General features: G+C 36.0%; 4 protein-coding genes across 5 annotated transcripts; 2 read left to right on the forward strand and 2 right to left on the reverse strand.

Moving 5' to 3' along the window:
* The first annotated feature begins 8,032 nt into the window (after positions 1–8,032).
* LOC110872769 (DNA topoisomerase 2) lies at positions 8,033–14,463 on the forward strand. Its single transcript, XM_022121650.2, has 15 exons — positions 8,033–8,738; positions 9,256–9,533; positions 9,619–9,685; positions 9,776–10,046; positions 10,130–10,326; positions 10,401–10,610; positions 10,677–10,904; positions 11,000–11,506; positions 11,596–11,729; positions 11,822–12,360; positions 12,444–12,493; positions 12,577–13,056; positions 13,150–13,392; positions 13,495–13,651; positions 13,744–14,463. Exons 1-15 carry the CDS (start codon positions 8,163–8,165, stop codon positions 14,304–14,306), a joined length of 4,500 nt encoding a protein of 1,499 aa, XP_021977342.1. The 5' UTR covers positions 8,033–8,162; the 3' UTR covers positions 14,307–14,463.
* Positions 14,464–18,016: 3,553 nt separating this feature from the next.
* Positions 18,017–20,565, reverse strand: LOC110872777 (DNA-directed RNA polymerases II, IV and V subunit 11). Its single transcript, XM_022121657.2, has 7 exons — positions 20,281–20,565; positions 20,057–20,103; positions 19,371–19,434; positions 19,196–19,285; positions 18,805–18,883; positions 18,569–18,664; positions 18,017–18,259 (listed from the first exon to the last, which is right to left on the reverse strand). Exons 3-7 carry the CDS (start codon positions 19,421–19,423, stop codon positions 18,227–18,229), a joined length of 351 nt encoding a protein of 116 aa, XP_021977349.1. The 5' UTR covers positions 19,424–19,434; positions 20,057–20,103; positions 20,281–20,565; the 3' UTR covers positions 18,017–18,226.
* Positions 20,566–25,802: 5,237 nt separating this feature from the next.
* On the forward strand, positions 25,803–31,895 carry LOC110872789 (tRNA-dihydrouridine(20/20a) synthase). Of its 2 annotated transcripts, none has more exons than XM_022121673.2 (13): positions 25,803–25,894; positions 27,642–27,770; positions 27,881–28,007; positions 28,363–28,490; positions 28,571–28,640; positions 28,756–28,858; positions 28,932–29,049; positions 29,133–29,214; positions 29,305–29,366; positions 30,333–30,405; positions 30,485–30,568; positions 30,665–30,745; positions 31,507–31,895. In XM_022121673.2, the coding sequence occupies exons 2-13, from the start codon at positions 27,736–27,738 to the stop codon at positions 31,681–31,683; spliced, it is 1,140 nt and encodes a 379-aa protein (XP_021977365.1). In that variant the 5' UTR covers positions 25,803–25,894; positions 27,642–27,735; the 3' UTR covers positions 31,684–31,895. The 2 variants fall into 2 exon arrangements, with proteins under 2 accessions (XP_021977365.1, XP_021977359.1); XM_022121667.2 differs by having other exon boundaries at positions 25,804–25,894; positions 27,530–27,770.
* A 1,949-nt stretch (positions 31,896–33,844) lies between these two features.
* On the reverse strand, positions 33,845–44,034 carry LOC110938170 (probable cytokinin riboside 5'-monophosphate phosphoribohydrolase LOGL10). Its single transcript, XM_022180638.2, has 7 exons — positions 43,832–44,034; positions 43,614–43,711; positions 42,125–42,155; positions 41,952–42,051; positions 41,140–41,210; positions 40,440–40,583; positions 33,845–34,136 (listed from the first exon to the last, which is right to left on the reverse strand). Exons 1-7 carry the CDS (start codon positions 43,961–43,963, stop codon positions 34,080–34,082), a joined length of 633 nt encoding a protein of 210 aa, XP_022036330.2. The 5' UTR covers positions 43,964–44,034; the 3' UTR covers positions 33,845–34,079.
* Positions 44,035–72,089: the final 28,055 nt, after the last annotated feature.

The raw sequence follows: 72,089 nt of genomic DNA on the forward strand, positions 1-72,089 counted from the left end.
TATAAACATCATTTGCTTTAATAGAAAAATTAACTTAGTTAGTGGTTGGATAAAAATTTATAAAAATTATGTGACAAAGCTATTACTTTTTTTTCATATAAAAATTGCATGTATATTCTTTTTTATTATATATGTAACAAAATTAATTAAATAAAAAAATTTAAAAGAGTTTGAGTAAATTGCCAAAATCGTCCATGTGGTTTTATATTTGTCAGTTTCATCCAAATATCCTCAACTTAACAGAAAAAATAAACTAAGTTAGTGGTTTGTATGAAAATGACAAAAAGTTACAAACGTTGGGGGCAGGTCTACATATTCACACACCCTAATCCCTATTTACACACCCTCGTATACGCCTCGTATTAGTCTATACGTCGCGTATAACCTTTTTCAATTTCCAAGAAAATCTTTTATTATGTCATATTTTGTCTTATATGCCCCGTATATGCCTCGTATAGGCCTATATGGTCCGTTTAGATGAAAAAGACCATTTTACCCCTGAGTTAGGCCTAGAACGGGGGTAAATTGGACTTTTTTGCATCTCTTATATGCCTAGTATAGGCCTGTACGAGGCATATGAATATAATGCAAATTACCATTTTAGCCCTGAGTTAGGCCTAGACTAGGGGGCAAAACAGGGCTATAATGGTCTTTTGGACCACATTATACAACCAGTCTAGCCCTATATGCTCCATATATTTTTATTTTTTTTGTTTTCTCTTTTTAATATCCATAACACTAATATTAATTATAAAAAACTCATATTAATTATAATAACACTAATATTAAAAAAACTCATATCCCGTACTTGTTATTTTTATTTATTTAAAATAGAAAACTTATTTTTGTATAAAAGTTTACTAAAACGATTAATAGTGTATAAAATGTTTGTTAAAAAAACCCTTATATACGGCCCATATAGGCCTATACGTGACATATATAGGGCATGAGTCATATACGAGACCTATACGAGGGGTCTTATACGCCCCGTATAGGCCTATACGAGTCATATAGGAGCAGCCAAACCAGAACTGACATGAGTCAGACACTGAGTTTGATGTAACCCTATACGCCCCGTAGAGCCCTATACGAGGCACATACGAGGCAAAGGGTGTCCAAATAGATAGATAGGATTTGTGGCTAGTTTTAGCCTAAGACCACCCGTAGTGGGGCGTGGTTTTTAAAAAAAATAAAAAAAAACGCCGGATAACGCCCCCCACTCCATTACACCCGGCGTTTTCGGGCGTTATTTACTTAAACCCTTTTTAATTTCTTTTATTTAATTATTTTTGTTACATATATAATAAAAAGAATATACATGGAGATTTTAGAAAAAAAAAATAGTTTTGTCACATAATTTTTATAAATTTTCATCAAAATCACCAACTCAGTTTATTTTTTATTTTTTTTTGTTAAGGTGAATGATGTTTTAAATTTTATAAATTAAGACATAAATTAATTTACATCTTCTTTATATAAATCAAATTTATAAAGAGAAAACGTCATTGATGTGCAACACATAACAATCGATTACAACTTTTAGTATTTATCAGTTTTAGAGATAGAAAAAAATTGTAAAACGTTACATATTTTTTAAATGTGTTGAACACCTAGGAAATATGTTGGTAGAAATAAAATATTTATTCAATTAAGATTATGAGGGTAATTAACTAATACTTATTCTGAGTGGCTTGAGTAAAGAAACTTTTGGTTCATAGCATTATAATTACAATTTGGTGGGTAATTTTAAGGTTTGTTAACGATACGTTGTTTGATATGGTGGGGGGGGGGGGCGACTGGCTTCTGTTTTCCCTTAGGAGCGAATTTAAAAGAGTAGAAGATGAATTACAAATTTGGTACATATGATAAGATTTTTTATTTGACCTTTTTCAGTAAGGTCACCAACATTTTAGTTTTATAAAATTTAGAGGTTTAAGTAGATTTTATTTTTATAAAACTGATCTATATAAAAAATTAGAAATTAATTTCTGTATTAGTTTATAAACATCCTTTGCTTTAATAGAAAAATTAACTTAGTTAGTGGTTGGATAAAAATTTATAAAAATTATGTGACAAAGCTATTATTTTTTTCATATAAAAATTGCATGTATATTCTTTTTTATTATATATGTAACAAAATTAATTAAATAAAAGAAATTTAAAAGAGTTTGAGTAAATTGCCAAAATCGTCCATGTGGTTTTATATTTGTCAGTTTCATCCAAATATCCTCAACTTAACAGAAAAAATAAACTAAGTTAGTGGTTTGTATGAAAATGACAAAAAGTTACAAACGTTGGGGGCAAGTCTACATATTCACACACCCTAATCCCTATTTACACACCCTCGTATACGTCTTGTATTGGTCTATACGTCATTGGTCTATACGTCGCGTATGACCTTTTTCAATTTCCAAGATAATTTTTTATTATGTCATATTTTGTCTTATATGCCCCGTATACGCCTCGTATAGGCCTATATGGTGCGTTTAGATAAAAAAGACCATTTTACCCCTGAGTTAGGCCTAGAACGGGGGTAAATTGGACTTTTTTGCATCTCTTATATGCCTAGTATAGGCCTGTACGAGGCATATGAATATAATGCAAATTACCATTTTAGCCCTGAGTTAGGCCTAGACTAGGGGGCAAAACAGGGATATAATGGTCTTTTGGACCACATTATACACCTAGTCTAGCCCTATATGCTGCATATATTTTTATTTTTTTTGTTTTCTCTTTTTAATATCCATAACACTAATATTAATTATAAAAAACTCATATTAATTATAATAACACTAATATTAAAAAACTCATATCCCGTACTTGTTATTTTTATCTATTTAAAATAGAAAACTTATTTTTGTATAAAAGTTTACTAAAACGATTAATAGTGTATAAAATGTTTGTTAAAAAAACCCTTATATACAGCCCATATAGGCCTATACGTGACATATATAGGGCATGAGTCATATACGAGACCTATACGAGGGGTCTTATACGCCCCGTATAGGCCTATACGAGTCATATAGGAGCAGCCAAACCAGAACTGACATGAGTCAGACACTGAGTTTGATGTAACCCTATACGCCCCATAGAGCCCTATACGAGGCACATACGAGGCAAAGGGTGTCCAAATAGATAGATAGGATTTGTGGCTAGTTTTAGCCTAAGACCACCCGTAGTGGGGCGTGGTTTAAAAAAAAAAAAAAAAAACGCCGGATAACGCCCCCCACTCCATTACACCCGGCGTTTTCGGGCGTTATTTACTTAAACCCTTTTTAATTTCTTTTATTTAATTATTTTTGTTACATATATAATAAAAAGAATATAAATGGAGTTTTTAGAAAAAAAAATAGTTTTGTCACATAATTTTTATAAATTTTCATCAAAATCACCAACTCAGTTTATTTTTTTTTTTTTGTTAAGGTGAATGATGTTTTAAATTTTATAAATTAAGACATAAATTAATTTACATCTTCTTTATATAAATCAAATTTATAAAGAGAAAACATCATTGATGTGCAACACATAACAATCGATTACAACTTTTAGTATTTATCAATTTTAGAGATAGAAAAAAATTGTAAAACGTTACATATTTTTTAAATGTGTTGAACACCTAGGAAATATGTTGGTAGAAATAATATATTTATTCAATTAAGATTATGAGGGTAATTAACTAATACTTATTCTGAGTGGCTTGAGTAAAGAAACTTTTGGTTCATAGCATTATAATTACAATTTGGTGGGTAACTTTAAGGTTTGTTAACGATACGTTGTTTGATATGGTGGGGGGGGGGGCTGGCTTTTGTTTTCCCTTAGGAGCGAATTTAAAAGAGTAGAAGATGAATTACAAATTTGGTACATATGATAAGATTTTTTATTTGACCTTTTTCAGTAAGGTCACCAACATTTTAGTTTTATAAAATTTAGAGGTTTAAGTAAATTTTATTTTTATAAAACTGATCTATATAAAAAATTAGAAATTAATTTCTGTATTAGTTTATAAACATCCTTTGCTTTAATAGAAAAATTAACTTAGTTAGTGGTTGGATAAAAATTTATAAAAATTATGTGACAAAGCTATTATTTTTTTTCATATAAAAATTGCATGTATATTCTTTTTTATTATATATGTAACAAAATTAATTAAATAAAAGAAATTTAAAAGAGTTTGAGTAAATTGCCAAAATCGTCCATGTGGTTTTATATTTGTCAGTTTCATCCAAATATCCTCAACTTAACAGAAAAAATAAACTAAATTAGTGGTTTGTATGAAAATGACAAAAAGTTACAAACGTTGGGGGCAAGTCTACATATTCACACACCCTAATCCCTATTTACACACCCTCGTATACGCCTTGTATTGGTCTATACGTCATTGGTCTATACGTCGCGTATGACCTTTTTCAATTTCCAAGATAATTTTTGATTATGTCATATTTTGTCTTATATGCCCCGTATACGCCTCGTATAGGCCTATATGGTGCGTTTAGATAAAAAAAAGACCATTTTACCCCTGAGTTAGGCCTAGAACGGGGGTAAATTGGACTTTTTTGCATCTCTTATATGCCTAGTATAGGCCTGTACGAGGCATATGAATATAATGCAAATTACCATTTTAGCCCTGAGTTAGGCCTAGACTAGGGGGCAAAACAGGGCTATAATGGTCTTTTGGACCACATTATACACCCAGTCTAGCCCTATATGCTGCATATATTTTTATTTTTTTTGTTTTCTCTTTTTAATATCCATAACACTAATATTAATTATAATAAACTCATATTAATTATAATAACACTAATATTAAAAAACTCATATCCCGTACTTGTTATTTTTATTTATTTAAAATAGAAAACTTATTTTTGTATAAAAGTTTACTAAAACGATTAATAGTGTATAAAATGTTTGTTAAAAAACCCTTATATACAGCCCATATAGGCCTATACGTGACATATATAGGGCATGAGTCATATACGAGACCTATACGAGGGGTCTTATACGCCCCGTATAGGCCTATACGAGTCATATAGGAGCAGCCAAACCAGAACTGACATGAGTCAGACACTGAGTTTGATGTAACCCTATACGCCCCGTAGAGCCCTATACGAGGCACATACGAGGCAAGGGGTGTCCAAATAGATAGATAGGATTTGTGGCTAGTTTTAGCCTAAGACCACCCGTAGTGGGGCGTGGTTTTTAAAAAAATTTCAAAAAAAAAAAAAACGCCGGATAACGCCCCCCACTCCATTACACCCGGCGTTTCCGGGCGTTATTTTCGAAAAGAATATCAAAATGGCGTTTTATTTAAAACGCTTTGCTCGATTTGACCAGACCAATCAAAAGTCTCCAACGGCTACTTCTTTTATTTATTTATTTTTTTCAACCTTTTACCTATATATATATATATATATATATATATATATATATAAACTCATTCATTTTCAACCAAAACTATCTCAAAAACTCTCTAAAAAACCCAACCATTTTATAAAAAACTTGATGGATTCTCCTAGTTCTTCATCCATGGTAAATATTTACTACAACGAGTATTTTGCGGATGGCGATGGTTCCACCGATGAGGAGCTTGAGCAAGAGGCGGTTACGAGTGCTTGTCAACTAGCGGTGAGATATGTCAAGCATTATCGTCGCCCCCAAACAGAAAAAAATAAAAGAGGTTATATTGAACGAGACCGACGCGCGGCACACAATCGTTTTATGAAAGATTATTTTGATGAGGCGCCGACATTTTCGAACGAATTGTTTAGGCGTCGTTTCCGAATGAGTAAGCGGTTGTTTCTACGCATAGTCGACAACTTGGAAGCCAACTACGATTATTTTAAACAAAAAGCAGATGCGAGAGGGGCACTTGGATTTACCGGTATCCAAAAGTGTACGTGGCGTTACGAATCCTTGCTTATGGAAACACTACCGACATCAACGACGAGTATCTAAAAATGGCGGAGAAAACAACGCGAGACAGCTTGGAGCATTTTTGTCGCCTATACTTTACTTTTTTTTTTAAACGACCAGTACGTTTACAATTTTTTTTTTTTGAAGCTTATGTTTGTCTATGTTTTTTTTATAAAGGTATAATTGATGTGTACGGTGCGCGTTATCTTAGAACGCCCACATGGGACGACTTTCAAAAGATCTACGAGGTACATAATGCTGAGCATGGTTTGCCTGGTATGATCGGGAGCATAGATTGCATGCATTGGGATAACTGCCCGACTGCATGGCGAGGCCAACACACACGAGGTGACCAAAAAGGACCCACTATTATTCTTTAGGCGGTTGCTTCACAGGACCTTTGGGTTTGGTCGGCTTACTTTGGCGTTGTCGGGTCATGCAATGATATCAATGTTTTTGAACAATCCGTTGTTAGAGGAGTGGATTTCTGGCAAAGCTCCAAAAGCGTCGTTTTACGCAAATGGAAACTACTACCCTCATGGATATTATTTGAGCGACGGAATTTATCCTAAGTATTCGATTTTCGTGAAGACGTATAGTGATCCTATTGATGAAAAAAGAGCATACTTTAAACAGGTTCAAGAGTCTTCACGAAAAGACATTGAGAGATGCTTTGGGGTTCTTAAACAACGCTGGCAATATTTGAGAAATCCTTGTCGTGCATGGAGCAAGCAAAAAATGAGAGATGCTATGTATGCTTGTATAATCATGCACAACATGATTTTGGAAGACGAAGGAAAGGCGATATGCCAGAATTATGTGCTAGAAGCCGTTCAAGAGGACCATCCACAGGCGTCAATGGAAGAAAGAGTGAATAATGCGCAAGAGTTGCGTTACGAACCGTACCATTCCTAGTTAATGGTTGATTTGGTACACCACGCATGGTCGGTTCGGTATGTACCACCTGAGGGAGAGGAAGAAACGGAGGACGAGGAAGACGAAGTTGGCGAGGGTGAAGAAAGCGAAGACGAAAACTAGTGTTTTTTTTTTAATTTAATCGGATTTTAATTTTTTTATTTTTAGTATTGTATTTTTTTTAATTTAATGAAGTATTTAAAGTTTAAAAAAAATAATAATTGGGAAATGATTGCATGGGCATTATTGGAATAATGTCCCACTACACCACTTTATGCAATAATGCCCCATGCTGACTGAGATGAAACGTGTCAAATAATGCCCCATAGTGGGAGCATTATTTTGATTTACCTAGGGCTGTTCATGAGCCGAGCCGAGCCAGGCTAAGCTCGGGCTCGGCTCGATTATAAACCGAGCTGGCTCGGCTCGGCTCGGATTTAAAACCGAGCTGAAAATCTAAGCTCGGGCTCGGCTTGGTTTTAAACCGAGCTAGCTCGGCTCGGCTTGGTTTGGCTCGATTTTATAAAAAAAAAACTAATATATACCTCTTAAAATTTAATAGCCTCAAATATTATTCAATAATTTAAAAGAATATATTCAAAATAAGTTCAACTTAATACAATTCAAACCAAAATCAAGTTTAACAACGTAAAATAAGTTTTAATTTCAATAAAATACAATATTAGTTTATTAGTATGGTAATCAATCTTCAAATATGCCATAAATATCAAATTACAAACCTATATACATGTAAATAATAATCAGTTTTTTTGTAATATATTATAATGTATATAAAATTAAAACTTATTATAAGTAAAATAATTCGAGCTAAACCGAGCCGAGCTACAAAGCGAGCCGAACCGAGCCAGCTCGGCTCGTTACGAGCCGAGCTGAGCTATGCTCACTTTCTAACCGAGCCGAGCCGGCTCGGCTCACTTTTAAACCGAGCCAAATCGAGCGAGCTTTTTCCGAGCTAAATCCGAGCGAGCTTCGAACGAGCTCCGAGCCGCGAGCTTTTTGAACAGCCCTAGATTTACCACTACACATGGTGTAAACAATACATAAAAAAACTGCTAAAAAAAGAAATTGTACAACAAATGCTGCAGAGTGTACAAACAATCATCCTGACACAACACATCCACTACCCTTTCCCAAATCCCCAAAATTCAAAAAATTTCACTCCATTTCCCGCTCACATTTCAAATTTCAAAACCCTAACACTCAAATCAACCCCATTACCGTTTGATTCCACCACCATTAAACCCCCTACCCTTCATCTTTCCACCATCTTCTCCATCTAAAGACACCATCTCTGTGTCTCACAACCACCACCCACCATGGCAACCGACCACCGTGAACCACTCCACTCAACCACCACCGACAACATCCCACCCACCACCAAACCCACCAAAAAAGCCGCAAGAACCATCGAAGAAACCTACCAGAAGAAAACCCAACTCGAACACATCCTCCTTCGCCCCGACACTTACATCGGCTCCATCGAAAAGCACGAACAAACCTTATGGGTCTGGGAAAACGACCAAATGGTCAAAAGACCCATCTCCTACGTCCCAGGCCTGTACAAAATCTTCGACGAAATACTCGTGAACGCGGCCGATAACAAGCAGCGAGACCCGAAGATGGACTCAGTGAAGGTGAATATTGATGTGGGGAATAATTTGATTAGCGTGTATAACAATGGTGATGGGATCCCGGTTGAGATTCATCAGGAGGAGAAGGTTTATGTGCCTGAATTGATTTTTGGGCATTTGTTGACGAGTAGTAATTACGATGATTCGATTAAGAAGACGACCGGTGGGAGGAACGGGTATGGGGCGAAGCTTGCGAATATTTTTTCAACTGAGTTTACGATTGAGACTGCTGATGGCAAGCGGAACCGGCGGTATAAACAGGTATGGATTTGTTCATATTTTGTGTTTGATTTGTAAAAATAGTGATGTGGGTTGGTAATATTTAGGGTTATTATTTGATTTATCTTAGGGCTAGTGATTTAGAGGGCCTTTTGATCTTTGTTTGATGATAAATAATGATGATAATGTGTTTTGGTAAGATTTAGGGTGTTATTAGTTTGATGTTGGTGCTTTATTGTGTATACTTTGGGTTTTTGTTTGATTTACTTTAGGGTTTGTGATTTAGAGGGCCTTTTGATCTTGGTTTTAACAAGCACGTTGTGCGTTGGGATGTTGTGTGTATCTCGTTATAGGTTGTAATTATGCGTTAATTCTAAGTTAAATCATACATATGTGGGAAAAGTTTATATACGAAAACTACATATATAACAACACTACTGAGCGAAAAGTTCGGGGGGTCGGGCGCCCCTCCCCGCCCCTTCTATACTTCGCCTCTGTTGAGAGTTATCTTGTTTGCTCACTGTTCTTGCTGCTGATTTGTGGCTTTATTTTGTTGTAGGTCTTTACAAACAACATGGGGAAGAAATTGGAACCAACTATAACAAAGTGCAAGAACAGTGAAAACTGGACAATGGTTTCATTCAAGCCTGATTTATCAAAGTTCGGCATGGAATGTCTAGAAGACGATGTTGTTGCTTTGATGAAGAAGCGTGTGGTCGACTTAGCAGGCTGTCTTGGAAAGAGTGTCAAAGTGGAACTAGACGGAAAACGCGTCCCACCTAAAACGTTTGAAGACTATGTAAAGCTTTATCTTCAACCATCAACTGATACCCTACGGTTAGTTTCAATATTGTTAGCCAATAATATGTCTTACCCTTTAGTTAAGTTGCTGGTATGATACTAATAATCTGTTATTTTATAGGATTTACGAGAAGGTTAATGAAAGGTGGGAGATTTGTGTTAGTATTGCCGATGGTCATTTTGAGCAGGTATATGTATTTACTTACTTTATAACTAGTTATGTAACGTATGTAACTTATGTTCATGCATTTTTTTTTCTTCAATTTTGTATTAATCAGGTCAGCTTTGTGAATAATATCGCGACAATCAAGGGAGGGACTCATGTCGACTATATAACCAATCAGATCGCTAATCACCTTGTGACTGTCGTAAAGAAACAGAACAAACACGCTAATCTCAAAGCCCATAATGTAAAGAACTACCTATGGGTGTTTGTAAATGCTCTTATCGATAACCCTGCTTTTGATTCACAAACAAAAGAGACGCTGACGATTAAACAAAGCAGCTTTGGATCAACATGTGAACTCTCACCCGAGTTCTTGAAGAAAGGTATGCAGATTCAACCAATTTTTTTTTTTTGGAATTTTGAATTGAGGAAGTTAAGTTTTTTTTAATTGTCATATGTTTTGCAGTGGCGAAATCTGATATTGTGAAACGAGTCGTCTCATGGGTACAGTTTAAACAGCAGAATGATTTGAAGAAAACCGACGGTAACAAAAGGGGAAAACTCAACATCCCTAAACTTGAAGAGGCTAATTTTGCTGCTACGAATAATTCGGATAACTGCACATTGATTCTGACAGAAGGAGATTCAGCTAAAGCTCTTGCAGTAAGTTTATCTTGTTCTCCAATAAACGTATGTTCACGTAAATGTGACATAACACAAACACTGTTTGGTTGCAGATGTCTGGATTATCTGTTGTCGGTCAAGATTATTATGGTGTGTTTCCGTTGAGAGGTAAGTTGCTGAATGTGAGGGAAGCAAGTCCTAAACAGTTGCAGGAAAACGCCGAAATTCAAAACATTAAAAAGATTCTCGGGCTCCAGCATGGGAAAATTTACGACAATGTGAAGTCTCTGCGATACGGGCATTTAATGATTATGGCTGATCAGGTGTGTATTAAAATCTTCACTTTATGTTTCTATAATATCTGGCTGACAAAACGTATTATGTTGTAGGATCATGACGGTTCGCACATCAAAGGGTTACTGATCAACTTTCTTCACTCGTTCTGGCCATCTTTACTAAAAGTTCCGGAATTCGTGTTGGAGTTCATTACGCCTATCGTCAAGGCCACTAATAAGAAGACGAAGAACGTTATATCGTTCTATACAATGCCTGAATACGAGGCGTGGAAGGAAAATCTTGGACACAAAGCAAGAGAATACAAAATAAAATACTATAAGGTTTGTTTATGCAAATTACGACTAATTATTGAATTAGGTATTAACCATACAAGCTGGTTATCAATTGTGATTCTAAAATGTTCATTATGTTTTAGGGGCTGGGAACAAGTAACGGCAAAGAAGGCGCAGAATACTTCGCTGATCTCGAAAAGCATAAGAAAGATTTTGTATGGGCCGATGACGAAGATGGTGATGCAATCGAGCTTGCCTTTAGTAAAAAGAAGATCGAAGCCAGAAAGAACTGGCTTCGGGCACTTCAGGCTGGTACCTTTTTTGATTCAAAGGAGAAACATATCCCGTATCGTGACTTCATCAACAAGGAACTCATTCTGTTTTCAATGGCGGATCTTCAAAGATCGATCCCGTCAATGGTGGATGGGCTAAAACCGGGTCAACGTAAGATTCTATTTTGTGCTTTCAAGAAGCCGATATTTCAGGAAGTTAAAGTTGCTCAATTCAGCGGTTACGTGTCTGAGCACTCTGCTTATCATCACGGTGAGCAGAGTCTAGTCAGCACCATTATCGGCATGGCCCAAAATTTCATCGGTAGCAACAATATTAACCTTTTTTACCCAAGCGGGCAGTTTGGTACCCGTCAAATGGTAAGATATACAGATGTATACTTATAGTTTTATACGTCTTCGTAATAAATTCTGGTATAAACATCATAGTTTAATGTTTTTATTTGCAGGGTGGGAAGGATCATGCAAGTGGCAGATATATCTACACTAAGCTTTCTCCGATCACACGCCATCTTTTTCACAAAGCCGATGAACTGTTACTTAACTACCTGAATGAAGATGGTCAATCCATTGAGCCTACATGGTACATATTATTCCTTTAAATTATGTTGGTCTGTTTGACTTTGTCCAAGTCGTAACGACTAATATACTTATGTATTATTGTTATTTTTACAGGTTTATTCCGATCATACCGATGGTATTGGTAAACGGAAGTGAAGGAATAGGAACCGGGTGGAGTTCATTTATCCCGAATTATAATCCACGTGATATCATTGCTAACCTGAAACGTTTATTGAATGGTGAACAAATGGTGCCGATGGATCCGTGGTATAAATGGTTCAAGGGAACTATTCAGAAGACAACGTCGAAGGATACCGGATACACCACTGTCGGCGTTTTCGAGGAAAACGAGGACAACAATTCGTTGAATATCACCGAGTTGCCGATTAGACGGTGGACTCAAGAATATAAGGAGTTTTTGGAGGCTGCTTCGCTTTCAGGGAAGGACAAGGAACCGTTCATTGAGGAATACAATGCGCATAATGATGACACGACAGTGCATTTTGAAGTTGTTATGACGGCAAATCAAATGAACAAAGCGAAAGAGGAGGGGCTGTTGAAGAAGTTTAAGCTAACGACTACTTTAAGCACAAGTAACATGCATCTGTTTGATGCTAACGGTGTGATTAAGAAGTATGATACCCCTGAACAAAGTAAGTTTGACGATAGCATAAGAAAACCGTTGTTTTGTATTCTTTTTTGGTTTATTGGCCGCTCATTGTTGTTGTGATTGCAGTTCTTGAGGACTTTTTCCACCTTCGTCTTGACTATTACGAGAAGCGGAAGGTAAGTTTAAGCAAAAACGTAATCCAGCATTCGTTAATACCATTTTGATTTTTCTCTAATATAACTGTGGCTATGTACGACAGAACGCTCTGCTTCATGAGCTTGGAAAAGCATCTTTGCAGCTGGAAAACAAAGTGCGGTTTATCCGCGAAGTTGTGGAAGGAACGCTTGTTGTAAGCAACCGAAAGAAGGCCGACTTGTGCGCTGAACTGAAAGTCAAAGGCTACACGCCTTTACCAAAAGAAGCTGTTTTGGAAGCATCGATTGCAGGGGCAGTTGACCATGTTGAAGGAAGTGAAGAAACCGAAGAGGGTTCAGAGGAAGAAACTGCTGAGATGGCTGTGGAAGAACAAAAGCCGTCTGCCGGGACCGCAAGTAAAACGATCCCTGGAACCGAATATGATTACTTGCTGTCAATGGCTATTGGAACGTTGACGTATGAGAAGATGCAACAGCTGTGGCATGAAAGGGATACAAAGAAGGCCGAGTTCGATGAACTTACGAACACACCTTCGAAGTCTTTGTGGTTGAGGGATCTTGATTCTCTTAATAACCAACTCGATGTATGTTTCGGTTTTCATAAAAAAGTTGTATTTCTCTCTAGGATTTTTTTTTTTTTGAAGTTTTAATCTTTTTATTTTTTGTTGTGTGATCAGGAACAAGACAAGAGAGACGCGAAAGATGAAGCGGAAAGACGGAAACAACAAGAAAAGGCGAGGGCGAAGGGTCCTGGAGGTGGTAGAAATGCTAGAAAACCTGCTCGAAAGGCAGTTACTAAAAAACCAAGTGCCACGTCAGCAGTTGTTATCGAACCCATGGACACGTCAGCTAACGATGTTCCTGTTCCTAAACCACGAGGCAAAGCCGCAGGCCAAAAGAAAGCGCCTGCTAAGGGCAAAGTAAGAGTCATCATAAACTTCATAATTTCATGATTTTGGATTTTGTGTCGCAATGTTGTTTGTTACATGTTACGATGTTAAACCGTTTATATCGGTGATCAGGGGAAAGCTACTTTGGTAGATGAAGACGATGACGAAATCCCTTCACTCGCAGAGCGTATGGCTCAACAAAACTTGCATTCTGTTCAGGATGGTGAAATCGTCGAGCTGGAAGATCGATTAGCTAAACATAACATTGAATCATCTCCTGATCAAGAAGGTAAAACCATATTTATATCTTATTATTAATAAATTCTTTTAGCATGTAACTATGTAAAGTTTGTAATTAACATTAATGAAAAAAAATAACAGAAGTTCCCAAAAAGAAAGCACCTGCTAAAAGACCTGCTGCTGCCAAGAAGAAGGCCACCACCATCATCTCTGATGACGAAAACGAAGAGGATATTGACTTGAGCGACGATTCTGACTTCGAAGTTCTAGTAGCACCACCTGAGGAGAAAAAGAAAGGCGGTCGCAAACCGGCTGCAGCCAAGCCTCCAGCAGCAGCAGCAACCAAGAAAAGAGGGGCGGCTGCTGGTGCAGCCGCGAAGACGTCAAAACAAACTGGTGGACAGAAGCTGATTACTGAAGTGTTGAAGCCAGTGGTGGAAGCATCACCTGAGAAGAAGGTGAGGAAGATGAGGCCGTCGCCGTTTAACAAGAAAAGCGGGTCTGTGTTGAACAAGAAAGGGGAGGAGGAGAAAGAAGAGGACGAGATGGTTGTTGGAGAATCGAGCGGTGAAGTTGGTGCAAAAGCGAGGCCGCAAAGGGCTAACAGAAAGAAGATGACGTATGTGATCAGTGATTCTGAGGAAGAGGATGAAGAGGTTGATGATGAGGCGTCTGAGGATTCTGATTTTGATGATGATGAGTGAGTAAAACTTGAAGTTGAAGTGGAGGGAAATTTGTACTTGTTTTCCTTAACTTGTGTTGTTGATGGATTGTGTAACTTTTTAGTAGGTTAAATTTTGTAGATCCAATGCTTTTGGACTACCAACTGCATCTTTATTCTATCAAAATGACTTTGCAAAATTTTATAACTAAAAAAACTTAAAATTTACAAGGCTTGCAAATATCACAGTTATAAAAATTATTTACTTATTATTCGTGTTTCATATAAGCAGTTGGCTTGTATAAAACCTCAAGTTGATTTTGTAATATTAACTTATTTGTTGGGTTGCATATTGCCCATCTTGTATGAAGATGTTATTAACTTGTTATTTAAGTATTTTGTAAAAAACACATTAAATTTGAGTTAAACGAGCCACTTCATCGAACCTTGAGTTGGAAGCGAGCCGAATACAAGTTTAGCTTCTAAATCGGTTTGAAAATCGAGTCAAAGTTGCTCGAATCACATTATTACTAGTCTTCCTAACCCGAATAGTTTTGTTAAAAATCCTATATGTAATCCGACCTGTTGTGTTATAACTTGTGGGAAAAAGAAATTAAAAATGGAATCATAATTTAAAAACATCCGCATCATAAATCATCCACTAGATCTTTTCTTTATTTTTTAAATGTGTTAACAAAAATCTGATTATGAACTTCATGAATACTTGAAACAAAATCCAAATTTATCAATCAAGATGGTTCAATCAAATAAACCAGAAATAAAGACTTGAATACTAAATACAAAATCTCAAATAAAATAGAATCAATTATACGGTAGGAAGGTTTGAGTTCTTCAATGGAGACCTAAGTTCAATGCCACACTTGTGTCACTTTAGTGGATTATGTAATGATGGATAAAGCCTAGCCTCATTGCAGAGGTGCCAGGTTCTATCCTGAGTCGACCCGGGTTTTCGTCCCACAGTGTGTTACGCCAGAGAGTGTTCAGCTCCTATGGTGGCACAACGGCTGTCAAGTGGCAGGCAGCGGTATGGTTTCTCAGGGAAATGCTCAAGCCAAACTCTCAAGTCAGCATGAATCCAGTTAAAACAATATAGTCTGACCGGGATGAGTCAACGGACCTCTCCAATTTAGAAAGTACGATACCCAAATACAAGAAATTCCTCTATCTTTGAAAAAAATTACCACCTTATCCATTTGTTTCTCACTCCAAAACGTAAGGTGCAAATGAAATCCTTTACTTAGATATTTTTTTTTCAACAAGCAACATGGCCCATCAAGTCATTGTTTTATCCTCTCTATATTCAAAAAAGCCAACTCAAACATCCTCCACCCACCCACCCTACCCCACCACCCCTCTCAACTGTTGAAATGATCAAACATACCATAAAATACCCAAAACCTTCAACCATTAAACCTTTGACACCAAACCCATATGGCATCCCTCTCAATAAGCCCCTCATTCCACACACTAAGATCAAAGACCACAATTCAAGATGTTGTCAACCCCATGAACCACCGGACCAGACCTACCTTTGTGGCTTGCCAAACCCGAGTTCCATTCGATCCACCGACCGATCAAGCGAAAGGGGGCAAGGAGAAGAAGCAAAGTATGATGGAGGTTTTTGTGGGTGTAAAGAAGCTTGGTAGAGGGTTTAAAGAAAGCTTGAGCCCAAAACGCAAAGGGGATTGGAAGGATTTGGTACTCATGAGTTTATCATTTGCTATTTATGTTTATATATCTCAAAAAATTGTATGTGCTTATTGTGCATGGATGCATGTGTTTGAACACCATTGGTAGCTTACTTAGATCCATCAAGAAAATGGTACAACTTGTAAAGAACAAGACATGATTGTTTAGTCATAAGTTGATAACAAGTAATTTTGGTGTTTTATATGCATTCATTTCTTTAAATGTAGCAATGATGTTTATAATATAAAGTTATTTAGGATCTTTATTGTCACTTTATTTTCAAGGTCAGAAAAATAAAAAAAATGAAATATAAAATTTGATTCTAACATACCTTTGCCCAATAAAATTGGTATAATTCATGGTACATAATAATTTATAATATTACAAATTTTAAGAAATATATCAAGAAACTATTAACCTACACAAAGGGAACTTATGCTTGAAATTCTTATATAAAAAAGTCAACAATAAGATCATGTACAAGTTTTGACTTCATCTATGCCCCAATGTTGGTTAAAAGCATAATGGATCGTTCAAGAAAGCGACCACCAACACCAAGAATGGGGTTCTGATGATTGAATCCATGGTCCAGAAACATGGATCCGCTATTAATTTTAAGAAGTTTTCCCGAGGGCCGAAAGAACCTAGAGCGACGGTTTATGTGAATGAGATGATCGAGTTGATAGAAACAAGTGTGTCCACACTAGCATGAGGAGTTAACTAATTTGTTTTAAGATAATTAAAATATGTAGTTTTGATTTTTAAATTATTTATGACGTCATCTGGTTTTCAAAACTAGTCCAACTAATAGGGTGCTATGCAACAAGTTGGATAATTGGTCCAGTTATGAAAATCATGATGAGACCATGTTTAATGGTTCAAGCCCCTAACAAGGGTTTTCCGCCATGTGAACGCCAGATCAGCAAAGACATTTTGAAGCAAAAATGGGTGTAATAACTCGAGCCCCTCCAACGATTACCTAATTATTTTTTTAAAACAAAATCAGCCAATAGTGGAGGTGAATGGCGTAGGAGTGTGTGAGCAAGAAGACTTGATTGAGAAAACGCCTTGGGCATTTCAAGCCCCAAAAACACCCGACGGGTAGGTGTTGCATAGCATGAAAGGGCGTAAATGGGGGATTACACGCCCCATTACGCATGGTCTGACACATCAAATACATTATATAGACCCAAAGCGTGCTTTTAATACTCCAAAGTTCCTAAACTGTTCTATTCGAATTATTGAATTATCATAATATTTATATACTTTTGTAATATATATTTAACACGTTAATTATTTATAAAATTGTTTTGTAATCTTCAATGCTCATTTTGCTTCTTCTAGTGACACGAAAATGGGTTATTTTTAACAAATGTTCTGCGGCACACACCATGTTCAGTCATAGTTCTTGCAATCATCAAAAGACACCAAATGCATGAATGCAGTGCAGCAATCATATTCATAGCAGGAAAAGGTGCTTGTGAAGCACTAGCTTCTGCGGTTCGGGTCACATGACACACTGAAGTAAGAGTAACTGTCATAAGATTCCTATTGGACACGAAAGGAACCAATGTGTCATCAAGGATAACAAAGGCCAGAGCCAACACAGCAGATCTGAAGCAAGACCATGAGTATTTTGCTGAGTTTTATGACCGACCCGTCAATACCCTTCTAACCAACAAGATCAGGTTAAATACAACTCGAGCTCTTCAAGAGGTAAAAGCCACAAAACCTGTGGACGCTGGATTCGAACGTGATTACCTGAGACCTCTTAAAAAACAAACTGCACCTTAAGCTCTTACCACTACACCGCCCCATTATAGGTTCCATTTATGTTCTTATCTCTCGGTGGCAATTTTGACCCATTTACATACTTATTTAAGTGTTCAAATCGTTTCATGTGTTATACCTAACAGGTCACCTGATTCAAACAGTTCAACTATTACTTGATAAATATGAACTTTTGTAAAAAATATGATGGTCAACAGTCAACACAGAATACGAAAAGTACAATAAGCTTCTAACTGAAAGCACATATAAGTATAAACTATAATACGAAAATTACGATAAGCTTTTAACTGAAAGCACATATAAGCACAAACTATTCAAACCCAAGTTTTTGACTTACAGAATCGATCATAGAAACACATGACTTCGGTTGCAGGAGTCGACATCAACATAACATACCGAAATTAAATAGTTCATAATTTGTGATCAAACATTCTAAGATTACGCTACGCCTAATTAAAATCATCAGTACTCCCCAGAAACCCTTGCCACCTCAGCCTGCAAGAACGGAATGTAGCAGGTATTTAAAATGAAAAATTCATAAATAAGTACTGATTAAACAGAAAACACAAATCAATTAAGTAGGTCATCAGATAAAGTGCACAATGCTCAATCGAACTTTATATTGTTTCACGAATTCAGTGTTGCTTTGCACTGTGATTTTACACCAAGTCTCCAATAAACCGAGCTGATCAGGGCGATCATTGAATGTAGCTTACATAAATAATAAATTCTCATTGTTGAACCACACATTTGTCGTATAACTTTAACAGCTAAAGAAAGAGTAGAAAAGAAAGGAAGGCATACCTCAAATACAGCCTTGAGATGATCAAGTTCTTTGTCGAGATCATTGATAGCCAGATTATAGGCCTGCATTGGAGAAGACTGGCTAGTTGTGTGGACCTGCAATATTAATGCCGGTTAAATCATGGTTGTACTTATACTCCAAGCGGCAATAACATACCCAAACATGTCAAGTGGGTTGAACAGGTCAAAGTCATACAAAGTGTATCATAATGCATAAAAAACCCTAGAATACTTACACGAACAATAATTTTGTACTGAAGAGGGTGAGGAAGCTTGTAACCAGCAAACAGAACATTCCCATCTCTGTGCAACTGCCTGTTCATAGTACAACCTTGGTTTTAAAAAGCAACGAGGTCTAAAACCGAGGCGCGAAGCGCAAAAGCGGCAGGCTTTTTGTACCCGACGCGCAAAGTGATTATATAAGTTTTTATATATATCCCATAACTTTTTAGCATCCCTTATCCAAAATATAGCTATAAATAAGGTTTATATATGATTTTACCTACAAGTACAAGCCAAAAAACCTATTGTACAACGGTTTGATGCTTAAAAACAACATAAAAACACCCTATGTACATGAGGCGCGCGCCTCAGGACAGATAAGGATTGAGATAATTGGTTGCTTACATGCGAACAATGTTTCCTATAGTGTGATCTTCTCTCTCGATAGTGAAAGAAGCTGCATTTATGATCTTAGTGTCTCTTTCATAGGAAACCCTAGAAATCCATTCGTTACAAAACACAGTCAGCACGGGGACTAAAATAACATAAAGGCTATGTATAACATTAAAAAAAAGTTTACTTCTTTGTGCCCTCCGGAACAACGAATCGCTCGTAACGATCTGGTGCATTCATGGCTCTCTCCTCTGAAGAAAAAAAAAGACAGATAATCTTCTAAATGTATACACACCACCGGCAAAATCCATAACAACCCCCAAAAGAAAAACCAAAATTTATGACTCCAACACTCAAATGCAGTAAGAGGGTGTTTGGGGTTGAGTTTTGAAAGAGATTTTTAGATTATTGAGTTTTGAAATCGTAAATAATCAGTTTTGAGTGTTTGGGTAAAAAAATTTAAAAAATTGATTATTTGCGTTTAGAAAGTTACAAAACGCAGTTTTCCAAAAGCAACTCCCCCCTACTGCAACAAAACACAGTTTTCCAAAAATTGATTATTTGCGTTTAGAAAAGGATTTTCACTTGTTTATTTTTTTAAATATATATTTGCCAAACACTCAAATAGTTGATTATCTGATTATTGTGATATCAAGCAACATAATCAAATCCAAACACTATCCACAGTTAATTATCTGATTCTGATTATTCAAAAAGCATAATCTATTTTCAAAACTCAACCCCAAACACCCTCTAATAGAAACAACAATCCCTAAAATTCATAAACTCCTAACTAAACCATTAGAAAATAGAAAAAAAAATATTCAAAATATTAGGGTTTATAAAGAAACCAAAGACAATACTGAAGATTACCTCAAAATCACAAATACAGAATGCGGTGCAACTTGAAGCGGCTAAACCTGCAACAGAAAACGTAAACGAATTTATAGATGTCGAAACCTAAACTAAACCCTAATTTTCATCCGGTTCAGTTTCAAACCGAACATATTTTAACAACACAATTTAGTTTCCACAAGCACAAAATCTAAAGAAGAAGTGAAGGTTCTTGACTAGATTCTTGAAGACGAACGACTCACCTAATCACTGGATTCTCCAAGACAGAGAGGAGTGGCCGAGCCGAGATTATGCGGATATCCGATGTCTTATGGGCTAAATGGTCTCGGTTTGGGCACAAACCGGTTTTGATTTATAAACCAAACCGGTTTGTTTTGGATTGGACTCAAAATGGTTTGGCTCAAACCGATTCGGGTTGAGAATCAACATTAGGGTTGAAAAACCTAACTCACTCAAACCAATTTGGATCGGGTTGAAATCGGTTTGGCTAAAGAAATTGGTTTTTTCATACAAATTTTTTTAGCTCCTCAAAACGGTTCAGACTCAAACTGATTTATACATAGAAATCTCGAACCGGGCTTAAATCGTCGGGCTGATACGAGGCCCAAACCAGTTTTCTTAACAGGTTGTATCAGTTCCCTAACCGTTATTTTGTACATCTATAGTAGACTATCAACGTGTGTAAAACTCGGTTTGGGCCCAAACCAGTTCGATTTATAAACCATACTGATTTATTTTGGATTAGACTCAAACACGGTCGGTTTCGGTGCGTTCGTTATAGCAAAGAAAAATAAAAGTTAAAAAAAACGTTCAAAAGAGTATCGACGCGTTCGTTAGAAAAACTAAACTAAAGAAAAATTCACCACACTCGTTATAGCAAAGAAAAAGAAAAGTTAAAAAGTATGTCAAACGGTATTAACGTGTTCGTTAAAAAAGCTATTTAAGGGTAGAAAAGTAATTTGGTTAAAGTAAAATAAAAAAATACAAGAGTTAAACTACATGGGTTGATAATGAAAAAGTTTACACTAAATAACGAAATAGACTAAATGACAAAAAAACATTATTTATTTTCTTATACTTTATATAGAGATAATTATAACTAATTCTATTTGTTATTTTATTATAACTAGAATTACCACCCCGCCGCAATGCAGCGGGGATGCGTTAGTTATATATGATATTAGATGAAAGGCAAATGTTTCTTACATGACCGCGAGCCTGTGTGTAAAACATAGAAAATAATAACTGAGCCGATCTATGACCCACATATTGCAACAGCCCTATCAAACGGAGAAAAATAGACGTGTTGTCACGGGTCTGTCAAACATGATAAAGTAGATGAAAAAATGTTGAACTCCACACGCACGTTGTGGCATGTTAACTCGGAAAATCTAGAACGAAACGTTAAACACAAAACTTGCGATAGATGAAAAGTATATGGGGTCAAAGTTGCAAAAGTTGAAAAGCTTTAGGTTAAAAGTAAAAAAAAAAATCAAAGTGGTTAAATCGTCTAAGATGGAAATTTTTGAATTAGAAGTGAGAGTCCAAATTAATCAAAGGGGTTAAATTGTATAAGATGGAAACTTTTGAAGTAGAAGTGAAAAATCAAATTAATCAAGGGGGTTAAATTACCAAAGATTAAAACCTTAAACTAAAATTGTCAAAGATTGATACTTTAGGGTTAAAAAAGGAAAATTCCAATTTTTTTTTGAAACACTTCCAAAGCTAAAAGTACAACACAATTACCACCCGCCGCAATGCAGCGGGGGATGCGTTAGTTATATATGATATTAGATGAAAGGCAAATGTTTCTTACATGACCGCGAACCTGTGTGTAAAACATAGAAAATAATAACTGAGCCGATCTATGACTCACGCATTGCAACAGACCTATCAAACGGAGAAAAATAGACGCGTTGTGACGGGCTTGTCAAACAGGATAAAGTAGATGAAAAAATGTTGAACTCCACACGCACGTTGTGGCATGTTAACTCGGAAAATCTAGAACGAAACGTTAAACACAAAACTTGCGATAGATGAAAATTATATGGGATCAAAGTTGCAAAAGTTGATAAGCTTTAGGTTAAAAGTAAAAAAATCAAAGTGGTTAAATCGTAAAAGATGGAAAATTTTGAATTAGAAGTGAGAGTCCAAATTAATCAAAGGGGTTAAATTGTATAACATGGAAACTTTTGAAGTAGAAGTGAAAAATCAAATTAATCAAGGGGGTTAAATTACCAAAGATTAAAACCTTAAACTAAAATTGTCAAAGATTGATACTTTAGGGTTAAAAAAGGAAAATTTCAATTTATTTTGAAACACTCCCAAAGCCAAAAGTACAACACATCTATGCATAAAGAAGTTGCTAATTTATAGGTTTATAACTAGAATTACGACCCGCCGCAATGCGGCGGGGATTCTTTAGTTACAATTAAGTCAATTTAGGACGCGCATGGTATGTTGGACCTGTCAAACGGGAAAAAATATAGACGATGTAACACACGCACGTTGCATCGTGTTAACTCGCAAAATTTAGAACGAAACGTAAAAACGTTAAACCAAAGACGCACGTTGCGATGTGTTAAGTCACAAAATTTAGAACGAAACATAAAGCGAAAAATTTACGGAAAATGAAAACTATAAAGTACCAAAGTTGAAAGCAAAAAAAGTTGTGAGGATAGATTGCAAAAGATAAAAAGTTATGTGTTAAAAGTAAAAAAACAAATAGTTTTGGGTTAACATAATTTATGAAATAATTTTAGGTGAAAAGTAAAAAAATCAATTTTTGTTTTAAAAACCCCTAAAGCCATGGTTACAACAACTATATGCATAATCATTTTTTCTTTGAAAAACCCCTAAAGCCAAGATTACAACACATAAGTAAAAAAAATCAAAGTGGTTAAATTGCAAAAGATGGAAACTTTTGAATTAGAAGTGAAAAATCTAATTAATTAAAGAGGTTAAATTGTATAAGATGGAGACTTTTGAATTAGAAGTGGAAAATCAAATAATCAAAGGGGTTAAATTACAAAGATTAAAACATTAAACTTAAATTGTCAAAGATTAAAACTTTAGGGTTAAAAAGGAAACAAAGATGAGAACTTTAAACTTAAATTGTCAAAGATTAATACTTTTGGGTTGAAAAGGAAAATTCCAATTCTTTTTTGAAAACCTCCCAAAGCTAAAGGTACAACACATGTATGCATAAAAAAGTTGTTAATTTATAGGTTTATAATTATTGAATACATTTTGTGACACAAATGTAATTGTCTTATTTTGTGGGACAAATAACATGATATCAATAAAAGAAACTTGGGTGCCATGTTCCTATTCAAGTATTCATTGACTGTTGATTAGGCCTGTAAATGAATCAAATGAATACGAATAGAGGTATATTCGTATTCGTTTATTTAATTTTAATTAGACATGAACATATAATCAAACATATTTTTTGTTTATGTTCGTTTATTAAGAAAATGGTAATACTCGTATTCGTTTATATTCGTTTGTTTAAAACCGTTAACGAACATAAACAAACAAATAATATAGAACACAAATGAACATAATTGAAGAAACACAAATAAATATAATTGGCTAAACATAAACAAACATAAAATACTTCTTTTACATAAATTAGTGATTAATACGATAAATTTAATTGGAAAATCTATTTTTATTATTAGAAAGCCTAACTAATAATTAGTTGTTTCTATATAAGTAGTGGGAAGTTCACTTTATGTTTAATATTTATATAAGGGAAAATGTCATAGAAATGTAATCAAGTTTGCTTAGTGTTTCAATTAAGTCAGTGAAACTTTTTTTGTTTCTATAAAGTAACTAAACTTTAGGTTTGTTTTCTAATACTATATAATTACCAGGTCACCAGATTACCATTTTATTTCTATTATTTTTATTTTCTTCTCATGCTTAATTGGATTGGATATTATTTAGATAAGGTGAATTTTATAAAATCTAACTACTATAATAAAATAAACCAAGTTTTGGACACATGTCATTCATTGAAGGTATCCTCAAATTTATATTTATCTTATATTAACTAAATAAATAATAAATTAATATTAAATCTTATCATCCTTTAATAAAATATTATCCTCAAATCTAAATTGTTAATTTAATATATTTTTAAAACAAATACTTCTCTTTCCTACTTATCTTATATTAAATATATAAATAATAAATTAATATTAAATGTTATCCTAATTTATTAAAAATATAACTTTTTTTTTTATTATTTGGTATACAAAATTATATTTATTCAACTCGTGTAAAATTCAGGGTTTTGAAAAATATAACTTTTTTTATTATTTACTATACAAAGTTACATTTATATAATCCGTGTAATACACGAAGTTTTTAAAGATATAACTTTTTATCATTTGCTATGTAAAATTAGATTTATTCAACACGTGTAATACACGGGGTTTTTAAGATATGATTTTTTTTATTATTTGGTAGATTTTTCAACCCGACTATACACGAGATTTTTAAATATACGACGTTTTTAGTACTTAATATACAAAATTACATGTATTTAATATGTGTAATACACATGGTTTTTAAAGATATAACTATTTTTTAGATCTATTCAACACGTGTAACATACGAGGTTTTTAAGGATGTAATTTTTTTTATTATTTGGTAGATTTATTCAACCCGATTATACACGGGTGTTTTAAAGATACGACATTTTTAGTATTTAGTATACAAAATTACATTTATTTAATCTGTGTAATACACGTGGTTTTTAAAGATACGATGTTTTTAGTATTTAGTATACAGAATTACATTTATTTAACCCGTACAATACACATGGTTTTTAAAGATATAACTTTTTTTTATTATTTGATATATAAAATTACATTTATTTAACCAGTACAATATACGGGGTTCATAAAGATATAACTTTTTATTATTTAATATATAAAATTACATTTATTCAACCCGTGTAATACACGGGGTTCTAACTTAGTCAAAATATAATTTAAATGATTTATCCAGAAAATAGGTATTTTTATGTTGAATGTATTCTAACGGTGTAATTTAAATAAATGTTTGATGAATACAATAAAAATAAAATAAAATAATAACATGTATGTGTTGTTAAGGCATTCAAACAGACAATAAATAGTAAATAAAAAAATAAAAAAATAACAAAAGGAGAGAGATGTCGGTGTTGTGTGAAACAAGAGAAAAGAGGAAAAAAAATTAAAATAAAAATATGATATTTTTTACCCTAGTCATTATATATATTTTATATTCCAAATTAAAGATTAAAGATTAAAAAATAATAAAACCTGACACATCATCATTGTAACCTAGTAATCTGATAATTATATAGTATTAAAACGCTAAATAAAACTTCAGTGACTTTAGAGAGATAAAAAAAGTGACTTTAGAGAGATAAAAAAAGTAACTGAAACAATTGTCAAACTTCATTACATTTCTACAAAGTTACCCCTTTATATAAATATAACTACTTATGTTTTTAAATTGAAACACACATAAATGAACATACATAAACAAACATTTACAAACATAAACGAACGAATAAAATGTGTGTTTATGTTCGTTCATTTATTCAATAAACCAACTCTCCGCCAAATAAGTTCATGAACAGTTCATAAACCGTTCGGTACGTTTACATGCCCTACCCTTAATTTTTAATGAACTCAAAATAGAAGGGGCCATAATGATATACCCTAATAAGAAAGGGGGTCTATTTGCATTTATACGTATAATAATCCCTTTAAACTCCACATCCAACTTTGAAATGACTTTTGCGGCCAATCACGTTCTCTCCACCAAGGGCTCAAATCAACCACAGATTTGATACACGTAAAACCCTAATTCCTTCAACTTTCACCTTCTGTACTCAATAATTCTTCCATGTATTTCATAATTATCCCCTTCAATTAGTGCCCCAAACGATCCGTACATTGATTTTCGTAAATTTTGTAGAATTTCAACTTGAACTGACCTGTTTTCAGATTGTAATAGTTACATATTGTTGTTGTTTATGATTGTATTGATGTATAATTTTCTTATTTTATGATAATTTGTGGCTATTGGATATTTGGATTAGTGTTGGAATTTGATGATAATGTTTTAGATTGTCTTTTATTTATGTTAGTGCCTCAAAGTTGCAACGATTCGCGCGTTGATTTGCGTTAAAATTACAGGATTTTAAGTTGAATTGACCTGTTTTTCAGTTAGTAATAGTTACATATTGTTGTTGGTTATGATTGTAGTGATATGGATTCTCTTATTGTATGCTAATTTGTGGCTATTGGATTAGTGTTGGAATTTGATGATAATGTTTTTGCTAAATGAGTTAGGTTAAGTTGTATTTGACTGGGAGTGTGATTAAGTTTTAACAGAGAATATCCACTAATGCCACATTTGGTGGATAAAGGCAATGAAGGCTAGTTCTCCCAGACCTTAGGTCAAGAGTTCGAGCCCGAGCCACCCCGGGTTTTAGTCCACCGTGCGTTACGCCAGAGAGATTCTCTCTTGTGGCGGCGCAAGCCCCTGCCACTGGCAGTGGGTGGTATGGTTTCCCGGGGAACGCCGTTAGCCAAACTCTGACGCCAGCGCGGGCCCGGTTAAGACAGCATAGTCTGGCTAGAGTGGGGTTACGGCCCTCTGTTTGGGAGGGTGTGAGATCTCCCTCTCAACATGTTAAAGATTCTCACCGTTCAAAAAAAAGGTTTTAACAGAGTTTAAGGTACTTGTTGTTAATCTCTTTTTGTTATTTATAACATTTTTTGGCATTGCCTGTTGATGAGGTAATCAGAATCTTAAGTTTAGAGGCTATTACCTTCAAGGGATCTGATTTTTCTTTAGCATGTTTCTTGCCTTAAGCCACTCATGAGGGTTACCTATGCGCTTTACGTGGTCGGACCGGTTAGCAGGGTATTGGTGGGGCCTGTGAGTTGTGTTCTCATGGATACCAAGGAATACAAAGTTTAATTATAGTTAGATAAATAAAAAACGTTATGTATTAGGAGCTGATATCCACTTAGATTTTTTTTTCGAGGCAATAGGTAAAACGCTGACAGTTGTTCTTTAACAATTAAAATGTGATATAGACTGAAATTTGACATGAGTGATTCCTTATTCACAAATGATTTTTCAATTTTGACGCACTTAGTTAGCATTTTGAAAGAATAATTGAATTTATCTTTTAAGTGAATATCCCTGTTTCCATGTTATGTATATAATATTTTGGTATTGCAATTAAATTAAGCTTTTCTGCTATCTGGCTTGCAAATAGGCTTTCTACTACAACTGAATTTCTGTTCTAGTATATTGAGTCTGAAAATTTAGTAGCAAGCTAGCATACTGGTATTATTTGCTTCTAACTGTAGAAACTAGAGACATTTAGTTTGGATATAAGCAGCACTCATGTTAGGTTTAGACACTCATAATGTTAGGAAATCCTTGTTAATTCTAGTTTCATCCAATTGATAGGTTCATGAAAGTGGTGCTACCATCTAAGTAGAGGGACAATGAAGTCCGCTGGACATGCTTTGCTTTCTTCTTTCAAACCTCCTTATTCTTTTCCCCAAAAAAACTATCGCAGATTGCCTTCAAACTTAGTCTGTGGAATTTCAACTACTAAATCAAGGAAATTTAACACATACAATCAGAAGCATCACTCACTTTCAAATTTCGACATGGTTGCTGAAAAATATTTACCTCCTTGGTTCAGGTAAATGCATATGACACGTTATGATGTTAGTATGTTACTCGTTAGAAGTTCGTATTTTGTTTCTTTTTTGGTGGTCGTGGGTTGTGACTGGTGTTTTTACTTGTTTTCAGTGTTGCCCCGATGATGGAGTGGACAGATAATCATTATAGGACAATGGCTCGCCTTGTATCAAAACATGCATGGCTTTATACAGAGATGCTTGCTGCAGAGACGATTGTTTACCAGGAGAAGAATTTGGTACGCGCGTGATTCAGTTGGTTGCACTTGTGTTTTGTGTAAATGTGCAAATATTGATAATCATGGCAAATGAAGATTGTATTGACATATATACACACACATGTGTGTGTGCCTATTTATCCATGTGTACATGTTTGTGTGTGTATGATACTGTAAATAACACTTGGTTGACTTTTGACTCTTTTGACTTTTTTGAACCGTTCCACTTAAATTGGTTTTTATTTACTTTATAGAGATAAAACATAATGATTCAACTTATATTCTAGTAAATAGGTCGCCCACGATGATTTGTTGTTGTTGTTTATGAATCTAGATCTTTGCAGACCTTTGACTTATTTTCTTTTTGACTGATCAGGACAGATTTTTAGGCTTTTCTCCAGACCAGCATCCTATTGTACTTCAAATTGGTGGAAATAACTTGGAAAATCTGGCGAAAGCAACTCGACTAGCAAACAGTTACGGTTACGACGAGATCAATTTGAAGTGAGTTTAATTTTATAAGATATCTTTTGTAATGTTATCTTTTTTATCCACTTACGTGGTGATATCTCTTTTTCTGGCAGTTGTGGGTGTCCTAGCCCAAAGGTAGCAGGACACGGGTGTTTTGGTGTGCGTCTTATGCTTGATCCCGAGGTTTGAATAACTGAAACGCATTTCGTAACTACATTACACACTTCTATAATCAATGCAGAACGCGTATTTGTCTGTCGAAGTGCTATTTTAATTATGTTGGTATTTGCAAGGGAAGTTTGTTGCTGAGGCTATGAATGTCATTGCTGCTAACACGGATGTTCCAGTTAGTGTTAAATGTCGTATTGGTGTTGATGATCATGATTCTTACAATGAACTCTGTAAGTTGTTTTTCTCTCTCTCTTGCTATAATTTGTCTTTATAAATTATGATCATTTTGCTTTTTGTTTGCAGGTAATTTTATACATAAAGTTTCATCTCTATCACCAACTAGACATTTTATAATACATTCCAGAAAGGCATTGCTGAACGGAATTAGCCCTGCTGATAATAGAAGAATTCCTCCCTTGAAGTATGTCACAATTAATAATCTTAAATTTGCTAATATCTTTTTTTTATATATTTGTCATAAGTTTTTGGTTGTATATTGTGCAGATACGAGTACTATTATGCTCTCCTTCGTGACTTTCCAGACCTCCGGTTTACAATTAACGGAGGCATAACTAGCATTGATGAGGTAAGTATTCACTGATACTCCCTTTTTCATGTTGAATATCGATGTGTTGAATTTTTAATCTTACCTACATATTTGATATTGAATTACTAGGTACGTGCAGCACAAAATGAAGGAGCTCACGGTGTTATGGTTGGTCGTGCCGCCTATCACAAGTATGCAAATTTAGCCGCTGACTTTTTTAACAAATAGTTTTGACGTTCACTGTTATGTAAATTGTAATGACATATACTATTAGGGGTGATAGTTTCGACCACTTAAAATGGGTTGATCGAGGTTGCTATTATTTTTTTCTCTAAATGGTCAAATAAAAAATAGTGAAATATGGTTTAATGGTTTAGCTAGTCAAAAGAGTTGAAAGTTACCCAACTGTCTTTTGTTGCATACGACTTTCCAAAATCGCTTCATATACAAATTTAGGTTGTTATTGTAATTTGTAGGATTGTTTTTTAATCATAATACAATACTTATACAAATTAGAAAGGGACAAAATGCAAAAAACTGTTTGTAGGATTGTTTTCCAACTCGTACTAGAAGTTCTTGTTTATCTCGAACCTGTTTTGACCAACTATCCACACGTTTGATTATCTTATATTTCATTTTTTTTAACTCTTACCATTAATTGTAGAGTTTTATGCTTTTCAATCTTGTGCTTTGCTGAATATGTACTTCTTAAATTTTGATTTTTTTTACAAGGGTTAGAGTCTAATCCAATATGGCTAACTTTTCGGCTAGATTTGCTGTTATGTATTTTGATGCACATGTTATGGTGCATCTAATTCATTACAACAGTGTGTAACTTCATATGTTTGAACGTCAAACACAAGCAAAGCACCGATATATTTAAAAATTAAAACATACGAATATACTTTCAGATGATTTTTGAATATACCGCAAGACGAATGGAAATACCCTTAACAAGTTGATGTATGACGCTTAATCTTCATTTTCTTTTATTTACTTAACTGTTACCTAACAAACTGGAATTACCATAAACTCTGTATGTTGCTGCAAATAATTGTGTATAATTGACGCCCCTATAAATTCATAAACTTTCGAAGTCACTTTTTTATACATGCTGTTAGTTGACTTGACTGAAGTTGTGAACAACTTTTCTACAGTTCATGGTCCATGTTAGGAAACGTTGATACGGCAATCTATGGTGCACCACCTAGCGGTGTGACTCGTCGTCAGGTTTGTTGCAATATTGTTTTTCAGTTTTATGAAACATCAGTTTTTTAGGCATCTAAATGCCTTCATTAACTGTTTGTAGGTCTTGGAGAAGTATCAGGTGTATGCTGATTCAGTCATAGGAATATATGGAAACAATAAACCAAGTCTCCGGGATTTGGTTAAGGTACAAGTACAAATATACACAAGGATGTGAATCTATCTATTTAATTATAAAATAACACGAGTTTGTTATTTGCATATTACTCTCATTATGCTGCAGCCTTTATATGGTCTCTTTTGGGGGGAACATGGAAATGGAGTGTGGAAACGGAACGCTGATTCCGCTTTCCATCATTGCAAGGTAAGGAAGTTTAGTGAATAAGATCTATTGACATAGCTATTAAAGCGAGTGCCCAGGCGCGCCTAGGCGCAAATAAAGCCCCGGGCCCAACAAATCGCCCTGAGTGCGCCTCGCGCCTTTAGTAACTATGCTTCAGGTCATAGTTATTAAAGCGCTCGCTTTAATAACTATGACGGGCCCAACAAGTCGCCCTGAGTGCGCCTCGCGCCTTTAATAACTATGTGTTCACATGGTCTATTTCGGTCTTTTTTGAGTTTATCAATAATTAATGTGTTAGATATGCCTACTGAAACTATATATTATTGACAATGGGATATTATCATATATCTTGTTAAAACTTTGTATTATATAATATTTACGTACAAAAAATTCATAATATCGAATATACTCATTTTTAAACTTATGACATTTATACCCTTTCGTTAAAAATCTAAAATTAAGAATTTAGGATACGCGGGTTTGGAGTGTAACGAGAAAAGGAAAGGGTATAACGGTCATACTACAAACTGTATTTGATGAAATGGATACATATGAAATTTGAAGTATTCTAAATGCAAGTTTTCAGGGTCTTATGTGAACATGCCCCTTACAGTTCTTTTTTATAATCTTTGCATCTCAGATAAACTTCGGGTGACTTTTGATCCGTTCAACCATTTTACCTCTTTCCATTTTATTAGTTTTACCCATTTGACACGTTAGAGCACGTTTTATACATATTGGAAACTGCTAATATTTATTTATGTGGTCGATTATGTTTGTAGACGTTCAAATCCTTGATGGAGGAGACTATGTCGGCTATTCCTGATTCAGTTCTGGATTCACCTGTTGCTGATGCGTATTCGACTACTTGCATAGATAAATTTGCCGATTCGAAAAATCTGCTACCGTTGCCTTATACAGTGGAGGAGGAAGAAGAAAAACAGTTGTTGTATGCTTAGCTTGTGAGCATAGTACTAGTATACTCTATATCATGTTTGTGCACTAGTTGACATTTTTGGGAAATAGATCATGGCTGCAAGTTAAAGAAAATTGACCAAAATGGAATGTTTATTCATTGACAATCATTTTGTTTGTTGCATGTTAATCACAGATACAAGACTTCAGTTATGAAGGCAAAAATGACCTAAAAATCAGTATGTATATGCATTTATAGGGTTTCTTTTGACTAAGAGGAAAGGTCGTCCTCGCTCACCCTCCCCAGGAGTTTTTGTTGAGTGAGATTTTATTGGGTATGTTTGTTTTGTATATGTATGAGCATATGCTTAAGTATATTTATATGCTTCATTGAATATCTCATGTCACAATCAATGTTATGAAAAACAGGTCACAGATCAAACCGGCCATCGGAATGTTGTAACTTGTAAAAAACCGAATAACATTCGAAGTGATAAAATATGTGAAGTATTTGAAAAAACCTAAAACCATCAAAATATTTATAAAAGCCACCACCATGTTCTTGTTTTGAATGTTGTAACTTGTAAGAAACCGAATAACATTCTAAGTGATATAAAATATGTGAAGTATTTGAAAAAACCTAAAACCATCAAAATATTTATAAAAGCCACCACCATGTTCTTGTTTTGAAGATAAACATATTTTTTCGATTTGATTTTATCCAATGGCCGATATTTTTTTAGTTATGATGGTTTCTTTTCCTACTTATGGTGATTTCTGGCAGCAGAAGACAAATGTTGGTTTCTCGATTTCCGGTGAAGATTTGGTAGGTTTTTACGTCGGCTAGGGATTAACATAATCAATAAGTTCAACCATGAGTGGTCCAAAGCGATTTGACCAAACTAGTGTTTGGTTTGGCTTAAAAATAATAAAAATTGGTTACGATAGTTGTTTGCTCATGTTATCTTGATCTTGGGATGTGTACGGGTCGGTTTTTGCTCAAAGCGAATCAAAACTGAAATTTATGTTTTTGGGTTTCTGAAAAACTGTTGTTTTGGTTTTCATAATGGATTTGGTTAGATTTTTCCATTTGGACTCAAAATTTTTGGGTTGAAAAAAGTGACCCAAACTAATGAAGTTGGGTCTGAAACTCTAAACCTAATAAATTTTTAAATTTTCTTAATTAATGATTAGTTGATAACTTGATATTACACATTTGGGCCTAAATATTTTGGGCTACATTTATTAATTTCTTACAAACTATATTTTTTTTTTGAAAAGTGAACTTCATTAAAAACAACCAACCCTGAGAACTGGGGCGGCACAACAACTACAACAGACTACATAAATACAAATTTACACCAATCATCCCATGTACTAGACTTATCTTTAGATCTACATCTAAACCATAGTTACTCGTTGGTCTTCACCTCGCTGATAACATCTTCGATATGGACTGGTTTGTTAGAGAATTTTAATCCATTCCTCACCTTCCACAAGCTCAAACGCCCGATTATTATTAAACCATGAAACACGTTCTTAGCCATATCCGACAACCCAACGTACTCTGTAGCTCGAAAAGGCCTTCAAGCGAAAAAAGTGAAGAATCTGGGAATCCGACACCATCGAAGCCAAAAAACACCACCCCTCCATCGCCAAGCCGCGGGGGGGGGGGGGGGGGGTATTAAGGGCATCACCATGGCTTTGGCGAGCGTTAAGGCTTAGATGTGCGGGGACTAATTTTCAACAGTCAATTACATTTTTTTCTTTTTTTTTTGTTACTAATAGGTAATGAAGCTTCATTTAACTGCATGATAGTTAAAATGAGTAGTTATAATGTCCCCTGTCTATGTGGTGCGAATGTAATGTAGTGTGATAAAACTCCCAGATCCTTTATCCCACAAAGTGCAATCTAAAACTTAAAAGGACAAAAACAAATGCTTGTCAAAGTTGGCAAAAAGCAATACCAAATCAAAACCCCTATAATGATTTGATTACCTTTGGTCAATGGTCAATAAACAAGAATTTTCTTCCTATTCCAGTGGATATATAAAAAGACAAAGCACAAAAATTTTAAGTGGATGATTAAAGATTTGGAAGGACAAGGCTCCCCGACCACTTTAGATTAGTGTACAAAGATATAGAATAAACTTTGCTTTTACTTGCCTTACATGCCATTTTCTTTATGATCGAAATGGAAATACACCCAATAAATCATGTACACCCTATTGATCAAGGGCCCAGTTGTAGACTTTGAACTTTAAATGTCAAGAATATTTTACAAGCTTTATTGCATAATGTACATATCATTAAAGCAATATAGTTTTTGACTATATTAATTTCAATCATGAGAAATCAATCACCTTGGTTTAAGATTGAATGATTCAACATCCAATATATTTTGGTAGATTATATCCCACTTGTAATAGACTAATGATGATTAGTTAGTTTTCCAATTATGTTTGGGTACAACCCCTTTATGCACTGCTACATATTCCTGCAAAATATATAAATGTGAATGTGAATGTCCAAGTGATATCAAGCTATTCTACCATCACAAAAAGTATAAAATTCCAAATATCTAATTGATAATAACAAGGGTAAATTACACTTTTCTCCTATATTTGTATCAAATTTCAATGGATACTCTTTAACTTCAATATTATAGTCATAATATTTTATTTGTAAAACCCAATACAAACTATGTCCTTTAGCATTAATTAGATTAAAATTTTAAGTTAAGTCTGAACATGTACCTTTAGGGGTGAGCATAAAACCGAAATAACCGACCCGTAACCGAAATAACCGACAAAACCGAACCAAAAAAACCGAACTGAAACAAAAACCGACGGTTCGGTGTTCGGATTTTTAATAACTGAAAATTTCGGTTCGGTTTTTGGATAACCATTTTCAATAACCGAAAAAACCGAACCGAACCGAAATGAAAAAAAAACATATATTTTTATGTTTAAGTTTAAGTGTTTAACCAATGGTTTTAGAAATTATTAATTTTATTCTTGAATATTAAGTACTTATAATAAAAATATTAATATGTTTATTTATAATTGAGATGATTTATTTATTGCCTATAACAAATAACAAAATTTAATATAAAAATTAAACAATCTTCAAAGTATTATAAAAGAAAAAGTCCTAATAAAAACTTTGAAAAAACATAAAAATAGATTCGAAATTAGGTTTATGTAAACATTTTTAGTTAAAAAAGATTAAGTATAATAACTTAAATGTAACCATATAAGAAAGATTCTTAAATTTTGAATTATACTTTTTTTATTTTTGAATCTTACTTACTTTTGTTTCAAAAACTGAAATAACCGAAAAACCGAACCGAACCGGTGTAAAAATCGAAAGCGAAAAAACCAAAACCGAAAGGTTTTGAAAAACCAAAAAAACCGACATTTCGGTTTCGGTTTTGATTTTTCCCAAACACCGAACCGAACCGAACCGTGCACACCCCTATGTACCTTGCACATAAGGGTGCACGGGGGTGGAAGTGGTAAAGGCTGCAGTAAACTCCTTTACAGTGCGGGGAACACCGCCGCCAACCATTTCTTTACCACGCTTAATTCGGTGATTTGTTACCGCGTTTGATCCATCTCAATTTTGACCGATTGGTTGTTTAAATACATAATTTAAATTAAAAAAAAGTTTACCTCTACCAAAGAGAGGTGCCCACCTCTTATGTTTTTATGCAAGAGAGAAACTAGAGAGGGAGTTGACATGGCAAGAGGTGATTGGGTGGGTGGAAAGTTTTGAAACGCCCTGTTTCTTCGTACTTTCCATAATTACAAAGCGTTGTTTGTATTTCTATTTTTGGAAATCTTGTAGTCTTGTATTCGTCTTTTCGTTGTATTCGTTGTAAAACCCAAGACTTGGATCATAAATAAAATTCGTATTTCTTTAAATTCATGTTACACATATTCATACATGTTCATACGTTCGGATTAATCATACATGTGATACTTTATCCATGATTCATGCAAAACGTGTTAAACTTGTCATACATGCTCAATTCTTGCAAATACAATACATAATCTCGACATCCATACTTATTTATACTTGATTTACACTTATTTTTATGCTTTAATTACATTACATACCTTTACCCATTATCCTTTATACTTAAAATACCCTAAAACAACTTAAAACATTAATATATGAAAGTATAGGGGTTATAATTTTCAAAAAATCAAACAAATCACCAGTCCACACTGGCTCGCGGCCCGCGACCCCATCCCCCACCTCGGTTGCGCCCCGCCAGAACATCAGATCCGCAGTTTTGTATTCTTAGCTCAATTATTGGGCGATTTTGTGATATTTTGTTGTGTTTCTTGCATTAAATGGACACCTAACTTAACCCTAATCACTCCCTATAATACCCAACTCATTCCCACACTTCTCCCACTTTACAAACTCACTTATCTCATTCTAAAACACTCCAAATCAGTTGCAAAACAGTAGCAAAAGGCAGAATCAAACCAAGTTACAAAAGTGAGCATAACTTCACTTATACTCCATCTTTTTTATTCATTCTTTCTTCTTAGCACTTGGAACAACCTTAGGTATGTTTTCACAGGTTTTCCATGGAAAACCAAGGCTAGAACATCAACCAAATAGGGTTAAAAGTGCAATAAAGTTTCTGTTTTGTATAAACACATTGATAAACATGTTTAAACTTATGATTTCTTCATACATTCTTATGTCCTTATGCCACTAATCACGACTATGATTATGTGTGCTTAAAAACAAGTTTTGTAACATGTAAATCCAGAGGTTTAATCCTCAAAAACTTTCTGTTTTAGAAGGGTTTTAACCCACAAGTGATGAACAAGTCTTGAACTTAAATATATGTGATTATTTGGATAGTTTGAGCTATCCTACTTACAAATCCACACATCACTTGATGTTTTCTTCTTAGATAGTTAGTTAGTTTATTTCATTTCCTTATTGCAAATTTATGACCATCCTTGTTGTCTTATGACAACTTGTGTATTGGTGAATACAAAAGAGGTTCCAAAATAGAAGATTTATCTTTATACCTCATGCATGACTTCTATGATAATCTTGTTATACTTGATGGACTAGAACTTATAATATATACTATATAACATATATAATATCCAAAGTAACCGAACCTTTGATGATGACCTAGTGGTTATTTGTCAAAATATTAAGTTACATCATCTAAGAACTTAGCTGTCGTTACGATTCTAATGGGTACTTTAACCCATGAAAACATTCAAACCCCCATGGGTTTCATAGTGTCAAGAACGAGTACTAGATGCTAGATGGTTATTTTCTCATATGTTACTTTCCATATACTTTAAATCCCGAATTCCTACTCCTTCGTTATCATCCAATACTCATACACCTATGTTTCCTCGTGTAGAAGGACTCGGTGTTCCATCCTAAATCAACCAACAAACTCTTCACGGATTAACAAGTGGAAGCTCGCAAAACCGTGAGTATACTCGATCCTATTTTTTTACTTTTAAACACTTTGGGTGCAACATGTATTCTATACAAAAACACACAACACTTGAAACTTATTTTAATCACACTCTATCCATGTTTAAACATGAAACAACTTGATGCTTGTTAATCTTATATGCTATGTAAACTTTTGTGCCTATATATGCTCATTAACTTTGCTAGCCTACCTTAACAATTATAGCGCTATGGGATTAACGCACTGCCCATTAGTCTTGGGGTATTATTAAGTCAAACATGTTAACCTCCCATTAGTCTTAGGGAAAGGCAAATTTGCGTTGTAAACTCGGGTTTGAACAAATAGCTTACACCGTTTCATCATATTAGTAACTTGCATTATATGAACATGCTAAACTTTTTATCCTATTTTATGCTATGTATCAAACTTTTATACTCGCCAACTTTTTGTTGATCATATTTTAATACATGTTGCACGTTGATAAACGAGATGATGCTAGTGAAGAAACGAGATTTAGGTGGACTTAGAAACTCACCTAGAATAAACGATTATTTGATGTTATGTTTGAAACAATTTGTTCATGTTTGAATCTTGTATGACGTTTTAACATTTTTATGAAATTTAATTTAAATTATATTGTCACATAGTGTTATGACGCATTGAGCGATTTATTCGTCTCATCTTGATGTTTTCGCCATTGGTTGGGGTGTGACAAGTTTGCCTCTCCATAAGAGGTGATCACCCCTTACACTCTAATGGTAGATTGGTAATTTTACTCATTTATGCAAAATATATTTAAACAAATAAAACAAATCGTATTTGAAAATACTAAACAATAAATATAGAAAACATAAACCCACATATATATATATATATATATATATATATATATATATATATGGAAAGGGTAAAATGAGAACACCTTAAGTTGTGAGAACCGTGAGAACTATGCATTCCAAAAGGTTTTTTAAAAAAAAATGTTCTCAAAATCTTAAAAAAATCATTTGTTTCAGAAAAAAATAAAAAATAAAAAAATATCGTATGCAAAAAAACCCAATAAAAACTATAAAATATAAAGCAATTTATATACCTCTATTTTAGTGAAATAATACGATAAAATATAAATCAATTTATATACCTCTATTTTAGTGAAATAAAACTATAAAATATAGGGTTATTGGATTTTATCACCCCCAACTATCGGCCTTTGGCAGTTGCCACGCCCAACTAAAACTTTGACACCTAGCGCCTCCAACTTGACTTTTAGTTTGTGCTGGCACCACTCTTTTAACTCAGTACTAACATAGTTAGTTTTTGATCCTACGTGTCACAATCTTGATTACGTGGACAGAATGACATGGTGAATTCGTGGCACTATATGTATATATAAAAAGTTGCATTTTATCATAACCCTAATCTAAACATAATCGATGAACACAGTGACATTGAAGCTAGAATCGAAGACGAAGATACAAGAATCAAGCCCTAATCTTTCGCATTGAAGGTACGACTAAACCCTAGTTCTTCCCTCTATTCTAATTCGAGAGATTAGGGCTTCATTCATAGATCAAGATAATCTTAGTCCATTTCAGAATGATGCAGCTGTTGATATATTTTCTGGAGATGATGAGGAAGTTCAGCTTGTGAATTCCACAACACAGAATGATGCGGAATTTTCGTCTGTAGATTCGAGGATGTAGAATGAGGATTCTAAAACTGATGACATATCTTTTGACTTGAGAGACGATTCTCCATCTACACGTGATACAGAAGTTCAATCCTTGAATTCCATGACACGCAATGAGGATTCTAAAACTAATATGAGTAGGGATTCTTTGTCAGGAGGTGAGGATCTTAAGTCTACGATGCGAAATGAGGATTTTAAAACTACTGTTGTATCCTCCGATTTGAAGGGGTGTTCTTCATCCGAAGATGATGTACAAGTTCAAAATTTGGACTCGAGTACAAAAAATGAGGATTCTAAAACTAATGTTGATTTGAGCAGGAAGTCTTCTTCTGTGGATGATGCAGATAGTCAGTCTTTGAATTTTAAGACTGAGAATGATGACTCTAAAATTGTCAGTGTGGTCTCTGATTTGAGAGATGGTTCTTCATCCGAAAACGATGCAAAAGTTGAAGTTTTGAATTTGAGTACCAAAAATAAGGATTCTAAAGTTAACGCTGATATGAGCAGGGATTCATCTTCTGGTGATGATGCAGAATCCGCCATGTCATCCTGTCTACGTAATCAAGATTGTGACACGTAGGATCAGAAACTAACTCTGTTAGTAATGAGTTAACAGAGTGGTGCCAGCACAAACTAAAAGTCAAGTTGGAGGTGCCGGGTGTCAAAATGTTAGTTAGGAGTGGCAATGGCTAAAGGCCGATAGTTGAGGTGATAAAATCCAATAACACAATCACTGGTTTGGAGAGACACCGCTTATGCTTAAATGGCCAAGATTGTTCGCTTTAGAAATGAATAAATCCTGCTGGGTCAGTGACCGGTTACCGGCTGAAGGTGAGGCAGACATCAGGAATTGGAGCTCGATTAGACCGCCGACATCTCCGGTTGAGGTGGCTGAGCTGGGCGAATGTTCGGCTTTGCTTAGCGGCTGTTTCCGCTCTTCGGTGAAGGATAGGTGGAATTGGTCTCCGGACGTTTCGGGGCAATTCTCTACTAAGTCGTTTAAAGACCTAGCTACGATTTCTTTGAACACAGAAGTCAGTTTTCTGGCAAAGTGTTGTGGTTAGGTTCCTTCTAAGTGTAATTTATTTTTATGGAGGGCGGCGCTCGACAGTATTCTGACTAGACAAGCTCTGGTTAGGAGAAATGTTATGGTCGATTCAGATGTTTGTGCTCTTTGTGGGGAGGAGATCGAAACCGTAGATCATATTTTTACAGCTTGCAATGTCTCGTTAAGAGTTTGGAATCGGTTAAGTGATTGGGCTAGACTTCCACCAATATTTGCATTTTCTTTTAAGGATTTTCTTGGTATCATAAAAGTGTCAGCGGGGATAAGAAGACTAAGGAGATAGTTCGAGGGCTCATTGTAGTGACTTGTTGGTGCATATGGAAAGCTAGGAACTCTAAGATCATCTCGAACGGGAGTGGCGATAGTGACCAGATTTTTTGGGAGGTGAGGTCTCTAGGATTTTTTTTTGCTTAAAATGTAGGGCCAAACATAGTAACCTTGTTTGGAGAGATTGATGTAATTATCCTTTGTATATGTTGTAGTTGGTTTTTAGTGCGATCCTGCGTTTTTTGCCAGACCGGCCGGTTTTAATGAAGTTTACCTTTAAAAAAAATAAAATATAAAACAATTTATATACCTCTATTTTAGTGATCAAATCTTGTACAGTAACCGCTGAAACCATAATCTTTCTTTCTGAAACTTTAATGAATCCTTCGTCTACTCCTTTGTCAAACAAAGTTAGTAGGCTATTATAGTATCCATCCACGTTTAGCAACCCCACCTGTAATTAATTATTCCTTAAATCAGTTATTATTATCTATCAGGGAAGACTTATGACTTTCTTTTTCTTCTTTTTTTATTATTTGTATTTTGTACTTTATGTTATGCTTTTTATTGAGTTGACATCACCCAGAAATACAAAACCATCCATTTACTACATAACAAAAATCCTTGGTTTGTCGTTGCGGACTCATCCAATCTTTTTGAGAGCCTAAAAAAAATTTTAAAACTAGGACACATATCGTTAAAATTTTGCTTAGAATTTTAACACATGGGAATATATCATGAATTTTCTTGTATGTAGTTTCTAAAAGGTACAAAATCATAGTATTTGCATAAAAAGATTGATAGTTGAGAGAGTTATCACCGGAGAGGAAGAATCAAATATTTTTCGAAACTAACACATCCGCGCGCGCATATATACACACACACAAATGGATTATATAGGCTTGTGATGTTAAAAACTAACGTGACAATGCTATGAAATATCTGATTATACATAAACATCATATGTGGATCAAAATGTTGTGATTCAATTTAGAAAATAATTAACTTACTGGTTTGTCATGAATTCCAAGCTGAGACCAAGCGATCATCTCCAATAACTCCTCCAGAGTCCCATACCCTCCTAAATAGTTGTATTGACTTTTAGCTATGGTGCATAACATGATGAAAACGAAATACTAATAATCTAATAAAAATGATATAATCAATGTAATAGAAATCATATAGTTATATATATATTATATATGATATGGTACACCCATCACATTAATTAACCAAAAAAATGACCTAGTAGACATATTTAAGGGATTTAATATTCATCTAAAAGTACACGATCAACAATCATTATAATTTAAATACTCGAAGAAAAACGTGTCTAGAGAAAACTATGTTTAATTAGGTTGCATTAAACATATATGAAAATGAAATTAGACGTAATATGGAGTAATCCAAACACGACATGCACACCATTTATCTAGACTAGGGTCAAATGAATTAACAAGTTATAACTAGGTTGATATGTCAACTTGTTTAACTTAGAGGATAAACCCATGAACCATTTATTAAACATGTCATATATGTCAACCTCTACATGGCCGTTTAACTAATGAGCTAAACATAACAACCCTGTCATGTCAAGTGAATAAAAACGTTTGTTATATATCTTATTTATTTGTTGAAAATGAAAATAACAATTAAGCGTAAAAATCATTTGAGGGGTTTATTCATTTATGAAGCATTCCATATATCAAGTTTGGAACTATTTTACCCATGCTTTCTTTCACATTTCACTACATGCACTTTAAATGCTTATAAATGTAAGTAACACTTGTTTCTATCTTATCTCCATGACTTGTAAACCTACCAGGAAGTGCGATAAACGCGTCTGCGTTTTCCGCCATTGTAGACTTCCTTTGATGCATATCTGCTACTACTTTTATCTCTCCAACTATTTCTCCTGATATCTGAACAAAACACTCTTTAATTTCAATTATTTAAAACACACTTTTTATGTATATACAAGTACTAAATTGGTACCTCATGGCATAAGAGAGCTTTAGGCATCACTCTGCATGAAAAAACAAGTGAATTACATAAAACTTGTTTTTTTAAGGGAAACCCTAGTTTGAAACAACCTACACCATGTCTAAAAAGGTAAAATAATGTTGAATGTGATGATTGTTTACACAAGATATTACAAGCAATACAACAAAAAATTTTGACGCTAAGGTAAACCCTCAAATCGTCCATATACAGAAATAATACGGGGACATAAGGAATGTATGACTTCTTACATACCACAAATGTGTTTTGGAACACACGTTTTTAGGGCGGATTGACTAAGGATTAGAGATCTCTACAGTTAATCATGTTTTGGTGAGACATCTTCATTAATATATATATATATATATATATATATATATATATATATATATATATATATATAAAGCGTATCGTACAAAATGCCTTAACGTACGAAGCGTACGCTGTGACAAGTTCGCATGTTATAACCCCTGAAAGAAAATCTCGCATATTGAAAAAGACTAAAGATCTCATGTTAAAAAAAAAAGATTCGCATGTTAAAAAAATAATTTCGCAGGTTAAAAAAATCGCATGTTGCTGAAAAAAAAACCAAAATCGCATGTTCAAAAAAAATCGCATTTTGATACTGCATCTCATACGCATCATACGTTAAGGCAATTTGTACAATAACCGGCCCTCCCTCTCTCTCTCTCTGTATATATATATATATATATATATAGGGGAAGGTTCAAATGAAAACCACTAGTTATTGTGAAAACTCGAAAACTAATTAAAAAAAGCCAAAAAACATACAAAAAATTTTTTTTTTTAATTTTTTTTTGCAATCAAAATTTCGCAGGTTTTTTAATATAAAAAAAATTTCAAAAAAAAAAAAATTTTTTTTTGTGTAGTGCACATGTGTAATACTGCACATATGTATGTGTACTACACATGTGTATTATTACACATGTGCACTACACAATTTTTTTTTTTTTTTTTTTTGAAAAAAAGTTTTTTTTTTATATATAAAAACTAGCGATTTTTATAAAAAAAATTGAAAAAAAAAAAAATTTTGTGTGTTTTTTAGGCTTTTTTTAGTTAGTTTTCGAGTTTTACAATAAAAGTGGTTTTCATTTGAACCATCCCCTATATATATATATATATATATATATATATATATATATATATATAAATATAAGTTATTGAGCTTCTGATGACAAAGAAGCTAGACAATATTGATAGGTAATTTGATACGGGTCGATGTTACAACACTCAAATAAAAAACGTGTCTAAAACAAGTGTTGAGTCTTGTAATTGTCAATTGTCACCGGTGGTTAAATCAATGGACATGCCCCCGAGTTTTCACCAAATTAGCTCAAACATCATATGATGCCACATAAAATATTAAACCTTTTGCTAATAGAAACCATGTGCTTCTAATTACATGCGTGAACAATGTATAAATTTGTAAATGTTTGTAGATTGGTGTCCGTGTGTATATTACCCAAGAACATGACAACCTCCATTAAAAACAGTTTTGGAGATCAAACCCATCAAACCAACACTTCCCCCACCATACACCAGATCAATCTTTCTTTTAACCTGAAGACAACAAAAAATATGCCATAAACACAACTAAAGATGATTAATCTTTATGAGCACAAAAGGTGGATTTGTGTGTGTGTAAGTGTATCATGATTTATGATTGAACTGAATTTTTACCAGTTCTTGACCAAGTTCTAAGGCAGCTTCAGTGAATGAGGTTCTGAAACCAGGTGAACTCCCACAAAACACACATATTCTTTTCAGTTTTCTTGGTTTTTCTTCTTTTGAAGATGTTCCTTCTCCTTCCATTTGTTATTATTTTTGTGTGCGCGTGCGTGTGCGCAAAGAGAGAGAGATGGAGATGGAGAGGGAGAGAGCGAAGGAAAGAAGAAGAAGAGTGGTTTTTTTTTTTTGTGTGGGTGTAGGTGGAGTTTCTTAAATCAACAGCAAGACCTAACTTTTTTGTCTCTAGAAAAGGAAAAGGAACACGTACAGTGGTAAGTCGGAACCCCTCTGAACAACATTTTATAATGTTAAGAAATTTAAGTGGGGCATTATTTGTTATTTTTATATACTTCTGTAAATGTAAACGTGACGTTTGAACCTAAGGAACTATTGCGCAGACTAATTAGTGTTGTATATATCTCTTGTTATCGATCATTTTGTTACATCGGTCAACGCTTCCTCTAATATAGTAGTATGAGGCATGAGCCACACAAATTTTAACCTTTCCCTCAGGGTGTATATATTTGCACCCTGAAGCCTGTTTGCACACTTATTGGGACCCACATATACGTCTTGTACAGACTTGTACAAGGTGTATAGGGTTTATCTCTACGTTCAAGTGGTCAAACCTCGTACGGTGTTAAACCAGTCATATATACAATGCGTTTATTGTCTGTACGAGGTGTATATCTGTCTGATTTGACTTTAATACGATGTTGGCCGGGCAAGTGATTAAAGGTATACACCTCGTATAGGTCTATACGAAGCGTATACTTTGAATTTGAACTTTACAAATAGTGACATGCAGATGCTTCTTCATAAGCCATCTTCGATGTTCATTCTTTTCTTTGCAATATTCCATGGTTTACCAATTGTCGAACGAGTGTGAAGCTAAACTGATTGGTTTCACTATTTGATTCAACACAGTTGGAAAAATATCATCGTTCTAGGACAATAATTATTTTCTTTCGGGAAAATTCCAACAACTCACGTGGGTGCCTGAAACCGATCCGACAAGATGTTTTAACTTAAGTTCCATGTTGTTTTGAGATCATTAAATATTTATCATACTGTTGTTTTAGGAGAATTTTGGCGTTCCTGATTCTAACGACGAGGAGGAGGAGGTTGCGTTTGGCGTTCATGTTGATTAAAACCGTTCGTTACTAGACTTGAACGAGACTCCGCCTCCCCCTATTGATGAACCATATTATCCGATGCAACAAGGGTATCCGGATTACGGATACGGGGGTGGATCTTTTTTACACGCAACAAGGCTATCTAGATGGACACGAAGGATACTGTGGTGAGCCTCCATTCCACCACCGTATTATGACGATCAACCCCTAACCCGGCAATCCTTATGAAAGTAACAATGCATCACATCTTTTTACGTGCAACAAGACTATCCGGACGGCGGCGGATACGGTGGTGAGCCTACGAACACACCACCGTATGATCACAAGCAACCCCCTAACCCGAGCAATCTGTATCAAACGAACCAGATATCACATTCATTTAGTTACGTGAGATAGTGATATACGTATGTTTCTTAGTTAAATTGTCGCCGTCTCCTGGCTCAGATTCAAGAACAACCACCACCAACATCATCTTGCGGCTCTCTCTATCTCTTTCTCTCTCTCTAGAATGTGAAAGTGGGAAGGTGGCTAGGGTTTGGGGATTGGCCATAGCTCAAATTTTTGTTTGAAGATGATGATTGACGAAGCTTGTTGTTTGGAGATGATGATGGATGAATGTAGAGCGAGAGGGAGAGAGAAATTAAGATGTAGAGAGGGGGGGGGGGGAGTTGGGGTGAAATTAGGGTACAAATGAGGAATAATGTATATAATCAAGGATAAAATGGGTATTTCACATGAAACTAACAATTAAACTAACGAGATGGACTTAAATCATAGGGACTCAGACAACGAAAATTTTGCTTCAGGGACGCGACCTGACAACACCCCTAAACCCAGAGACGCAAATTGAATTTTACTCTTTTTATTATTAGTATTAGTAAATGTAAATTCATCTTTATGATGCGTACAACTAGTGGGATTTCTCCGCGCAACGCATCAGAAAGTCAATCGGTATCGATTCCGTTACCTATGGCATCGACACTCGTTATAGCAACAAAAAATGAAAACCAAAAAACAAAATAAATAAAGTTGTGAGATAGCCAAAAGTATATTAACATGCATTTTACATCAATCGAAAACCGAATACGGATACTGGTTCCAATAACATTATTTGGTAATCGACACATTGTTGGTAATGGGCCAGTTTGTTTCATCGGTATGGTACCGATAATTGGTATAGTTTACAATATTAATCAACACACTATTATGAATGTTGAAATAATAAAAGGTTCATTTTCATGTATTGTTATATATATATATATATATATATATATATATATATATATATCTGTGTGTGTGTGTATATGTGTGTGTATGTGTTAGATATTATAAATAAGTTTCTAAAAAATGTATTGTTTGTGTTTTATATTAGATCGATGAGTTAGCCCTGGATACCGGGAAGCTTGCTAGGCTTTGCTGAGTTGAAATCTTTTATGAGACGATTGGGCTTATTGGTCTTGCTGCTGTTGGTGTTCATTTGAAGTTAATACAATAGTTTGGGTTGATACATGTTAACTTTGACATGGTATCAGAGCTATAGTTCCTCTTGATCGGTTCCATTGACCGATTGTTCGAGCTCTTGAAGTTAGGGTTTCTGAAGATTTGGGGGTTTTTTCTTCTGTGTGGTTCTTGGTGATATATCTTATCAAGATTTGGGGGTTTTTCCTTTTTTGTGGTTCTTGGTGATATATCTTGTCAGGTCTACTCTATTCTGGTGTTATATTTAAAGGTCTGAGGTGCTCTTGGTAGACTGTTTACTTTGCCGACACTAGATTTAGTGATTCTTGGCAATTAAGGTGCTGTGCAGAACTCTGTGGAAGTAATTTAGGAAGTTTTTGTTCAAAACAAGGGTTCAACCCTTGAAGGTTGTAAAATCCTTGATTTGAACGGGAGAAACCCTAGCCAGGGTTTGCTATCTCGGTGAGATCTTTCATGTTTTTACGTTTCTATTGTTTTCTTGCATTAGGCATCCTGATGTCGGGGTAGTTGACTGGTCTTGTGAATTTGGGACACACGAAGGGTTCATCTTGTTGCATTCTTGTTTGTTTTTTGTGGTTACTTCTTGTTTGTTGTTCAAGTTGTGTTTGAGTTACTTGTTGTTTTTTCATATCTCTATTTTTGTTTAGTTTGTGTCTAGGTCTAGGAGGCTTCCTCGATAAAGCTTGCAGAGGCACCTTTGAGTGATGAACCTCTGATCTGGTCCCTGTCGTGGTTTCGCCGTTAGTGAATATTGTTATATACTTGTTTTTATTGTTGTGATTAAAGTGTGAGTTTCATCTTGGTTGACTCGTGCAGTTGTTGAAACTTCTTGTTTTTCTTGACTGTTATTTGTTCTGTGCTAAGATGGGTGATGGTCCGAGTGAAACCCTTGTCAACAAATTAGATGCAAGTGACCCTCTGTACTTGCATGCATCAGATTCAAGTTGTTTAACAATTGTTTCAGTAAAACTTAAAGGAACCGAAAATTACACTGTATGGTCTAACGCTATGATATTGGCTTTACAAGAAAAATTAAGTGCAGTTTCATTGATAAAACATGTAAGAAGTCCGAGAGTAATAATGTTTTGGCTAGGCAATGGGATAGGTGTAACTTTGTAGCTTTAAATAAAATAATAATAATAATAATAATAATAATAATAATAATAATAATAATAAAAATTAAAAAGAATTAAAAAAAATCTTATACTCAGTTATTGTGCTCTCGTTTTTCTCTGTTATAGGAGATTAGGGTTTGTAACTTGGATTCGCTTTGAGTCCAAGTTTTCTTGTTTTTCAGATTATCATATATGATAATCTGATAGTGAGGATTGAGAGTTATTTTTTATCTAGCAAAACAATGGAACAGGTGCAACTTTGTTCTCCTGTCCTAGTTTTTAAATTTCATTCCTAAAGAGCTCTATTTATGTTAAGTTTTTTTCTCCTAAATATGCATCAGAAGTTTGGTTTGATTCTGTTACATGTAGGTATTGTGCTTGATTTCAAATTGATAATTTAAAGTTGAGAATAAGTGTTACTACGTTTTTGATTGGTTTGAAAAAATATTGTTTACTAACCAAGTTTTATATCAGTTTCTTCAAATATGTCTTCAAGTGTTTTCTAACTTGATGTTTATCAGCTTGTTGTGTGTTGTCTAGGTTTGTTTATCTAAAATGTACTTGTGTCAAATTGAGAGATCGCATGTTGTAAAGGTTTCTAATCTGAGTTTTCAATAACAAAGATACTACAAGTTCTTTTTCTTGCAACCTTAAACGTGGTAAATAAAACGTAGTTTTAAAAAAAGGGTTCATGTTTTAAATTTCTTTTGCCGCACAAAATAATTCAGAAAATTAGTTGATAATTTAAAAAATATAAATATGTAGAAAGGTTGTTGTTTGAGCAAGCTGATACTCATGATGTGTTGTTTAATTGTTTGGTGAATATTTTCTCTTTAAGTTTTCATCTCGACAGTTTTGTTGGTGTGCGTTTGAGTCTACGGTTCTTGTTTATACTGAATCCATTAGATTTAGCGTAGTTTGATACAAGTCATCTTGTTGATAATCTGTTTTGTGAACTGGAGCGTTTTAGAGAGTTATTTGTGTTTGTTCAAGAGTTGATTAATTGAAGGTAATCTTTGGTTCGTTTTGTATTGCTGATAATTCTTGGTATTAACCTGGTGGGTGTTTTTCGAGTGAAATTGTTTACTCTCATCAAGATTAAAGGTGGGAAATGACATCATCAATCTTTTGTTTGATAAATGTTGTGTGTTCTCCGTTCTTCTCTTGAGCATATTCACTGTTCTTGAACTAGATTATAGATTTCTATTAAATCTGTTGTAATCATTAGGTTGAAAGATTGATTATCATAGTGATAAACACTGTTTGGTTGTGAGGATTGTGTTTTTGATGAGATTTTTTTTTTTTTTTTTTTGCAAATGCTATTTGAAAGTATAGAATACAATCTTGTAGAGTTGTATACTCATAGTTCCTGTCGGTTTATTTTGAACTCCTTGATATTGTTCATGGTATCCACGTGGTGTTTTGTTGTTGTTTGATCATTATGCATATATGTTATGATTATAGAATCTTGTGTTCTCATGTTTGTTACTGAAGTTCAAGTTTCTGATGATATAAGTTGTGTGAATGTTGAATTCATCCAGTTGTGTTCATTTGTCAAAAATCATTCTTCATGTTACGAGCCTATGTGATGTGATTTTTTTTTATCTTGGATCATGTGATTCGTTTGTGTCTTGAACGTTGTTAAAATGTTTTTATGCTGTGACCTGTGTGTCTACTTGTCTATAATCTTGTTGATTGATGTCAAACCCCGATATTTACACGTTTCACCGGTGGGCACGGTGGGGGATTATCGTGACGTAGTTGGTAACATTACAGTCAAACAACACAATATTTAAATGCACAGCGGAAGCAAAAGATAGATATATTTCAACTTTAAATAAATTGTAATATCAAGTATCACAACAGTCGAAATTAATCCACAGGGGATCCAAAATAATAGGAAACATTGTTCAACAGTTTGACATCCAAGCTTGCAAGACTTATTATGGACGCTAGGAGTAAGCCAGCCTAGTTCGCTTAGTACCTGCACTTAACCTTTTGGAAAAATACGTCAGTTTACACTGGTAAATACATTCAACCGACTCATTTGAAAAGTTTAATAAAATTGATTTGAATGCACGTGGCACAAACTTTTATAACTTGGGATAATTATTTGAATATAATACTTGTAAACGAATTACATGTTTCATATGCGTTCAGTAGCCCGATCCGTAGACCGGGTTAAAGATCAATTGACACACCACATTATTTATTCATTTATGCACTGACGGGTGTACGCCTACACCCCGTGCTCAGGTCGTGGCCATCTCGTAAGATGATGCCAAGGATATCCGGGACATGGTCATTAACCCCCCAAAGGCTTTAAGCAAACAAAACATTTCAAAACAGAGCATATCAATGATTTAATCTCTATTTGATTAAAGATTCAATGCCGGACCAAGCGGTATTTTATATACCGTACCCCAAGCCCGTATAAGGGAAATTAAGTTAAAAGTATTTACCTTAGCAGGTATCAATCACAAATAGCAAGTGCGGGTAGCTTTTACCGAGTCTCCTATTCTGGAACGAAGGTTTATAATAACCTATTAGAATCCTAACGGGTCTTTAGTTAAGCCTAAGCTTAGACCGGTTAGTTTTAACGAAAGATACGGTTCGAACACACGATTAAGCGAAGACCGGAATAGAATGTGTTTTAGTCCCGACAAGTTTAAAGACTTGCATAATATGGGTAAACTAAACACCTGCTGGATTTTGAGATAAAAACGACAAGGTTTGACCCGTTTCGGCTAATTTATGTAAACTAGTTACATAAACCGAACCGAATGCGTAATTAGCGTAACGGGTTACCGTAAGAGTCCTATACAGGTTTCCTAAGTCAATATGCTTTAAGGATGTTGTGATATCAGTAGGATATCTCCCATTATGCCCAAAACGAGTTTAATCTTAATACAAGCCCCGTAGGGGTATTTTGGTCATTTTAAAGACTATAAAAGAGATTATTTATATTTCTGATGTTCGGGTCTGAAGTAATCAGTAAAACCACTTACTTTAACCAATTACATCAGTAGGTAATAAGTCTTTATATGACAAAATGGTTTTAAAGCTATACTAGGCGTTTAATACGCGTAAAAAGCTATTTTAAGCGATTTCCGAGTTAAACAGGAAATCTGAGTTTTCTGATCAGGTTATAAAGTTCAAAATACTTTATTTGTTATATGAAATCAGTAGCAATTGGATTTGTGTCAAAATACTATGTAGAACTCATTTTATGCACGAAAAGGGTATAATCGGTATTTACCGAATCAACGCCATAACCTTAGGTTATGAGCAGGTTAAAAATAATTAAAAATCCTTAAAAACCTCAAAATATTATATTACATCAGTGTGTAAAAGGTTTGGTGTCGAAATTGGGTTTTAGATAGGCTTTATGCTAAGTGCGCCGTTTAATTAACAAATGCTTCTTAATTGCGCTATTTAACATAACTCCTATTCTGGACCTCGAACTGCTATGAAACTTTAGGGACATGTTTATAAATCAGTAACAAAGATTTTTGCTCTCTCACATTTCCAAAATTCTCATTTTATGGTCAAAAGGGCATTATGGTCAACATTTAAGCATTTAACGGAAATGTGCAAACGACTCGAACAAACAACGAACCAGTCACAGAGGGTTATGCCATCATGTGACCTGGTCCTAAGGAAGTCCTAAGGCATATCTAAGCCATACTAAATCGGGTCAGAACTGAAGTCAAAGCAAAAGTCAAAGTTTTCCGACTTTCGGTTCCGAACCGGGTCAAAACAGAAAATTGTCGGATCAAACAAGCTTAGACCAGTTATTATACTTATTATCAAGTTATATGAGTGATAAAATAGGTTACAAGCCTTCTACATTGTTAATTATGCATTAATCCGAAAATTAAGGTTCTGTTGACTTTTTCTAATCAACTTTGACCCGACATTTGAACTAGTTAGAGTGGGAATCAGAGGGTGCCCTCTTAAGGGTTTAATGCCCACATAATTACCAACATATAACTACCTTTGATTCGACTAATCACTGGACCATTAGTGATTAATCGCTAAGTCAACCGCTAATTACGACGACTTGACTTTTAAGCTAAAACTAAGTAAAAACTCAACTAAGAAAGGTTAAGCATACTTACCAAAGTCCTATGCACGATTAGGAAGGCTTAGGGAAGGCACTTGTGCTCCAAAAAAGCTCCACAATGCAGAAATGAGGTGTGATCAAAAGTTGTAATAAGTAGGCCTTATATAGTGATCTTTGGTGCATAAGATCATGACAACTAAGTCTACTAGTGTTCCCAGATCATTTACAAGTGCCCCTAAGGCCTAGGAATAGTTTAGGGGTTGCTCATGCTGAGAATAATTCAATCTAAGTCGGTTAACAAACAGTGTTGCTGCATGAGTTTTCTGCATCTGGGCGTCTCACGCGGCCCGCGTAAAGGTCCTTCTAATCCTTACGTGGCCCGCCTGAGCCTTGTTGTCAGATTTTTCAAATCTTTTCAATTATTACAGTTGGCTCTTGGCTTTTCGGAGGGGTAACTTTGCATTATGAGCCCTTCTTAATTATGCATAAGGGCCTCGAGACTTTTACCCACTTTGTTAAGTCCTCGGTTACTTTGTTACTACTCGAAAAGTCACAACTTTCAATGTTGACGCCTTTAACCCCTCATGTACGAATTCGATCATAATCTTCTCATATGGCAACAAAACTTTATAAAACTTTTATTGTGCAATCTAGTGAGCATAATTTACCATTACAAAGCTTCGGGTTTGCTAAAAGGTCACTCAGAGGTATAACTTAAACATGTTGACACATTTAACCCCCGGTAGTTTGTAATCTCTCACTTTCTTCCACATTTAGTTCCGTATGATCCATGATTTATTCATTTGAAGGTATGAGCATCATGTAGGGTTACTGTATGGTATATTTATCCCTTGTTGACATTTTGAACCCTTGAATTCACATACTTTCTATGTTTGTCAACTTTAGTCCCTTTAGAGTATTCTTTCTCACGTTCTGGCTTATGACACGTGTCAATACATTATAGGACGTAAATTTTCGAGGTGTTACATCCTCACCCCCTTAAAAGAAATCTCGACCTCGGGATTTACTGGAACAAATGAGGGTACTTTTCTTTCATCGTGGACTCTACTTCCCACGTGTACTCGGGACCTCTACGTGCATCCCATTTTACCTTTACAATAGGCACATGTTTCCTTCGAAGCTTCTTAACCTGTCGATCCTCGATCGACACAGGTTTTTCAACAAACTTTAAGCTCTCATCTATGTGTACATCTGTGTGTGGTATGACTAGTGATTCGTTGGCGAAACACTTCTTCAGATTACAGATGTGAAATACATTGTGAATACCACTGAGCTCTTCAGGTAAGTTTAACTTTTAGGCAACTGATCCGACACGTTCGACGATCTCGAAGGGTCCTATGTATCTCGGGCTTAACTTGCCTTTCTTACCAAATCGCATCACTCCCTTCCAGGGTGATACTTTAAGCAATACCTTGTCACCTACCTCAAAGTTAAAAGGTTTACGCTTCAAATCTGCGTAGCTTTTCTGCCTATCCCTGGCAGCTTTCAGACGGTCACGAATCTGGACAATCCTGTCCGTCATTTCAAAGACTATTTCCAGTCCTGACAGTTGGACATCTCCAACTTCCGCCCAACACACGGGCGTTCTGCACTTTCTACCATAAAAGGCCTCAAAAGGCGCAACCTTAATGCTGGTATGGTAGCTATTGTTATACGAGAACTCGACTAATGGCAGGTGGTTATCCCAACTACCACCTAAGTCGATTACACATGCACGAAGCATGTCCTCCAAAGTCTGGATTGTACGGTTACTCTGTCCGTTCGTCTGAGGATGGTAAGCCGTACTGAAATTTAAGTGCGTGCCCAACGATTGTTGAAAACTTTTCCAAAAATGTGACGTGTATCTAGTATCTCTGTCAGAGATAATAGACACAGGTATGCCATGTAGAGATACAATCTTATCTACGTACAATTGGGCTAGCATGTCGGAGCTATAAGTCTCCTTAATGGGCAGGAAATGTGCTGACTTAGTCAGTCTATCTACAATCACCCGTATAGTATCATTTCCTTTCCTTGTCTTCGGCAACTTGGTGATGAAATCCATCGTCGCCATTTCCCACTTCCACTCGGGAAGTTCAGGCTGTTGCAGCAAACCTGACGGCTTCTGATGTTCAGCTTTGACTTGCGCACATGTCAAACATTTAGCTACATAGGTAGCTATAGACTTCTTCAAGCCTATCCACCAAAAGTTTGCCTTCAAATCCTGGTACATCTTGTCAGCTCCAGGATGAACGGAGTATTTGGAACTGTGGGCTTCCTGGAGGATAACGTCTCGAAGTTCTCCATAAACTGGAACCCATATTCGTCCATTTAACCTTAGAATTCCGTCCTTTCCATAGGATAACTGTTCTTCAGTTACTCCTAGCTTTTCATTAGGATAGTTAGCTTCCAGCACAGCTTCCTTCTATGCAGCTAACAACCTTTCATTCAAACTATTCTTTATCTCAATGCTCCTGGCATTGATTCTTATAGGCTTTATCCTTTCCTTTCGACTCAAGGCATCAGCAACTACATTCGCCTTGCCAGGATGGTATCTTATCTCACAATCATAATCATTTAAAGTTTCCATCCATCTTCGCTGCCTCATGTTCAAATCCTTCTGGTTGAACAGATGCTGGAGGCTCTTGTGATCAGAATAGATCACATACTTGATGCCATACAAATAGTGTCTCCATAGTTTCAGTGCGAATACAACGGCACCCAACTCCAAGTCATGGGTGGTGTAATTCTTTTCATGCACCTTTAACTGACGTGAAGCATAGGCAATAACCTTGCCTTTCTGCATAAGCACACACCCCATCCCGGTGTGTGATGCATCACAATATACCACAAATTCTTCTATTCCTTCAGGCAATGTCAACACAGGTGCATTGCTTAGCTTCTGCTTAAGGATGTCAAAGGCTTCTTGTTGCTTAGGACCCCAGTTAAACTTAACATTCTTTCTAGTCAGGGAAGTTAGGGGTGCAGCAATCCTTGAAATTTTTTTGATAAAACGCCTGTAATATCCTGCTAATCCCAAGAAGCTGCGAATTTCTGTGGGCGTCTTCGGCTCTTGCCAATTCATGACAGCTTCTACCTTAGTGGGATCTACTTGGATACCATGCTCACTAACCACATGTGCAAGGAATTGGACTTCTCGAAGCCAGAATTCACATTTCGAAAATTTGGCATAGAGCTTCTCCTGCTGAAGTAGTGAAAGAATACATCGAAGATGCTTCTCATGATCAGCTTGGTTCTTTGAATAGATGAGGATGTCGTCTATGAAGACGATAACAAATTTGTCCAAGTATGGTTTGCAGACACGGTTCATGAGATCCATGAATGCTGCTGGTGCATTAGTGAGCCCAAAAGGCATCACTAGGAACTCGTAATGACCATAACGAGTCCTAAATGCAGTCTTGTGTACGTCTTCATCTCTAACCTTCAGTTGGTGATAGCCTGACCGCAGATCGATCTTAGAGAAGTAGCTTGCCCCTTGAAGTTGATCGAACAGATCGTCGATCCTGGGTAATGGATACCTATTCTTGATAGTGACCTTGTTAAGCTCACGGTAGTCGATGCACAGACGCATGGATCCCTCCTTCTTCTTGACAAATAAGATTGGTGCTCCTCAAGGAGACGAACTAGGTCTAATGAAACCTTTGGCTAGCAATTCATCCAATTGTGTTCTCAATTCTTTCATCTCTGTTGGTGCTAATCTGTAAGGTGCTCTAGCAACAGGTGCTGCTCCAGGGATAATGTCGATTCTGAATTCTACTTGCTTATCTGGTGGTAAACCAGGTAGTTCTTCGGGAAAAACTTCAGGGTATTCAGAAATGACGGGGATATCTTCAATCTTGGGTTTCGGCTCATCAATGGTTATTTGTGACATATAGATGACACAACCCTTCTTCAGACATTGAGAGGCCTTGAGCATAGATTCTTGCTCCGGCAGTCCATACCGGGTATCTCCCTGAATGGTAAGTGACTCACCAGACGGAGTCTTGAGCACTACTTGCTTCTTATTACAGATAATCTGGGCCTAGTTATGAGATAACCAGTCCATACCCAAAACTATGTCGAAACCGTCTAACTTCAAAGGAAGTAGGGACAAAGGAAAAGAGTGGTTCTTAATGGATATGAAACATCCATCTAATATGGTTGAGGCGGTTTCTAATGTGCCATCTGCTAATTCCACCTCATACTTCACACTTAAGGTTTTAACAGGTAAATTCAGCAATTTGCAAAACTTATTATCTATGAAAGATTTATCAGCTCCTGAATCAAAAAGTACTCTTGCATAGACATCATTTATGAGAAAGGTACCTGTGATCATGTTATCATCCTGCACAGCTTCCTTTGCATCCACTCTGAAGACCCTAGCATTAGTCTTCTTCCCCTCATCAGCTTTCTTTGCATACTTTGGGCAATTTGTCTTAATGTGCCCCTTTTCGTTGCAACTGTAGCATGTTGTGTCTTTCAGCTTCTTGCACTCTAGGGTTTTATGTTCCGTGGATTTGCAAATCCCACAAGGTCTCGACTGAGATTGGGATTTTGAGTCAAGTCTGCACATTCCAAAGTGGTATTTCTGACAAGTTTTACACTTGGGCTTATCTCCAGATTGGTGCCCATCTTTCCTTGAACCAGATCCTTTCCTGTGGTCATTGTTTCCTCGGTGCTTCTTATTTGATCGACGCGAGTTGTCATCATCATCATGCTTCCTCTTCTCGGCATCCTTGTTCCTCACCGATCTCTGCCTGACCGCATCCAGTGTGAGGGATAAGGATATATCAGCTACTGACCTGAATGTAGCTGGCCGAGAGGCTTTTACACTTGTCTTGATCTCTGGAGCTAAGCCCCCCCTATGAAACGAGCTATTCTTTTGGGTTCCGGGGTCACCAGATAAGGAACCAACCTTGACATCGTGTTAAAGCTCGTAAGGTAATCCAGATTCTTCATCACTAACGACAGAAAATCTGATTCAATCTTTTCTACCTCATGCTGAGGGCAGTAGTTCTCTCGGATGAGGGCAACAAATTGTTCCCATGACATACCGTACAGTGGAATCTTTCCAGTAGCTTGAATTAACGATCTCCACCAGGCTAAGGCCTTACCCTTAAACGATTGAGACATAAACTTTACCACATCCTTCTCAGCGCACCCGCTGATATCAACCACTATGTCCATCTCATCCAACCAAGTCATGCAGTCAATTGCTCCTTTCTCCCCAGTGAAATCCCTGGGTTTGCATGACACGAAGTATTTGTAGGAGCAACCCTTATCACGGGGTCCTTGTTTCAGCACGTTACCTTGAGATGGGACACTACGATGGTTTGAAGAGTGACGATCGTCATCATCTTTTTTTGGTTCTTCCTTCTTGGAGGGAGGCTTGCTATGCGCCTCAGAATGAGTCTTGGGCTTAGAATGCAGTGCGGATAGAGTCCTACTCCGAGTACCGCTTGATTCGCTATACTGCCTATCCAAGGCTTTTGCAACAGCATTATCAATTAAAACTTGCAGTTCAGCACTCGTTATATTAATCCGAGCATCATTCTGGTTCTCCAGTGGGTGACTATTTATTTCATCTGAGTCAGCCATTGTATCTTGAACTGTCACATAAGATAATGATAAAAATTTATTTGGGAGTTTATTATGGAATTGCCCTTATTGGGTAATTCATTAACCATGGTAAACATAGACCATATTTGGTTAATTTGTTACTCACATTTATTTAGGACTTTAAGGTAACTTATCCTAATTATAAACAATATTATTAGTGGCACAAAAGCCTAGTCACAGGGACGTTCTAAATTATAAGCCATGATTTCAGAGAATCAAGGCATGAAGGTTTGAACATAGTTCTTTACCTTTTCTTGACAGGGAGTCATAGACTACTACTGTCTCTTGTCTTATATGACAATGAGTATGGCCCGTAGGCACTATACTACTAACATATGATCATCTTAATTGATGATTTAAACCCCTGATTTATAGATCATTAAGTGAGGTTTTGGAATCCTTTGAAGGATCCTTATATAAGAATGACGTGTGTGATATTAACGAATCACACCCGCCAGATTATTAACATGTTTCCAGAGGTTAACAGAGATCTGAATCCTTTAAACAGGTTTTACCATCTTGGCCAAGTCTTCTAATGACATGTAAGCTAGGTGATACCTTTAAGATTCTTAGTTAATATACGATAGGCAGATTATTTTTAAAAGGAATGATTTTGATTTATCTATTTCATATATAATGTACATAATGACAAAAATGAATTTCATAAACTTAACATTCCATTAAACATGAAAAGGATTACACACTGCCCTAAACGGGACTTTTAATAGACGAATTACCTACGCAGAGGTTAAACTAGAAAACAAGTCCTCGCAGGGACCAATACTAGGATAGATGTCCACACAGGGACTGAAAGACAAGTCCACGCAGGGACTAAATACACATATAAATGTTCACGCAGGGACTTGATTGAAATAGGAAATGCAATAATACATATAGAGATTAATGATCCCTCTTCTTCTTTCCCTTTAACAGGTTTGCCAGGCCCTTTAGGAATCCACGGTTGTTCTTACGTTCTTCTTTAAAGTCTCGTTCCACCCTGTTCAAACGGTGGAGGATTTCTTCCTACTCCGGTGGGGAAAAACGTGGCTGCTGTGATAGGTGCTGAGCCGGAGGTCTAGCAGGTACTGGATACCCATGAGTTGAGTATCCCATTCCCCAAGGAGTTCCATAAGGTCCTTCGGGATGAAGGGCGTTGTAGTTTGCCGCCGCTTCTATGTATGGGTCGACACCAATATAGTTGTAGTGAGTGTGAGCTGGCTGCTCAAACGGGTTGTATGCTGTGGAACCGGCGTATGTAGGTATCGGGTTATCATAACCAAATGGTGGCGGAGGTGGTGCAACTGGTGCAGAATTCACCTCTGCAGCTGGGTTAGAAGGTCCACCCATTTGTGGGTCTTCATGCAGTGGCGGATAATGACTGCCACTGGAGTGTCGAGGGGTGCTAAAGTGAAAATCCCCTCTTCGTGCGGATATCCGCGCGCCTGTTCTCCTACGCCTTGGAGGATCTGGAGGTGCTTGATGAACTCGCGGCGGTGGCGTGACTGCCACGAAACGCGAATCCTCGGAGGGATCCTGCTGCTGCTGTTGTTGCTGCTCATGAGGCGATAAATGGTGAGAGGGTGTAAAGTACCACTCACACTGGTTGAACCTTGCTTGGTAACTGTCTGGACCCTGATAGGGTGTTCCATGGAAGGATGATCCATCAGAGATCTCGATTGGATGGTTGGGGGTGCCTCTTGCAGGTTCGACGGGATCCGTGTCCTCGTCCATGTCCATTGCATTGTCTTCTGAGAAATGGTCCTTTGGTCCTAATGGGTTAAAACCCACTGGTTCTTGGATATAGTTTGCCGGGTTGAACCGGCCCTGAAAGACAGGAGTAGGGTCGCCAAAAGAACGGTGCGAAACGGAACGCTGGAGAGGTATGAATGAAGGTTGAGGGTTATCGGGCTCGTTTTCCAAGTTCGGCCCAAAAGAGTGACGGTAAGAAGGTGTTGAACTGTGCGAGATAGACCGTCTAGCGGGCTCAAAAAGGTTCCTTCTGTTTCTCTGAGGATCGGCACTCATTGTGCTGGCAGGAGCTCGCATGTGTGAAGGCCCGGCCTCGTGATCGTTGTGGGTAGTGATTGGCCCTTTGCCTCTTCTTCCTCTTCTGATTGCCGGTGGCATATTTCCTGCTTAAACAATTGAAATCAACAACAAACAATAAAGGACAAACTAAAGCAACAATTCGAATTCGTCCTAAGTTCTTGTCTAGACTCGAGTATGTGCAATTGTGTCATTGAGATTAAACACATAAGGATAGTGTTTAATTCACTCAACATTGGCTCTGATACCAACCTGTCACACCCCGATATTTACACGTTTCACCGGTGGGCCCGGTGGGGGATTATCGTGACGTAGTTTGTAACATTACAGTCAAACAACACAATATTTAAATGTACAGCGGAAGCAAAAGATAGATATATTTCAAATTTAAATAAATTGTAATATCAAGTATCACAACAGTCGAAATTAATCCATAGGTGATCCAAAATAATAGGAAACATTGTTCAACAGTTTGACATCCAAGCTTGCAAGACTTATTGTGGACGCTAGGAGAAAGCCAGCCTAGTTCGCTTAGTACCTGCACCTAACCTTTTGGAAAAATACGTCAGTTTACACTGGTAAATACATTCAACCGACTCATTTGAAAAGTTTAATAAAATTGATTTGAATGCACGTGGCACAAACTTTTATAACTTGGGATAATTATTTGAATATAATACTTGTAAACGAATTACATGTTTCTTATGCGTTCAGTAGCCCGATCCGTAGACCGGGTTAAAGATCAATAGACACACCACATTATTTATTCATTTATGCACTGACGGGTGTACGCCTACACCCCGTGCTCAGGTCGTGGCCATCTCGTAAGATGATGCCAAGGATATCCGGGACATGGTCATTAACCCCCCAAAGGCTTTATGCAAACAAAACATTTCAAAACAGAGCATATCAATGATTTAATTTCTATTTGATTAAAGATTCAATGCCGGACCAAGCGGTATTTTATATACCGTACCCCAAGCCCGTATAAGGGAAATTAAGTTAAAAGTATTTACCTTAGCAAGTATCAATCACAAATAGCAAGTGCGGGTAGCTTTTACCGGGTCTCCTATTCTGGAACGAAGGTTTATAATAACCTATTAGAATCCTAACGGGTCTTTAATTAAGCCTAAGCTTAGACCGGTTAGTTTTAACGAAAGATACGGTTCGAACGCACGATTAAGTGAAGACCGGAATAGAATGTGTTTTAGTCCCGACAAGTTTAAAGACTTGCATAATATGGGTAAACTAAACACCTTCTGGATTTTGAGATAAAAACAACAAGGTTTGACCCGTTTTGGGTAATTTATGTAAACTTGTTACATAAACCGAACCAAACGCGTAATTAGCGTAACGGGTAACCGTAAGAGTCCTATGCAGGTTTCCTAAGTCAATATGCTTTAAGGATGTTGTGATATCAGTAGGATATCTCCCATTATGCCCAAAACGAGTTTAATCTTAATACAAGCCCCGTAGGGGTATTTTGGTCATTTTAAAGACTATAAAAGAGATTATTTATATTTCTGATGTTCGGGTCTGAAGTAATCAGTAAAACCACTTACTTTAACCAATTACATCTGTAGGTAATAAGTCTTTATATGACAAAATGGTTTTAAAGCTATACTAGGCGTTTAATACGCGTAAAAAGCTATTTTAAGCGATTTCCGGGTTAAACAGGAAATCTGAGTTTTCTGATCAGGCTATAAAGTTCTGTTGGACCGTGTTCCGACCCTAAACAGTCAGTTGAGAACGTTCATCTTCACATACAAAGGCGGAATCAATGCACATGAAGTTACACGGCTTTTCCTCTATAATTTCTTCTCTATTGATGCTTTCTGATTACAATTTGACAGAGTTTTGCTACCAAAGCAATGACAGAATTTCGCTCCAACGTACACAACAACTGATGTGGTTTCGCTTATGACTGACTATTTATAGACCCTGTGCTTTCGCTCCAAGAACATGACACAAGAGCGAAACTACCTAATTGACTAATAAGCGAAACCTATGTTGACACATAAGCGAAACCTACTGCTAGATGTACATAAAAGCGAAACTACTTATATAAAACATAATTTTGACTTTCAAGACCCTATGTTGACCTATCTTTGACCTAAGACACAATGCAAACGAAGTTAACAGACATTCCATGCATCAACAGACTCCCCCTTGGATGTTGACGTAGTCTTCAGCTCTGAGTCTTCAGTCTTGATCTTTTCTTCAACTCTCTGTCTTCTCATCATAAGCACTCTATCTTCACAGGTTTAGGATCACAACCTAGCTCTATCTTCAAACTCCCCTTTGACTGTTGATCCAGACTCCCCCTTTCACAGACTCCTCCTCTCGATATGCTAGAATCTGAGATATCTGGTTCAAGCTTTGATATTTTAGCTTCCGTTGGGAATAATGAAGTCCAAAAACCTGTTACTCAATCAATAACATTACAAACTATCTTTTCAACAATAAATCACAAACTCAATCAGCTTTAGAAATCCACTCAAGTATTCAGGTCCAAGTTAATGACCCTGATTACTCAATTAATCTACCAAGTCCAATTTAATGACCTTGGTTGATCTTTTGACAATACAGACTGCTTTTGTAAAAACATCTTCAAACATTTTTGAGAAATGTGACAAGCATCAAATTAATGAACTTGTTTTAACTTTGAAAACATCTTCAAACTTCAACAAAGTAAGCTCTCCTCATTCTTCAGCTTAGAACTTTCCTGCATCTGCTTCAATCTCCGAGAATCCAACGATTAACTCTCCACTTTGGTTTGTCAAAAATAAAGCAGAAATAAAATCTTTTTGGATTTTTATAATGTGTTCTAAACTAAGAAATGAAAAACAGAAAACTTAAATTGCAGAAAGTAAACAAAGTAAACTATTTACAAACTTATTTTTGGCGAGCGTGTCAGGGAATCATATCAGCTTTTCAGACAAAATTACTAATGCTCAAACTTAGACAATTCACCTCGATTGTCGATATACTGATCCATCTTAAATTCTCTCACAGATTTCAATCTATTCAGGATACAATTTAGATATGTTATGAACTTAGCTCATTCATGTGTCCCACCTCTTGAATATACTCCCGTATCCAGAATCCCAAATATTCAGTCTTACAGGTGAGTATACCACAAATGATATCTGTAAGGGGTTAAATGCGAGGGCCGTGAGAGCTCAGGTCGATACTTCTGTATACGCAGAGAGATGACGGCTTCGTCTTTCTGGTGTGTCCCCTTTAGAGGATCTTTTAGTTACAACAGCAGCGACTATCAATTTTATTGTTTCATCAGCTTGCTGAGGGCGATGCTATATTTCAAGCATTTGCAGAAAGTATTATTCGGGGACTAGGTCAGTACTTCCATACAGTAGAAGTCCCGGAATAATACCACAGATATCACTGAGTATAAAGACCTAGTATCTCAGAATATGGGACCTTTCAAACGAGATTTCAGGGGTTACCTATATATCCAAGTAGTGTTCCCCACGAATTTCACAAGTTTGAAATTTTAGGTTTATATCCCGAATAAATCTACTAGATGTGCGAAAACCTATCGACACATCATCAGTGAGACTGTTTAACTCATTTAAGTCTTTACAATTCCTTAGCATACTGTAATTGTCTAGCCAATGTACTATCATTTTCCCTTTATACACAAGCTCTTTTTCAATTCTATCATGTTTTTGTATTTTTGAATTTTTTACTGTTTTTTTGTATTTTCTGAAAATAAACTATATCTATCTATCTATCTATCTATCTATCTATCTATCTATCTATCTATCTATCTATCTATCTATCTATCTATCTATCTATCTATCTATCTATCTATCTATCTTATCTATCTATCTATCTATCTATCTATCTATCTATCTATCTATCTATCTATCTATCTATCTATCTATCTATCTATCTATCTATCTATCTATCTATCTATCTATCTATCTATCTATCTATCTATCTATCTATCTATCTATCTATCTATCTATCTATCTATCTATCTATCTATCTATCTATCTATCTATCTATCTATCTATCTATCTATCTATCTATCTATCTATCTATCTATCTATCTATCTATCTATCTATCTATCTATCTATCTATCTATCTATCTATCTATCTATCTATCTATCTATCTATCTATCTATCTATCTATCTATCTATCTATCTATCTATCTATCTATCTATCTATCTATCTATCTATCTATCTATCTACTCCCCCTAAATACCAAAACAAGTAAAAAATCGACAAACCATTGCAGATTGTTTCTCATCTTCATCCGCAAAAGTACTCTCATCAACGCCATTTATGCCATCCGACACCGAAAGAAGCTTCATACCATTCAGTGTTAAAAAATATTTAAACCGATTTTTATCAAAAGCTTTGGTATGTAAATCAGCTTTCTGTTCGTCAGTGTGGATTTTCTCAATTCGTATCAACTTTTTCTCGAAGCAATCGCGAATAAAGTGATGACGAATCTCTATGTGTTTAGTTTTAGCGTGATGTACTAGATTCTTTGTTATATTTATTGCGGCCTCATTATCAACAAAAAGAGGTGTGTTAAGAAACTGCAAACCGTAGTCGCGCATCTGTTGCTGTATCCACAGGATCTGAGAGCAGCAACTGCTAGCAGAAACGTACTCCGCTTCACATGTAGATAACGCCACAGACGTTTGTTTCTTACACTGCCAGGTAACCAATCTAGGTCCAAAGAACTGGCATCCTGCAGTTGTTGATTTGGTATTGACTTTGCAGCATCCGAAATCCGAATCGGAATACCATTCGAGTGTAAAGTCGCCTTTCCTAGGATACCACAACCCTAATGTAGGAGTTCCCTTCAAGTAGCGTAATATCCTCTTCACAATAATCATGTGCGAAGCTCTCGGGTTAGATTGATATCTTGCTGCAAGGCATGTTGGGTACATGATATCAGGACGTGAAGAAGTTAGATACATCAAAGACCCTATCATGGAACGGTAGAACGTTTCATCAGCCCTGTCTCCGGTGAGATCTGGGTGAATCCCATGATTTGTTGCAAGTGGGGTAGCAACTGGAATAGAACTTGACATTCCAAATTTCTCTAGAATATCATGCACGTACTTTGTCTGGTGAATGAAAATTCCCTCAGGTAGTTGTTCAACTTGTAGACCCAGAAAGAATTTCATCTCCCCCATTGATGACATTTCGAATTTTTGCTTCATCACCTGTTCGAAATCTTTGCACAATTTCTCATTCGTTGACCCAAAAATTATATCGTCTACATAGATCTGAACTGTCAGAAGATGTCCGTCGACCTCTTTAGTGAAGAGAGTGGCATCCACTTTTCCACGTATGAACTTGTTGGCTAGTAGGTGTTGAGACAAAGTCTCGTACCAAGCTCTTGGGGCCTGGTGTAAACCATACAGCGCTTTGTCCAATAAGTAGACCTTGTTTTTGTGGATTGGGTCAGTAAAGCCCGGCGGCTGACCGACATAAACCTCCTCTTTGACCTTCCCATAAAGAAACGCCGATTTTACATCCAACTGATAAACTTTGAAGTTCTTCCAAGACGCAAATGCTAGGAAAATTCTGATTGCCTCTAGTCGTGCCACAGGAGCATAGACTTCTGTAAAATCAATCCCTTCTTGTTGACTAAAGCCCTGAACAACGAGTCGAGCTTTGTTCCTTACAACAACTCCTCTGTCGTCTCTGTTACACTTAAATACCCATTTTGTATTGATTTTCCTTTGACCATCCGGTAAATCCACTAACTTCCACACTCCCAACTTTTCAAACTGACTCAACTCTTCTTGCATCGCAAAGACCCAAGAGCCTTCAGTAAGCGCCTCTTTATACGTTCTCGGTTCGATCTGCGAGATAAAACAACTTAATGAAAATTCAGTTTGTAAAGGTGCTACTGTAGAATAAAAACATGTTAAGCCCTAGTCTATTTGACGTCTTGTGCGAACGCCTGAATGCAATTCTCCTATGATCAACTCCTCTGGATGATAAGAAAGAGTTCGCGGCATCACTTTGGTTGGAACATCTACATCACCTTCCAGATTAGTAACATTTGATTTGCACTTTGTTCACCAACTTGGTTTATTTGACTTGAATCCTGAATCTGCTCCCCCTCAGAATCTGAATCTCCATGATCAAAGATCGGCATGTTCTCTGATTCTTGATTATCATTCTGATCTGACTGATTATCTTGAGCAACTTCATTCTGTTGGACATCATCGTGTTCACCAGCATTACTCGGACCTGCTTCATCATCATTTGAAGTTTCCCGTGGTCGTCTTGAATACTCAGCTGGAAACCTTTGCTGTGACTCGTACTCACGCAAAATATCCAACTCATCAAAGAAATCTTCTTCTTCTTCTTCCATCATTTCAAACGATTCCCACAACTTGTCATAATGATAACGCCATGAATCTCCTGGACTTTGTGGCGGCATAGTATAACCTTGACATTCAACATTTGTAGCTTCAATAATCCGCTTTTCACTTGGAACGAAGACACGTCGTGTAGGACTTGAATAGCCAACAAATATACCCTCAATGCACTTCGGACCAAACTTTCCATAAGGCTCTATAACTGTACAGGGTGACCCGAACGGTTCTAGATACTTCAAATTCGGTTTGCGATTATTGATCAGCTCAAAGCATGTTTTGTTGAACTTTTTGACAGTAAGAACCCTGTTGAGCGTATAGCATGTGGCAGAAACAGCTTCAGCCCAGAAATTAATTGGTAACTTCGAATCTGCGAGCATAGTTCTAGCCGTCTCGATTAGCGTCCGGTTTTTGCGTTCTGCGACTCCATTCTGCTGCGGAGTGTACGGAGCACTAAACTCATGCAATATACCTCTTTCGTCACAAAATTCTTCCATTCTGCTGTTCTTGAATTCAGTACCATTATCACTTCGAATTCTTTTGATACGCCGTTGGTACAGATTCTCAATCTTCTTGAACAACGCCATTAAACTGTCAAACGTTTCGTCTTTCGTCTTCAAGAAAGAAACCCACGAAAATCTGGAATAATCATCAGTAACCACAAGACAATATTTATCTCCTGTAATACTCTTGACATTCACCGGCCCAAACAAATCCATGTGAAGTCTTTCCAGGGGTCTTAAGACTGAATTGACTTGCTTTGTAGGGTGTGACTTTTTCTTCTGCTTGCCTTTGACACAGCTAATGCACTCCCCTTCCAGATGAAAACCTTTGACATGAACTCCTGTAACCAAATCGTTATGCACCAAATGATTCATTTTTCTAAGATGTATATGCCCCATCTTCCGGTGCCACAATCTTGATTCTTTCTCAGTTGCTCTGGACACGAAACAATGAGCCTGACCCGTGGTTGTAGTAGCTACACTCATATCCAACACGTACAGATCATTAACTCTTGGTGCCCGCATGATAATCCATTGCTCAGGGATAACAAATCCTGGTTTCAAGATCAAACATTCTTTATCAGTGAAGTGAGTGGTATACATCCTGTCACAGATCTGCGAGATACTCAGCAGATTGTTCTCCAACTCAGCAATGTAGTTAACTCTTTCAAACATCCCAATCCCGTTAGATAACGTTCCTTCACCAATAATCCTTCCTCCTTGATTTCCCGCAAAACCTACGTATGCTCCATTTATGTTTCTGACATCATACAACAACGCGGTCTTCCCTGTCACATGTCTTGAAGCTCCACTATCCATGATCCATCTGGATACAAGTTTTGGAAGATCCTGCACATAACAAACTTTGACTTAACCAACTTCAATAAAGATGCCGATTCATGCTTCGCGAACAAGGAAGCTCCGGCAATTCAAACTGCTCAGTCAAACATGGTGTCCACCCAGGCCTCATCAGCCTTAGGTGTAACCTTGACTGTTTTAACTCTCGCAACTTGAATTTTAAAGTTTTCAGCCTTCAGAGGTGGAAAATTTGCATCATAATCAACTTGAATTGAATCCTCAGAAGGTGAAACCTTTTTCTCTGTTTTCGGTTTCCAAACTTGTTGAGATAACGCAACCCGTTTGTAAAATTTTTCATTTTTAGTTACCGACTTCTTTACGGGTTCATTTTTCACTTTGATGTTCTTATTTTTCATACTCTTTTTCTCAACAACAATTGGTGCTTTACCCTTCACATCAACTTTCTTCTGTTGAATCTTCACAGTTTCAGTCTTAGGCTTCATGTTGGTACACTTTCGTACAATGTGACCAACTTGATTACATCTGAAACATGTTTGAATATCAGCCACTCGACTTGTGCCTTCAGACTGAGCCTGTGAAGCTCTTTTCTCAAAGAACTCTTTATTTGATTTTGTAAAAATTTATTTCTCTTCATCAGCAAGTGAACTCGAACTGTTCACAAACACTTTCTTTTCAACAAACCTCTTGTTTGAAACATTTCTTTTCTGATAAGGTTTACCCCCCTGATAACCACTTGTTGGACCGTGTTCCGACCCTAAACAGTCAGTTGAGAACGTTCATCTTCACATACAAAGGGGGAATCAATGCACATGAAGTTACACAGCTTTTCCTCTATAATTTCTTCTCAACAAACCTCTTGTTTGAAACATTTCTTTTCTGATAAGGTTTACCCCCTGATAACCACCCGACCAATTGTTTCTGTTGTTATTATAAAAACACGATGGATTAACAGGTTTCTTATGGTGTGATTTATTTTTCTCAAAACTCATTTTTCTCTTTGTTTGACTCAGACTGGTCACTTCTGACAACTCAACTTCGACCAACTTGAAAACATTTGTCAATTTGTTCATGTTAACATTCTCAATCGGAAACTCTGAATCCGAAAACAACTTATCCGAACCCAACATCTTGTATATGACAAGATTTGATTCCTCATTTAAGTTGTTTTTGGACTTTTGTTTCGGAATGTACTTGTCCAAGAAACACCCATCTTCCTCAGTAGTGTCACTATATCATTTTGGACACTATCGTCATTGGAAGTCGTGAACGTGACATCAATGTTCTCTGGAAGTTTAACATCACTTTCTTCTCCAATTTCAACCAACCCAGATTGCCTTTTCGTGTAGTTATCAAGAACAGGTAGTGGAACTCTATGAAAACCCACCCCGGTTCCATCAGAATAAACATCTTCGCCAGCTTTGTTTTTCCCTATGGGTTTGGGAACAATGTGTTGCAAAACAAAGCTTTCGGAGCTGTAACTATTAAGCTTCAACTGGATTCGCTCATTTTCAATTTCAGCCTCTTGAAATTTAAGTTTCAATTTAGCGATTTCATCCAGTTGTTTGTTGATTGATTCTTCTTTTACTCTCAGCACTGCTTTTAAATGCTCGTTTTCTTTAAAAGTTTTACCATTTCGATCATCACTATCTTTCACTGTGCTTTTGAGTTTTTCAAACTTTTCAGAAATTTGACGGTTTTCAAGAATTAACTTTTCATTTTCTTTTTTAACCTTTTCATGATCAATTTTATCATTTTCAATTTGGCTAGTTAATTCTCTTATCCGTTCAGTTGAAGCTTTAACTGTTTTGTCACGATTGAGAATTTGATTCTCAACGCTTCTGACCTTTGCTGTCAGATCATCAACTTTCTTTCTGTTGAGATACGTGACTGTATTACAAAATTTGCACTCTTTGTTGCAATTTTTGCAATCAACATTTCCATCAATTTTCTTACCTGACGCATTTGTTGACACGTTTGAACTGACCTGGCTTTTTGACTCAGACACGGAGTTAGAGTCTACCTCAAGTGCCTTAGCAGCCAGCACTTTGTCAGCCATTTTTCCCAGGTTCTCAGCAGTCAACTCCTGCGTTGTATCAATAACTCAAGTATCAATCTTCTTTGATTTCTCTTGCTCTTCTTTCTCCTTTTTCTTTTTCTCTTTCTCTTCTTTCTCTCTTTCTCTTCTCCAGTTCCCCACCATTTATTCTGCCAATACTCATCTTCTTCTTTTAACTCCTTAATTATTGCTTCGATATCAAGCGTTTTGTCATCGATCGCAATGTTTCCATATGGGTCAAGATAACACTCCCTGTCCAGATCCCGTCTTCTCGCTCTCCTCGCTTCTAGATAGATACCAGAAATTCTAATGATTCTGTTCTCGGCAATCATTTTTCTGTATCTATACTTCTGCTCTTCAGTTCGGTTATCTTTCCAAGGAATAGGTTCGTCGTTTTTGCCATGAATGCGTAACCAATCACATCTTCTTCTGGTAGAACCTCTTGACTCCAATCATACCCCTCATCATCATAAATCACCGCAAGAGCTCTAGATTTCTCTTTGTTGTCTTCAACCTGCTTCAATCTAGGCGGCTCGGATTTATTCTGATGATAAATTGCCTTCTTGTAATAATCATCTCTGAAAGGATTTTCCGATTCATCAGCATATGCGTTTCTGCATTCTCGCTTGAAGTGACCTTTCTGCTTACACTTGAAGCACGTCACTTTGGATTTATCGAACCCCAGCTTGGTAGATGGACCACCAATTGTCTTCCTGCCGGTAATTTCCATAAAACGTTGTGCTCGACGAACAGCACTAGCCATAGCCCAACGAATATCGATCAGCTCCATTTCTTCAGGATCTATCTGATCATAATCTTCCTTTGTTAAGTTGGTATTGCCTATCTTCCCAGCTACTAACCCTTTATACGATTCCAACACCGATGCTAGAAAGATCATCTGCTGTTTGGCCGACTCCTCATCAAAATTCTGAGCATTCTTCAAGTCTATTGCAATGTTGCATTGAAAACAATTCTTTGCATCAGAATGACTTGCAGATGATGAAGATCCACTATGATAACCATTGTGATTTCCACTGCTTTGACCACTTTGACTTTCTTTGCTTGATGTGGACACATTCTCAGCAGAAAAAGCAGTTTTGGGAGAAGTTGCTTTTGGCATCATGCTTTTTGGATAATACAAATCCAAATTCTGCTGATAGGATGAGTAATTGACTTTGTATGTCTTCTTCAGTTCCAACTCGTGACTTTCAAGTCTCTCAATCACCAAATCCACAGTCAACTTTGCAGGCTCGATAGTGTTTTTCAGCATCAGCGCATAATATCTCCAATCCATCTCATCAGGTAATGAATTGAACAGTTTGTCGATAAGCTCTTCATCAGGAAATCTGATATCATGTCTTGCTAATTCAAGCTTCAGATGACCAAACCTTTCTATCATTTTACAAACTGACTCATTCTTCAAACAGCTAAACATATCAAATTCTTTCCTAAGAAGTTTCTTTTTACTTTTTACAATTTCAGCACTTCCTAGACATTTCGTTCCTAGCTTTTTCCAGAGATCTTTTGCGTTCGAGTAATCAATCAAAGAAATAATATCCTCCCGAACGGATTGAAATAGCAATGCCACACATTTTTGCTCAGCTACAAATGCATCAATCTCTTCAGCTGATCTTAACGTTTCACCATTTTTGTTTCCATTTTCATAACTGTTTTTCAAACTTTTCCAGCTGGGAAATGCAAATGCCATCAACCAATCTTCAAACTTTCTTGACCACCGACTGTATTCCTCGATAGCCATTAGCTTTGGAGGTTTATTGAAGGTTCCAAAAGCACTTTCCGATTCCCAAGCTTTCTTTTTCTTCTCTTTCGGCGGATTCTCATTTTCTTTGCTTGATGAAGTATCATCGTTTCCGGAATTTCCCGTGAACGCATACATGTAGCTGAACGGGTTCAAGAATATATTATCCATCTTGAGTATACCTGCAAAATCAGCCAACACTTAGAAAAATTTTCGAAATTTTTGAAAAATGTGACAAATGAGCGAAACTATCAGCTATTGTGACAAATAAGCGAAAGCAGATTTATTCACAAAAGCGAAACAAATATAGATGATAGATGAGCGAAACTATGTTTGACCGAATGAGTGAAACTATATGGTTCGTACGAGCGAAACTAGCCAATGTCCATTCGAGCGAAACAACTCAATGTTCGTTTGAGCGGAACTATAATGTCCGTATAAGCGAAACGTCTGTAAGAGCGAAACCTGTATGTCTGAAAAAGCGAAACTACAGGTTATTTTCAAGCGAAAGCTATGTATTACGAGCGGAACCTGCGATGTCCGTAAAAGCGGAACTCCAATTTTAACTGATTTTAACCATTTTTAACCCGTGTTTTAACCTGAAACTTTCTAGGGTTTGTTAATTGTATGTTTTACACGTTATACTCGATTTTAGGTCATTTCAACCGTAGGAACCAGTTCAAATCGAAAAAGTATGAGAGAAAGTGAGTAGAAATGAGAGAATTCTGTAGAATCAAGCTGTAGTAGTATGAACTCCTCGTCCTGAGCTCTGATACCACTTGTTGGACCGTGTTCCGACCCTAAACAGTCAATTGAGAACGTTCATCTTCACATACAAAGGCGGAATCAATGCACATGAAGTTACACAACTTTTCCTCTATAATTTCTTCTCTATTGATGCTTTCTGATTACAATTTGACAGAGTTTTGCTACCAAAGCAATGACAGAGTTTCGCTCCAACGTACACAACAACTGATGTGGTTTCGCTTATGACTGACTATTTATAGACTCTGTGCTTTCGCTCCAAGAACATGACACAAGAGCGAAACTACCTAATTGACTAATAAGCGAAACCTATGTTGACACATAAGCGAAACCTACTGCTAGATGTACATAAAAGCGAAACTACTTATATAAAACATAATTTTGACTTTCAAGACCCTATGTTGACCTATCTTTGACCTAAGACACAATGCAGACGAAGTTAACAGACATTCCATGCATCAACAAGTTCAA

Source organism: Helianthus annuus, chromosome 1, assembly GCF_002127325.2.
Source record: "Helianthus annuus cultivar XRQ/B chromosome 1, HanXRQr2.0-SUNRISE, whole genome shotgun sequence".
NCBI lineage: Eukaryota > Viridiplantae > Streptophyta > Magnoliopsida > Asterales > Asteraceae > Helianthus > Helianthus annuus.

Excerpts from the sequence above, each read along its gene's own strand:
- LOC110872777 (XM_022121657.2), bottom strand. The coding sequence starts at position 19,423 with ATGAATGCACCAGATCGTTACGAGCGATTCGTTGTTCCGGAGGGCACA. Across the intron at positions 19,286-19,370 it reads GTTCCGGAGGGCACAAAGAA|GGTTTCCTATGAAAGAGACA; the intron begins GTAAACTTTTTT and ends ATGGATTTCTAG. Across the intron at positions 18,260-18,568 it reads ATCTCAAGGCTGTATTTGAG|GCTGAGGTGGCAAGGGTTTC; the intron begins GTATGCCTTCCT and ends CCGTTCTTGCAG.
- LOC110872789 (XM_022121667.2), top strand. The coding sequence starts at position 27,568 with ATGAAGTCCGCTGGACATGCTTTGCTTTCTTCTTTCAAACCTCCTTAT. Across the intron at positions 30,569-30,664 it reads GTCTCCGGGATTTGGTTAAG|CCTTTATATGGTCTCTTTTG; the intron begins GTACAAGTACAA and ends ATTATGCTGCAG. Across the intron at positions 30,746-31,506 it reads CCGCTTTCCATCATTGCAAG|ACGTTCAAATCCTTGATGGA; the intron begins GTAAGGAAGTTT and ends TTATGTTTGTAG.
- LOC110938170 (XM_022180638.2), bottom strand. The coding sequence starts at position 43,963 with ATGGAAGGAGAAGGAACATCTTCAAAAGAAGAAAAACCAAGAAAACTG. Across the intron at positions 42,052-42,124 it reads AAGCTCTCTTATGCCATGAG|ATATCAGGAGAAATAGTTGG; the intron begins GTACCAATTTAG and ends TGTTTTGTTCAG. Across the intron at positions 40,584-41,139 it reads TTGGAATTCATGACAAACCA|GTGGGGTTGCTAAACGTGGA; the intron begins GTAAGTTAATTA and ends AATTAATTACAG.
- LOC110872769 (XM_022121650.2), top strand. The coding sequence starts at position 8,163 with ATGGCAACCGACCACCGTGAACCACTCCACTCAACCACCACCGACAAC. Across the intron at positions 9,534-9,618 it reads CCATCAACTGATACCCTACG|GATTTACGAGAAGGTTAATG; the intron begins GTTAGTTTCAAT and ends GTTATTTTATAG. Across the intron at positions 9,686-9,775 it reads CCGATGGTCATTTTGAGCAG|GTCAGCTTTGTGAATAATAT; the intron begins GTATATGTATTT and ends TGTATTAATCAG.